Source organism: Polypterus senegalus, chromosome 5 (genome assembly GCF_016835505.1).
Source record: "Polypterus senegalus isolate Bchr_013 chromosome 5, ASM1683550v1, whole genome shotgun sequence".
Classification (NCBI taxonomy): domain Eukaryota; kingdom Metazoa; phylum Chordata; class Cladistia; order Polypteriformes; family Polypteridae; genus Polypterus; species Polypterus senegalus.
The window spans coordinates 30,168,369-30,240,457 of NC_053158.1; the positions used below are offsets into that span (position 1 = coordinate 30,168,369).

The 72,089-nt window shown below is 40.2% G+C and overlaps 1 protein-coding gene across 1 annotated transcript; it reads right to left on the bottom strand.

Annotated features, from left to right (window-relative positions):
• Nucleotides 1-19,801: 19,801 nt before the first annotated feature.
• Nucleotides 19,802-55,066, bottom strand: gdap1 (ganglioside induced differentiation associated protein 1). Its single transcript, XM_039754418.1, has 6 exons — nt 54,635-55,066; nt 40,851-41,043; nt 38,478-38,651; nt 35,481-35,575; nt 33,372-33,486; nt 19,802-21,174 (listed from the first exon to the last, which is right to left on the bottom strand). Exons 1-6 carry the CDS (start codon nt 54,809-54,811, stop codon nt 20,822-20,824), a joined length of 1,107 nt encoding a protein of 368 aa, XP_039610352.1. The 5' UTR covers nt 54,812-55,066; the 3' UTR covers nt 19,802-20,821.
• Between the last annotated feature and the right edge of the window lie 17,023 nt (nt 55,067-72,089).

Consider the following 72,089-nt stretch of genomic DNA (forward strand, 5'->3'; position numbering starts at 1 on the left):
TCCAGTCCAGAGCTAAGTCAGCAGTAACCCATGTCAACCACCTTCAGAAGACAAAGGAAGCAAAGTGCCGTAGTGCTAAATGAAACCAGAGAACACATAATTAAACATATATACGAATTACCAGGAAGATTAACAATGCGCTCTTGTTGTAAAGTTCTCCATGTGCTCTTTTTTGATGCACATAAGCGAGTGGCATGCAGGGAACACTTCTCCAATAAAGTTGTCAAAAATGGCTTGCACAATAGGCAAACTGAAAGTGAGTGTTATATTACTCGTGCTTGCTGACTTCTAATTCCTGTTCAAGCTAAAGCGGCCTCCCCAGAGTACTTTTGTTGCACGTCATTCGAAATTGTTCAAATTTCTCAAGGTGGAAAGAAAATATATATGTTCCCCCAATCAGCAACAAAATCCACCGAGCGAGGTTTCCAGTTAAGCCTAATGACCTGCAAATTCTGTGGAAATTCTGCATTACACACAAGGGCCTTGATACCACCATAACAAGAAGAAAGCAACTGTTCCCTGAAAAGAAATCGATTCTAATGAGTAGGACAGTCAACTGTAATAAACTATTTATTTGGCCCAAATGCAGTACCGCTGAGATTCATATTAATGCCTTCTTTACTGAAAGATGTGGAATTGATATTCACTGATATTTAAATTTTGGAGATTCTCAGCCCAAAGTAGCTTTGTACCAAGTCCATTTGAAAATGATGGTCAAGTATCCTGGTGTCGCCTCCATGGCACAACGTTACCTGCTGCAGCTGTTTCGGTTCAATGTCAGGCCTTTGATAATGGCCACATTGTTGTACAAGCACAAAAAACTTATTATCTTCCTATCATTTGCATTAAACACAAACACACACACTGTCATGTCATGTCATGTCCATCTGCAGCAACTCAGCTCCCAGTGGACCTATTTTGTTGAAGTTTTGTAGCATTTAACTTTGAACGTTGGAGTTTTGTTATCTGTAAATTAGAATTCTTGATTGCAATATAATGCTGTATATCGCTTTCTCGGATTCAACTGTGCAAAGTTTATGAGATGGTCTGTGTAGATTGCCCCAATAGGATGTTTTCTTGTCATATAACCTTCGGTGGGCAGCACGGTGGCGCAGTGGGTAGCGCTGCTGCCTTGCAGTTAGGAGACACAGGTTCGCTTCCCAGGTCCTCCCTGCGTGGAGTTTGCTTGTTCTCCCCAGGTGCCCTGGTTTCCTCCCATAGTCCAAAAACATGCAGGTTAGGTGGATTGGCGATTCTAAATTGTCCCTAGTGTGTACTTGGTGTGTTTGTTTCCTGCCTTGCGCCCTGTGTTGGCTGGGATTGGCTCCAGCAGACCCCCCGTGACCCTGTAGTTAGGATATAGCGGGTTGGATGATTGGATGGATGGATGGATAACCTTCGGTCCCTCTCTGACCATTACAAAGCTCAATATGCAACCAAAAGCCAGTGAAACCCCACAAACGTCGCATTTCCAGAGGAAGCCAAGAATGGCTACATCTCACAGAGAGTCTTCGAAAAAATCTCTAAATTAGAACATCAGAAAAATGTTGATTAGAACAGGCCATTCGCCCAGCAGAGTTCCCTAATCCTAGTCACCTAATTTCTCTAAAATAACACCAGTGGAGTTTCGAAAGTCTCTCAAGTCCTGCTGTCTACCACATTACTTGGTAGCTTATTCTATGTGTCTATGGTTCTCTATGTGAAGCTTTGTGTGAAAGTTACCCTCAACAAGTTTCTAATTGTGTCCCAGTGTTCTTGATGAACTCATTTTAATGTAACAGTCTCAATCCACTGTAGTAATTCCTTTCATAATTTAAAATATTTAAATAATGTAATGTCTCAAACTCCTCCTCCTCCTCAACCTCCATTTTCTTAAAAGGAAAAGTTTCAATTCCTTCAATCTCTTGCATCTCTGAAATGCTCCATTTGCTTTCTAATTAATTCTAATGGGTGTGGCAGAAGTGCTGCATGCCAAAGCTCCGGAGTTGTCCAGGCACCCCCAGTGGTGGCCACGGACCCCCACAGGGTTGAGCTTCTAAGCTCCAGTTCCGTGGCCCCAATGTAAACCAGGGGGGCTGCCCTCTCGTGTCCTGGTACTGGTGGTGATATGCCCATTCCCCTGGTCTTCTCTTCAACAGGACATCCCGTCCGGGCAAGATCCCCGGCCATCCATCACACTGCCCCTCCCTCAGCTGAAGCTCATAGAGTGAAGCGGCCCGTCCCGCGAGAGCTGACTCTCTCCAAGCAGAAGCACCGGTAAACCCCAGTTTACGGTTCCGTCCTGAAAAACATGAGAAAGAAGAGGGCGGGGAGATGCTGTCCCGATGCCATTCTAAGGTGTCCCTCACACTGGTATAAGGACATCTTCGCCACCCATGCCAGAGACTGTAGCATTCAAAACACCGGCGCTCTAGTTGTCTCCGTGCCCGCCAGTGATTGAACGTCCATCCTGAGCCAAAGGAGGACCCAACTGAGTCTGCACAAGTGGCGCAGGGACTCTGTGGCTCGCAGCTGGCATGTAGGGACAAGCAGGGCATGAGTCTACTGCTGGCTGATATAACTGAACTGCTCGTGACTGTACATGATTCAAAACAAGTTAATTAGCAGCAAAAACAGGTCACTAATTAAGAAAAGGGTTAGAATGAAAACCTGCAGCCACTGGGGCCCTCCGGAACCGGAGTTGGGGATAATCTGTCATTCCACCCATCATCTGCAAAATTTTGCCGGCTTGTCGTTTACATTCCTATCCCAAACATTTACAGTATGCATATTAAAAAGAGCAGCAGTGACCCCTGAGGGAGACCAATTTTAACAGCACCTAACTCTAATAAAATGTTCCTCACACCATAACCCTCTACTTCTTGTGTTTATGAACACTGAAAAAAATTCTGTTTTGTTCTTTTGCCTTTTCTGTTCTGTTTCATGTTTAATCATCAGCAGTCCTCGCATTCCATAATCTACGGTGTCTTCAGACAAAGCAAAAGCAGGATTTCAGGTTTTTTTTTTTCCAAATTTATTACAAATAAAGTAACGCGTACCACTGACATTAAGTATTCAAACCCTTTACTTCACTGAAGCACCTTGGCCAGTGACTCCACTCTGGAGTCTTCTTGGCTATGATGCAACACCTGGATTTAGAGATTTTCTGCCATTTTTCTCTGCGGACCCTCTCAAGCTCTGTCAGGCTGGATGGAGATCATCGGGGGTCAGCTGTTTTCAGGTCCTTCTAGAGATGTTTAATTGGGTAAGAGGCTGGACTCTGGCTGGGCCAGTCAAAGACATTTGCAGAGTTGTTCCTAAGCCACTCCTGTGTGGTCTTTGCTTTGATCTTAGAGTCATTGTCCTGTTGGAAGGTGAATCTTCGGCCCAGTCTGAGGCCCACAGCTCTCTGGATTAGGTTTTCATTATGGATATCTCTGTACTTTGCTCCGTTCAGCTTTCACTCCACCCTTTCTAGTCTCCTAGTCCCTGCCCCTAAAAAACAACCCCACAGCATGATGCTGCCACCTCCATGCTTCACAGATGGAATAGTATTGTGCAGATGGTTAACAGTGTCTGGTTACCTTCAGACATATTACTTAGAATTGTGGCTAAACATCAATTTTTGTTTTATCGTTCCAATGGCTTGGGAGTGCTTTAGATGCGTTTTTACAAACTCCAAGTGGACTTTCATGTCTCAGCTGCAGTTTTGCAGAAGTGGTTTTCCTTCTGAAAGCTTCTCCCACCTCTACACATATTATCTGGAGCTCAGCCAGAGTGACCATCAGGTTCTTGGTCAACTCTCTTATCAAGGCCTTCTCCTCTGATTGCTCAGTCTGACTGGGGAGCCCAGCTCTAGGAGGAGTTGTGGTTGTTCCAAACTTATTCTACTTAAGAATTATGGAAGCCACTGCTAGTGCTGGGAAGTATACCGGTTCATAAACTGAAAACCATTTTTTTTTTTGGTATGATATGGATTTTTCTTATACCGCAACACCGGTTTAAATTGCCTAAACAACATTTGGAACGTGGCGCAGCGGAAACTGTTTAAGGGGGATCTTTTTCACTGCTACATCGCCAAACACATACAACGGAGTACATGTGTTAGTGGAGGTGTTGCGCGGGGGCTCTTTTTCACTGCTACACTGCTAAACAGGCATGCAATGGAGTAAATGTGGTAGTGTAGGTATTGTGCGGTGAAAATGGACAGAGAACATTCCGAACCTGAAGCTCTAGCAGACGATAAAGTTGAACATGATGACACAGAAGAACTTTTGCTGGAAAAAGGAGTCACGTCTGTTGTCTGGAGATACTTTGGCTTTAAAAGGTCGGATGTAGACCATTATGTTCAAATCTGTGAATACTGTTTCTATGCTACTGGATAATACTGCAAGCCAAGTTGTACTTGTTTTATTTTTTTCGATACTGTGTAATGTATCTGGGTACTGTGTAATAGTGTGACGACATGTTGACTTTATTCTTGACATTTCCACTTTAATCTCGACGCTTATGACAAGAATAAAGTCGTCATTTGTCATTAAAGTAGAACATCGTAAAATAAACTTCATCTTAAAATGAATATTTAATTTACTAGATTTTCTCAAACCCCATCGTAAGTTATGTAGCACATTAAATGCTTTGTGTTAAGTGTTCCCCGAGCCATGTTAGCTGCTACGTGCTTCTTAAACTGACTTCCTCTTGCACTAAGAGGCGGCGCAGGCAGCACACAGAATACAATAATTTCATGATATTCCTGCTCCCTGAACATTTAGAATGCTAAGATAAATACTTGATATAATTTTCATGATATGCATTAAAGCATGTATTAATCATGTGGGGGCACGACGGTGGTGTGGAGGGTGCACTGCTGCCTCGCAGCAATGGGGTCCCGGTTGTTCCCTGCTTTGAATTTGCATGTTTTTCTGGTGGGCTTACTCGGCGTGCTTCAGTTTCCTTTCAGAGTCAAGTAGGATGGCAGGTTTTGTTATGCTATATTGACCCTGCTAGTGTATGTATTGCTGGTATTCACCCTGTGATGTGCTGGCGCCTCGTTCAGGATTTGCTCCTGCCTCTCACACAGTGCTTGCTGGGATGGGTGCAATCCTGAATGGATGACATAATTAAACATGTATAACGGAGATTTTTTTAAAGTTCTGAACACTCCGTGGTCTAAGTTTATAACTAGTTTTAATTTCACAAACACGTTTATCGTGTGGTGATTGGTTACGTGAAGAAAGAAAAAGGATAGGAACTGGGAGTTTGGTATGTCAGGCAGACAGCATGCATGCAATAAAGAAGAACACCCATTGAATTCTGTGTTCATGTCTCTGACCAGCAGATCACAAACCCAACACTTACACAATATTTAAGTTTAACCTGTGCGATGCCCATTCATACATCCAGTTTTTTGAAGTCTCGTCACACCTGCCATAAAGTTTACCCTGAATGTACACCTGGGGACCCCCTACAGTGAGGAAGCAGCACCACCGCCACACCACCGTGCATGTTTAATACCTGCTTTAACGCATTTCATCATGAAAATGATATCAAGTATTTATCTTAGCATTCAAAATTTTCAGAGAGCAGGAATATCATGAAGTGAATGGATTCTGTGCGGCAATCGCTGCCTGCGCCTCCTCTTAGTGTAGAAGAAGTCAGTTTAAGAAGCGCAGCGATTAACAACTGAGTCGGGAACATTTAACACAAAGCATTTAATGTGCTACATTAACTTATGACGGGGTCTGAGAAAATCTAGTAAATGAAACATTGATTTTAGGGTGAAGTTTAGTTTACGACATTCTACTTTAATGAGAAAATAAACTATGAGAATAAAGTGGAAATGTTGACTTTAATCTCAACATAAACTATGAGAATAAAGTGGAAATGTTGACTTTAATCTCAACATAAACGGTGAGAATAAAGTGGAAATGTTGAGAATAATGTCAACAAGTCGACATTATTCTCGACATAGAGTTTTTTTTTCCTCACTGTGTCCCTAATACAATTCCATAGGACTATACCACAGTTTTATTATTTATGTATATAGCTTAGCTTGAAGCAAGATTCATATTAATGCAATTTGCCTAAATGATGTTTCAGTTGGTTAAGATGTCTCACCAAGTTGCACTTGTTTTATTTTATTTTACTTTTATTTGGTGAATACTGTGTAATGCACCTGGGCTTGAAGTCTTGAAGTAATAGTATTATTACGGGAAGTTGCACTATTATTTATTTTATTGTTATTATTTATTAGTTTAAATATTATGCGATTTAATAATGGGAAAGTTGGAGTTTATGCTCCAGAGGAATGACACACTCGCCCTCAGAAACATGAAGAGGTATAAAGGAGTTTTTTGAGTTGCCCTTCTTTGTTAGCTGAGCGTCTTTGCGTACCCACTGGGGACGGCTCGTGACCTCACAGCAAGTACGAAGATACCTTTATTACATTAGCACAACAGTTTATCCTGGTGAAGCTTTTTTTTATTTAAAATAAATATTTTTTGCACACACATTCAGTTTGCCACCATTACTATAATACAGTGGAACCTCGGGACACGACCGTATTCCGTTCCAAAACTCTGGTTTGGTCGTGACCCGAAGTAATTTCCCTCATAGGATTGTACAATACAATTAATCCGTTCCAGACCGTATGAACTGTATGTAAATATATATTTTTTAAAGATTTTTAAGCACAAAAATAGTTAATTATACCATAGAATGCACAGTGTAATAGTAAACTAAATGTAAAAACATTAAATAACACTGAGAAAACCTTGGACAGAGAAAACTAACATTGCTACAGCCTTACGAACCACTCGCTGTAAATACTTTTTTTAATGAGTTTTAAGCACAGGGAAAAAAATAACATTTGAAAAATCCGTAATTTTTACAAAAACTAACCATAAACGACCAAAAAAAAAACTAACCCTGCATGAGTCGAGTTCTGGCATGAAGGAAGTGAGCAGAAAGCTGGGTGGAGAGGAGATTACAGTTTTGAGGTAAAGTCTCTCTGCACGATGCACGTCTGACCGAGAACAGTGTACTGTACAGGGAGAGACTGAACACGTGCGTAAATCACCGGCGTGTACGAACTGGAAGTGAAACTGACTTGCTCATCACCCGAGTGTGTGGTCGTGAACAGATGCAAAAGTTTGGCGAACGTTTTGGTCGTAACCTGATTTGTACGTGTTCAGAGACATTCGTGACCTGAGGTTCCACTGTAGTACATTTAGCACAAAAGTATGGGGGCGTGGAAAGTGGGTGGAGTCAAAACAGATGATGTCATCTTACGAGCCTTAGAATGTCTTCGGTCGCTGAATCTGTCCGAGGCGTACAACTTTCCTGACTGCAGCCGGACTCTCTTGAAAATGTCTAAAGTGCTGTTTTAACTTTGGCATCCTAGAATATTTAGCATTGCTTGATGAGGTAAAAATGAATTTAAACGATTTTAGCACAAGGCTGTAACATAGCAAAATGTGAAAAAGTGAAAGAGTCTGAATACATCCTGAAGGCACTGATGTTGTTTCACAAAATGTTTTCTTGTGTTACTTACTACCAGTCTGCTGCAGTTACTTTCATTTAAGTCTCACAGCAAACCAGTCTGGTTCTCCATGCAGTAAATGGGGAGGGTTATGTCCAGAAGGGCACTGAGTGTAAAATTTTTACAAATCAATATGCGGACAACAATTCTGGATGATCTGCTGTGGCAACCTCTAACAGGAGCAGCCGAAAGAAGTCACTATCTATATATATAAAATTCTTTTCGCATTTGAAATGGAAATTACGTATGGTCATGTGATATGGAAATTACGTATTATGTAGTGCGCCCCGCGTCGCTCTCTCCCAGCCCTCTGCTCTGGACTCCAGCGCTTAGTGACAGACAAAACTGACACATTGTAACTTTTTTTTAATTCCCTGTACTTGATAGTTGAAGAGATGAAGAAAACGGCTTTGCGTCTTTCCACTTTTTAACTGCGGCGAGCTGTAAACCGCCTTCAGCCACTACGGGTCGTAAGAACAAAGTAGACGCTGGGAGGCGCGGTTTAAATTTGAATCACGTGGGATGTGTTGTTCAGACGGCAATGTGAAATTAACACCTTTGAGCCATCCACCTGTACCATTGTTGTCTCTTATTTCTGGCTCAAATCCACATTCAACTCATTTTCTACAGAACATTACGAAATACAATTTGTGTTTTCAGATGACATCGTTTGGCAGCACAGTCTGGGTTTATGTCGACATTTAAAATACAGAGGCAAATCCCAAAAAAAAAACTTATTGGGGAACGTCAGGAACCGTCAACATCGACAAAAAGAGTCAGGTTACACAGAAAAAGTGAGACAGAAGCAGATCGAGAGAGAAGGCTCGCTGATCAACATATACGACAACCACAATTGAGGGCCTCGCAAACACCCGAACGCAGTCTTCACAGCCTACCACGTCACACAGGCGTCAGTTGCCTGATGCGAGCCACAAATTCCTCCAAATTCTGCATTTTATTTTCTTTACTTCCGCTCAGTGAGTGAAGCCACTGCGTAATCTGCTAGTTAAATATACTAGAAGGCTTTCAAAGTGCCATTAAATTCTAACATGGTAAGGCCAGTAATTAATTGATTAATTAAATAAAACCCTCACTTACGCTACAACTTACTGCTTTCCAAACTGTGATTAACCCACCAAAGGAAAAAAAAAATTGAGTTTAATGGCCGCTTCTGTAAATTATTGGATGTAGTTAACAAAGATGGGAAGTGCCAACAGAATGGTCTCCCAATTACATGAAATTTATTAAGGGATTGTAAAAATAGATTAAAGTTTTCAGACCTGGTATGGAAGGATTTTTTTTTACATGTGCAACGTGTATCTTTAAAAGCGAGGCACTGTTGATTTATTTACTAATCCTAAAGAGTGCCAAGAAAAGTTTGTCTTAACACCCTTCAGGTTGCTTCACACTCAATAAGGCCCACACATCTTTATTCAGAATTAATATCAACAGGCAACTCCTACCATTTCAATGGGTGTATTAAAAATTTTCAAAATACTTCTAACCTCCTTTTTCCGGTGGTAAACCCCTCTGAAAGGCTCGTGGGTGGGCCTCTGAATCAATGAGGCATTGGCATCTACTTTTGTTTAAAAAGAATATAAAAACATGTAAAAAAAAAAAAAAACGTGTGTAATTATGAACAACCAAACCAAACCACTTCTTTACGTGCTGGCCAAATTCTGAATGTGCAACATGAGCAAATGGACACCTGAGGGGAGAATGAAAAGACGTATGGCAGTGCAGTTTAAGGGAGGACAAAGATGGAAATGGAGACAGGAACTATAATGACAAAGAGAAAAGAAACCAAGGGCAACTTGAATTTCACTGCCAATTCTTGTGATTTTATCAAGGGGTTTACAGCAGTCGTCCTCAGCTCCAGTCCTGGAGGGCCCTACCGGCTGCAGGTTTTCATTCTATTTTCTTAATGAGTGACCTGTTTTGGCTTCTAATGAACTTCTTTTGAATTAATTTTACTTGACTTGTTTTTTAACATTTGTTCCTCTGAATTGCTTCATTTCTTTCCTTAGGTGGCACCCAAACAGAAATGAAGCGTGAAGTGAGTGAGTCAACAAGAGACCAACTAAGTCAGGGCCTCAAACTCCAACCAATTTCACTCCAACCAGTTGCTTAAGTAGGTGCTGAGTCTTGTCGTTAATCAAACCCGTTCTTTAATTCCACGGCTTGTTGCTGCTCTCATTGTGCAACAGCAGACATTTCCAAAATTGTCAATTTTCATTTCTTTAAAATATTTGTGGTCCTGAGCAGATCAGCATTCCTGAGACCTTTCTTTATTTTCAGATATTGTATGATGGACACAGTGTGCTGGTCATGTTTTGGTTCATTTTGTATCTCATTATTGTCTGGCTGCTAATTAAGAAAAGGGGTCAGAGTCTTAATAAAAGGAATTCAAAAGAAGTTCATTAGGAGCAAAAACAGGTCACTAATTAAGAAAATGATTAGAATGAAAACCTGCAGCCAGGCCCGTATTTGTGGACTCCTGGTTTAAGGCATAAATTGAATGTTGCTGTTACTACCGCATATCCATTCCAATGGAGCAAAACTGTCATACAGATGGTGAGTATGTAATATTCTAGATCAGGGGTCTCACACTCCGGTCCTGGAGGGCTGCAGTGGCTGCAGGTTTTCATTCTAACCATCTTCTTCATTAGTGACCTGTTTCTGCTGCTGATTAACTTCATTTGCCTTCGTCTTAACTTACTTGACTCGGGCCCCCTTAGTTGTTTCCTTTTCCTTAATTAACAGCCAAACAATAATGAGACCCAAAACGAACCGCCACATGACCAGCTCACCTGTGCCCACCACACAATATCTGAAAATAAAGAAAGGTGGCGGTCTCGGTAAGGTTAATCTCTCAGGTCACCAAAACATTTTGACTATGTTCTTAGAAAAAACAGAAAATCAATAGTTTTGGAAATGTCTGTTGTGGTAGAGTGAGAGCAGCAACAAGCCATGGAATTAAATAATGAGTTTAATTAACAGCTTCTCATTAAGAAATTGGTTGGAGTGAAATTGGTTGGCATTTGAAGCCCCAATTCAGCTGGTCATCTGTTGGCTCATTTCACATCTCATTTCTGTTTGGCTGTCATTTAATGAAGAAAAGAATTAATTCAGAGGGCTGAATCTTTAAAAACAGGGCTATTAAAATGAAGGGAAAAGGAATTAAGTAGCAGTAAAAACTGGTCACTGATTAGGAACAGGGTTAGAATGAAAACCTGCAGCCACTGTGGCCCTCCAGGCTTGGTGTTCGACACCCGTGTTGTAGATAATGGGAGTGTTTGTAATGTAGTGGTCTTTTACCCCAAGGTGCATTGCAATCACAGGGAATACTAACCGTATGTAATAATCCAGTATGGTGTTTTTTGTCACATTTGTGGGCCCTCCATTAAAGTGGCAAATGCTCTCCACTTCCCTCTGGTGGCTCCACCATTGATAGCTTGGTATTCTAGCAACCCTGTGTTCAGACCCCACAGGGACATGCTTGTGTTTGAGGGGCCAGCAATACCTGGACATGCCGACTATAATAGCAGCCCCATGTGAAAGGAGGAGAGTGGGGGTACAGACAAAGCACTTAAAGAGGTCACTTCAACTGTTTGCCCCAGCCCATTGGCCTTGGTACGTGGATGATGATGAGCTTTGGATTATGGGTTCCTTCTGACCCTGGGTGAGTAGAGTGAGGCAGACCTGGGTGGCTTGTATGAGCAAAATAAAGAATAAAGCAACTGGGAACTCATACTTCTGCAAGAACACCTGAATGAAACAGTGGAATTGGCTGCTGAAGAAGCCAGTGGTCCTTTCTGGGGCCAATTAAACAGCACTCTGGGGTGAACTGGCGAATCCATACCTCAGTCTCAATGCTATGACTTCTTTATCCTAGGTTGTAGCAGTGCTACTTGAAAGAGACTACATCTCCCATTGGCCCCGGCAGTATAATGCTATTGGGCAAATTCAGAAGGCGCAGAGGTTACTGGAAAGAAGATTGATCTTTAAAAAGGAGACAAAAAGACGGAGAGGGGATTGCTTTCATCTGTCAGTTTTGTTTTTACTCATCATACACGCTACCACTACCTTGGATTACAGTTTCGTCTGGATGTATGTGCTGTCTTGTGCTTGTTTGTCAGTGTGAATTCATCTTGGTTGGCTTTGTCTTCGGCTGGGAATGCTCCCAATCACCACTAGTCCTCACACTGCAGCGGGAACCTGGCAGGACAAAACTTTACGTTTCTTACAGACAGCTGTTCACAGGGATTTCATTTCACATATTTATCATGTTGGACTCTGTGGTTAGTGTTAATTGTTTATCGTGTTGTGTATAAAAATAATTATCACTGTCGGAGAACTGAGGAGTGTATGTGTATTTTTATAATATGATTTGTTCCATTTCATTGTTTGATTAATATATTCATTATTGTTTATCAGTTCATTGTGCTGCTTATCAGTGTCTCTATGTGCGAGTGTGTGATTGCCGGGTCAAGGCGGTGGGTGTTCCTGGGGTCCCCACAATAAACTAAATAAATCACCGTCTATGGATGGTGTGAATCTTAGCGTCCCCGTGACTGCTTCAAGGTTTTGATATGGAAGTATAGTATGATATGGTGCCCTATGGTAAAATATGGAATGGTGCAGCATTGATATGTACAGTGCAGTACGGTATGGCATGGTATGGTCACTATTTTGGATCTAATCTTTACCTTTCAAGTTTTGTGTTTATAGAACTTATTTTTATATTAGTTGTTGTGATTCGTCCTCAGACTTTCAGGATCATTAAAATACAACAACGTATTTCTTGTATAGCTCAAATCACACAAGGAATGCCTCAATGGGTTTTAACAGGCCCAGTTTTTGACAGCCTGCCAGCCTTGACTCTCTAAAAAAAACAATAAAAAACTCACAAAAAATAAGGTAGAGGAGTTTTTCTCTTATTTTTAGATAGTGGTATTAGTCCTGCTATAGTATAGTAAGCTCTCCATTTCCTGTTTAGATCATGGGTTATCATAGCCTGGCCCCGACACTAAAGATTTAAATGGCACAAAGCATGCCACTGTGAAAGGTGGCCATTTCAACCCCTCAAATAAACTTGTTACAATATAATTCTTGAGCTATTCTGGCTCTGTTTCTGTTGCCCAGCTATTATAATAATGTTTTTGGAATAACACCGGTCATCCTGTATAATGAGGTTTTATTCAAGAATGAAGAGGGAACGTCTGGTTACGTTCTGAACGCGGTTTGGCAGAAAGCGTAGACCTACAGTGCTTTGAGTGCTGAACTTACAAATTCAAAATCTGTTCGGCAGGCGTGGTGTGGTACACTAAAACTGACACAAACATATACTGCATAGTGTGGCTGGGCCCGGCCAGGACGCCCCTTCAGTATATCTTCCAGGGAAGCAAGCATGGGCTACCCAATACTTCCGCGGGACGCTAGATGGCAACCTCCCTGTGTTACAACGGTGCCTCTGACTCCCGCAGGTTTTCATGGAAGTTGGAGTGTGGTGCAGCCCTATTGGGATCCACGTGCTGCCAGGGGGTGCTATAGCAGGAGCTGCTGAGCCCTTATGGGCAGTGTTTTCACCCCACCCGGAAGTGCGGCTGGAAATGGGCAATCAAGCACCTGGAGCACTTCCGGGTGCCTTATAATAGGAACCAAGGCCACCACTCGAAGAGCTAGAGTCAGGAGGAGGGAGACAAAGCTGCCAGGGAGGAGTGGAGGATTTAAAGGAGAAGATGTGTGCTTGTGCTTTTGTGTGTTTGTGGGACTGTGTTGTCCCTGAGGGACTTGGGGAAGACGTGGCCTCCAGGTGAAGAAAAATAAAAAGTGTATTTATTTTACGTGTGCCTCCGGTGTCCGTCTGTGTCGGGTCAGCACTCATATAGTGCCTTATCACAATAGCTACAATGATAAACTGAAGGAAGCTAGAAGAACTTCTCATTTTACCTTCCTTGCATGTTAACTAGCAGCTCTACAATGAGTCAGTATGAGTGTGGGTGTGTGCATTAGTGGGCTTTACACTTGATGCTGCCATGATGGGATACAGGCAATGGTTACTGTCAGAACTGAACACAGTGGAAAGCAACCGCTGATTGGCACATGGTAGAAATGAAGACGATGAAAGGAGAAGACTGTGACACAGCCAAGGGTTAGTGGCAATCAAACAGGCAAGAATTCATACCCAAATAAAGAGAAAATCTTGGCAAAAGAAAATTTATTTCATTAAAAAAAGAAAGAATGAAATCGCAAAAACACCAAAGTGTATGATATGTGAAATATGTAAGGACAAAGCTTTAGAACAGTATTGGGGTTTAATAAAATAATAGTGGCCGAGGTAATAAAATGTGATTCACTAAAACGACTTATCTAAGACTTGTCTTTTTTTGTGTATAGTCACATCGTTTATCCAAAACATACAGAAAATGAAAAGAAAAAAAGGCTATTTGTCAACATTACAATGAAAGTGGCTGAAAAAGAAGCCCTGATGGATTGATAGGGGAGATCCAGCCAATCCAAATCAGATGGAGAGTAAAAACTCTTTGAGTTGAGAGCGGGACCAGGACCCCTTTCCCTCTAGCCTATCAAAAATCAGAGTGCAATGTTGAATGGTGGGCACTCCTCAGAAGGCTGGAGAGAAAGATAACTAATTTGATAATTGCCAGGATCTGAGGACAAATGACAGAAGTTGAAAGAAGCAAGAACAAAGACACGTCTTAAAACAATTATGGCAGTAATTGGATTTAGCAATATCCTGCAAAAGAGAAAGGTGTCAATTCTAAAGTGGCCAGCAGAGTGAACGGAGTAAAAACCAACTCACAATGGAGGTAGTTTAATGGAAGGAGAGCAGATTTACACTAACAATGAACAAATTAAGGACGTGCAGGATTTTGGAACACTGCCAAGATAAAACCTATCCAGCCAACAGAGATAGGAACCATGATAGGAACCATTAGCAGCAAAGGAGTAATCAAGTCAGGATTGAGAGGGATACACAGCTAAACATTAAAAAAGGGAATCGTAACAGTCTTGTCTGCCACCTTTTGAATCTGAAAGGGTTGAAAGACAGTTGACTTGGTGAGAATGACTTCCATAGTGGAGGAGTATAAAATACACTGGTACCGTGAGTGCTGTGCAGAGTGGAGGCAGAACCTCTGTGTTTTTCTCAGTTGATTCTGGGGTTCATCAGGAGTGTGTTGTTTGCTCCTACTCTGTTCAGTGCTTGTATGGATTAGTTGTTGGGCAAGGTCGTGGGGTCCAGCGGCTGTGGGGCATCTGTTGGTGAAGAAAGATTTACAGATCTTGACTTTGCTGACAATGCTGTGATCTTCGCAGAGTCAATGGAGGCTCTGAGAGACTGAGTGAGGAGTCATCTTTGTTCTGTTAACAATGCTTGAGTTTGCTTTGCCCCTTTGGTCTTAATTGTTTGGTCTTGATTGTTTTTCTGGATTTGGCCTTGGCTAGTTCCTGACTATGTGTTTTACAAGTTCACAATAATCCTGGTCATATTTCTCGTGATTGTAATTGATAAAAAATTCTGAATCAGCATAAGCTATTTTAATTCAGGTATTCCTTAGAGATGTCATGATTTACTACATGAAGTAGAAGTACATAATAAACAAGCATAGTTGTGTCATTTGAAATATTAAAGTCTATGCTTTAATGTTAATATCTTAATATCTAAAGTCTAAATTCTCAATTGTAATAGAAATTTGTCGTTTTTCATCCTCTAATAGATGGAGGCTCTGTTTAAATGTTTCAAGAGACTGAGTGAGGAGTCTGAGTGTCTGGGCTTGCGAGTGTCCTGGATAAAAACCAAGATCCAGGACTTTAATGACCTCTTGGGCACGGCCATCAGCAGTGTGTCTGTTTGTGGAGACAGTGTTGACCTTGTCGAGAGGTTTACTTACATTGGCAGTGACATTCATATTTCTGGTGACTCTTCCTATGAAGTCAGTAGACGGATTGGGAGAGCATGGGGGGTCATGAGGTCGTTGGAAAGGGGTGTGTGGCGCTCCTGATTTCTATGCAAAAGGATGAAGGTCCAAGTCTTTAGAGTCCTGGTGCTTCCTGTCTTGCTATATGGTTGCAAGACATGTACGCAATCCAAAGACTGGACTCCTTTGGTACTGTGTCTCTCCAGAAAATCATTGGGTACCGCTGGTTTGACTTTGTGTCAAATGAGCAGTTGCTCATGGAGTTCTGAATGATGCACATTGCCTGCATTGTGAGGGAGCGTCAGTTACGGCAGTAACAGCCATGTGGTGTGTTTCCCCGAGGGTGATCCAGCTCGTAAGATCCTCATTGTTGGGGACCCAAGTGGCTGGACCAGGCCAAGGGGTCACCCACATAACATCTGGCTGCAGCAGATAGAGGGTCATTTAAGGAGGGTGGGACTGGACTGCGCGTCTGCCTGTGGGGTTGCAAACCAGGCTCCCAAGTTGTTTTGTTGTGTAGTGGGTGCGGCAACGTACATGCTCCCCAACTTGACTTGACTTGACTTGACTTGGAGTATAAAATCTTACAGGGAAAATTCCATATCATGTGGTCAATGTCCTTCTCTGTTTCAGGAGACAAAACAGGCTACAGGGCAGGACAAGATCTGGGCTACATCTGTAGTTTGTAGCAGAGAGTGGATGTCAAACCAGTCTGGTTGGGATACACTTAATTTGTGAGTTACCAACTGTAGATGAAATGCAAGAAGATTTCCCATCAAATAAATTCAGTACTATTTAGAGGAGTTTCAGAGTCGCTTTTAAAAAGAGGGAAGGCAAACCCAGATTAAGACTCCCACAGGCCCCTTAACAGAGAGTGGATCATATTTTTTGCATTGCAGTGCACTTGCACACTGTCATTGAATGCATCTTGGCATCACTTCTTGCTTTTGGGGCACTGAGACTCACTCGTTACATTGAGAGGGGAGAGGGTCTCCCTTGGACTTTTCGGCATGTGGACATTGGGTTGCTTTATCAAGGGATTAGTGAAAAGGCCTCTTGCCGTAACCCAGAACACCCCTAAGGGTTACCATGACAGAATTAATTAAAGGGTTCAGTTTTGTGAAGGAGATAGCAGAGTTTAATATCTGCAGTAATATATGTGCCAACTGCTTCCGTAAGACATAAGAAAACTCAGCAAGCAGGCCATTAGGACCCAGCAATTTTCCACTCTTCACCAAATCCAGAGGTTCCATTAGTTAAATAATCCACCACAGTAGCATAAGTTGTAGAGAGCCTGAGTAATAGCTGAAGTTTTTAGAAAACAACTATGAATAAGATTGTTATTAATCATTTGCAAATGAGGTCTATGACTCATCCTTTGACTATAACAATTATTCCCTCAGTTCCCAGTGTTTGTTGAAGCTCTGTTTTTAAAAACATTTCTATTGTTTTGTTATAATGAGCTTTTTTCCTTTATTTTTTTGCCATCCCTATGAAATCTGTGTATACATTTTACAAATATAATGTAAATATAAAGAAATATGACTCTCACATCTTTCTTGCCTGACGCAATATTGAAAAAGTTGAATTTTAATAATGGCTTATTGTGTTGTGATGCCATTTTGTTTATGAGTTGGACATCACCATTTTCTACTTAGTGCTTCGACCATTGCCTGAGCGATCCTTCTGAGCAACAATCGAGAGTACATTACATGTTACATAATCAGGAGTGCCGGCATAAAGATTGACACATTCTATTCGGGAGAATCCAATATTAGGATTCCTGTGTTGGTATGTGTTGTTTTATTTTAATCTCTCTATTCCTAGCTACAAACAAATATGTTTCTGTTTTTCTAGGCTTTGATTTTAGGTTTGCACTTTTAACTTGACATCTCATTACTATCTTTACCAGTAACAACCATCGTCTGTTTTTTCAACCATATCTTATTAACCCCTCAGTAAAGGCTTTCCAAACCCTAATTAATAACAAGTCCACTTAATTATTTTAATTGTATGTGTCGGATTCAAATGCATCACATTTCCAAAGTCTTAATGTCAGTTAAGTTCTAGGCCCAGCTCCACGTACTAGCTCGAAATGCTACTGACTTGTCACATAAAACCCTGCCTCCTCCAGGGATGAGAAGAAAGACTCCAGGTCAAGAAGACTTCTTGTGTATCTACTTGTGGAGTCACAAATTCTGCCTCATAATACATAGCTATGAAGGGGACAATGATCATCGCCTCCACCCTCATTGTTTCTTGGAACTCTGTTTTCAAATTAATTTATTTGGAAATTAAGTGGATGAGCATTTAGGACTGAAGCCAGGAAGCACGTCTTCACTCAAAGAGTTGTGGGACTCTATAACAAACTACTGAGACATGGAGCTGAAGCAGAAACCTTGACAACCTTTAAGAAGAATCCGGATGAGATATTGAGACAGCTTAGCTTTTAGCTAAACAATCAGGATTGATGGACTGAATGGTCTCCCCTTCCTTTTCAAACACACACACACCAATCACAAAGTGGGGCCAATTTAGAATCACTAATGCACCTAACCTGAATGTCTTTAGACTGTGGGAGGAAACTGGAGCACCAGGAGGAAACCCCACGCAGACACGAGAGGACATGCAAACTCAGAATATAAACCCTGGCTACCACGGTGCCACCGCTACCTTAATGTGATTTCAATAGAAATTCAAAATATCCACACATCCACAGGGCGACTCTACAACCACCTAAAGCAGAAGAGGGCATGGCACTACCTAACTGGGCAGCTAATATACAAGCTATAAGGACCTGGAAATTGACACAAATTGATGAACATACACAAGCTTGGTTGCAACAGAAATAAAATCTTGCTGTATTTTTTTAAATACCTTGCTCTGTGCCCCAGTAAACACAAATTATTGTCAATATATTGTCAAACTTCCTGGTCACAACTAATTCTATTATGAGCTTATCCAGTGCCCACTGGAGGTCACAGTTTAATTAGACCAAGACAACCAAATCACCTGTAACAGCAGAGATGAGGCCATCAGCTTCCCAGAACTAAATACTCTCCCAGGCTTGGCTCTTCCTTGATATCCTGTCAATAAAAAATTACAAACAGTAATGGAGATAAAACGTATCCTTGGTGAAATCCAACATCCATTGGTGGCAGCAGTAGCAAACTTTCATGACCGCTTAAATATACATGGAAGAAAATGGCATGGATGGAATTCACCTTGGCCATCTTAGATCTGAAGTTCAACTCAGTGGTGTCAGGAAGAAGGGGCTTCAGAAGCCTAAGCCCCTAATCTTTTCATCCATTTTTTATATAGCTGTATGTACAGTATGTATTCAGCAAACTGGATACTCCCATCTCCCTGAGCTTGTCATGTTATATATGTATATCAAGGAGCCTGAAATCCAGAAAGGGGCCTCAGACCGTGAATATATCAACTCCTAGAAGGGCCTGTAGCTCAGCTATCAAATGGAGTCTCAGTTCCTACACCCAGTATAAACTTTCCCAAGGAGGCTGTGAAGTGTGATCCTTTAATAACTGGAATATACATTTTTTTTCCCTCTTTTAAAAAATGGGGGATACCAATCAAATCTGCTAATATCATAGTACTGTGTCCATCTTCCGGGCAACATAAAAGATGCTTGTTAGCTAAAACACCCACAATACCCAGTGCCTTCACCAATTACAGTCATTAGACAGCTTTTAAACTACTGTAGTAGCCATGCCACAGAGCAATGGACCCACGGATTTTATGGTTTCCTCTCACTCTAAAAAGACGTGCATGTTAGGTGAAGTGACAACACTAAATTGGCTTGAGTGTGTGTTTGGGCTCACTTTGCCCTAATGACTGTCAGCTTGTGGAACACTTGAGTCACACTTGGGGACCACACTCTGAGTATCGCCACTCTAGATGACATCACTGAGATCACTGAGGTGCACAAGTCCCACCATCACACCAACATCACAAACCTAGGAGAAGGTCCATATAACCTATATGAGAAACAGAACATTTTAATTGGTAGGAGTCATTTAAAGCAAAATGAAGGCAGTGAATATATTATCGCTCCTTAACTAGTAAAGGGAGTTTATCAGTGGCTGAAATACTGTATAACCAAATATCATCCAAGGCAGAGACAGAGACAGCCCTAATATAAGAAAGCTGATAATTTCTCAATATATTATATATTATATATAAAATATATAATTTATAACACAGTAAATTGAAGACTTGTACTTGTGCACACACACCTTCATGTATTGTTTCTGCCTTAACTGCAATAGATTTTAGAACATTAACCAGAGCTAAGCTGTTTATGTTGGTGGCAACTAAATTTATTGTGGTTTTTCTTTTCTCTTTTTTTTAATCTTCTTCAAATACATTTTATTCGTTGTCCCTGTAAAAAGTGCTTTCTAAATAAACACAGTTCATCACAACTCGCTGTGCAGCTAATTAGGAGACAGGAGCGAGACAATGGCGTAATGTTTTTATTCTTTGGAATAACTTTTAGTGACACAGCTACATGCTGACATCTAGTGGTGCATTCAGATAACTGCTGAGGCAAAAGATAAATGCAACACAGAATTCATAGACGATGAGACTAATTCAGCAGCAGTACTGATATTTTAATACATCAGCAATGTTGATTCAGCTTTATTTAAAATCACTTATTAATAAGACACAGTGCAGAGAATGTTTGTTCACTTTTTCAGCTGGTCAGCTTTAAGACTTAATGTTTTGTGTTTTTCCCAAGTCATAATGCATTTACAGAGGCACCATTATTTTTTAAGACTTAAAATGTTGTTAAGAAGATGTAAATGGCAATGATCTGAACAATATTGCTTAACATAGACTGTTAAATATCCTGCTGGAAAATAAAAACCAGCTGAAAAAAGCCAGTGCAATGTGATGCAAAGTGAACAGTATGACCAAAATTTAAACTCCAGCATATAAAGTGCATGGTAACAACCAGGTACATAAGAACAGGCTATCAGCACACCCTGATGAAACATATAATGTAGGCATTGTCATGTATCTTACATTTTTCTAAAGTTCCTAATTCTACCATAAGTTTCAATGTTTTGGCTTTGTTTCCATGTGTTTTTTGATTATTCTTCCATTTTGAAAAACCTTGTAATCCAATTTTGGGTCAAGGTAAGCCTCAACCCATCCCATTTACAATATTGCTCTTGATTGCTTTATGACAGCCTTTCAATGAAAGATGCTATACTGTATACCATGAGCATTGATGGAGGATTAAATAAAGCATTTTGATATGCAGACCCTTCTCACTAACAAAGAATGCGAGACATTACACATACACAATTAATAGGAGACAAGCACTTGATTTTTTTTTGCCTCACCTAATGCTTGCAAATCTTTTCTTCAGATACAAAAAGGCAAAGTAACTGATCCCACCTACAATTGCCACCAAGAGTGTGCTTCCCAAAAACGAGGGTGCCCTCTTCTTTGCTACACGGAAAGCTGTTGGTAACACTGCAGATATAAGTATGTTGTTCACACTCCCCAAAACCTGCCTGAAGGTCTTTCTGTTTAAGACCCGCTCGTAGTATCTTTCAAGGTTCTGGCGGTTTCCATTGCCCCAGTATCTTCTGGAGAGGCCTAAGAACTTCAGACGATGTAACGTCACAGCCAGAGAAACATCAGCAACACTGAAGAACTGCCCACAAAGCCATGGCTGCTCTCCCTCTTCTTTAAAAAAAAAAAAGGACATTAAAAAATATATTAGAATCAAAAAAACATGGATGATATGTTACAGTTACAGTTACAGAACTGGAATACAACAACCAGTAAGAGAAATCTGTCAAAGTCTGATTTCATTCCAAACTGTTTCAAGGCCAAATGTACTTGAATTAAATTAAATTTAATTAGACAGACAGATATAGATAGATAGATAGATAGATAGATAGATAGATAGATAGATAGATAGATAGATAGATAGATAGATAGATAGATAGATAGATACAGTGGGTACGGAAATTATTCAGACCCCCTTCAATTTTTTCACTCTTTGTTATATTGCAGCCATTTGCTAAAATCATTTAAATTAATTTTTTCCCTCATTAATGTACACACAGCACCCCATATTGACAGACAAAAAAAAAACGAATTTTTGAAATTGTTGCAGATTTATTAATTATATTTTGGTCTTGGTCTCATCAGACCAGAGAATCTTATTTCTCACCATCTCAGAGTCCTTCAGGTGTCTTTTAGCAAACTCCAAGATAGAACATTTTGGCCTTAATTCTAAGTGGTACGTGTGGAGACAACCAGGCACTGCTCATCACTTGTCCAATACAGTCCCCACAGTGAAGCATGGCGGTGGCAGCGTCATGCTGTGGGGGTGTTTTTCAGCTGCAGGGACAGGACGACTGGTTGCAATCAAGGGAAAGATGAATGCAGCCAAGTACAGGGATATCCTGGACAAAAACCTTCTCCAGAGTGCTAAGGACCTCAGACTGGGCCGAAGGTTTACCTTCCAACAAGACAATGACCCTAAGCACACAGCTAAAATAATGAAGGAGTGGCTTCACAACAACTCTGTGACTCTTCTTGAATGGCCCAGCCAGAGCCCTGACTTAAACCCAATTGAGCATCTCTGGAGAGACCTCAAAATGGCTGTCCACCAACGTTTACCATCCAACCTGACAGAACTGGAGAGGATCTGCAAGGAGGAATGGTAGAGGATCCCCAAATCCAGGTGAGAAAAATTTGTTGCATCTTTCCCAAGAAGACTCATGGCTGTATTAGCTCAAAAGGGTGCTTCTACTAAATACTGAGCAAAGGGTCTGAATACTTAGGACCATGTGATATTTCAGTTTTTCTTTTTAATAAATCTGCAACAATTTCAAAAATTCTTTTTTTGTCTGTCAATATGGGGTGCTGTGTGTACATTAATGAGGGAAAAAATTAATTTATATGATTTTAGCAAATGGCTGCAATATAACAAAGAGTGAAAAATTGAAGGGGGTCTGAATACTTTCCGTACCCACTGTAGATAGATAGATAGATAGATAGATAGATAGATAGATAGATAGATAGATAGATAGATAGATAGATAGATAGATAGATAGATAGATCAGCATTTTGAAAGCTGTAGGCCAGGGGTGTCCAAGTTCTGTCCTGGTAATCTGCAGTAGCTGCAGGTTTTCATTCTAACCCTTTTTTTAATCAGTGTCCAGTTTTAATGCTAATTAACTCCTTTTCCCTTCATTTTAACAGCCCTGTTTTTAAGGATTCAGCCCTCTGAATTGATTTGTTTCTTCATTAAATGGCAGCCAACAGATGACCAGCTAAACTGGAACGTCAAACTCAAACCAATTTCACTCCAACCAGTTTCTTAATGAGAAGACAATTCTTGCTGTTAATTAAAGCCGTTTATTGAATATCATGACTTGTTGCTGCTCTCATTCTGCCACAGCAGACTGTTGATTTTGTGTTTTTTCTAAGACCGCCATTGAGATGATTTGGTGACCTGAGCAGACCAACATGACTGAGACCTTCACCTTTCTTTATTTTCAGGTTAGCTGGTCATGTAACGGCTTGTTTTGTGTGTCATTATTGTTTGTCTGCTCATTAAGGACAAAGAAACAACTAAGGGGCCTGAGTCACTTCAATTAATACTAAAGCAAAACAAGTTAATCAGCAGCAAAAACAGCTCACTAATTAAGAAGATGGTTAGAATGAAAACCTGCAGCCACTGCAGCCCACGAGGAATGGACTGTGCCAGTATTACAGGTGGGCTACGGCTGACCCCAGCCAAAAGCCCCAGTCCTTAACCCCCAAATCTGACGATTATGCTCCATTCACAGTAGCAGAATCACAGGTGGACTGAAGCAAATCCTCGACAACCTACTCAACCCCCGCTGTAACGATCGTGTTGATTCACCAATGATTACATTTGATTCATCTAATGCCCTGTTAGAAGATCACACTCAATTCAACTAAGGCAGGGGTCCCCAGCCTGGGGGTGCAACAAAAAGGAAGGCTGTGTTCTGATTCGCCAAAACTGAGTGAGAAGCATTGTCCTAATTTATCGTGGTGCAGTTGGCATCTTGCAGTTTGCTGTCATTTGTAGGTCATTTCTTAGATCTATGATATGAAAAGGATCAAGCATTGCATGTGCAATTGTCACCTTTGAATGAGCTGCAGAAATGCACATTCTCACGGGTTCCTTACTGTGGGCGGAGCATTCATAAAGGCGAATAACATTTTTTTAAGAGAATGGAATTTGGACCTTCCAATGATCCATAGAGAATGGTGAGATCTACTATTGATTTCTGTGCAAACTCTGATGGAGAAGAGTCACAGATTTCATCATGGTTTGACATTTTTGCTTGGGGGGGACAAGATGGACTGAATTGGATGCACAGCTGCTGCTGCTTACACTCAGCCCTGTCTTCCTGTTGGTGGTCTTGGCAGAAGCGGCACAATTTTTAACTGCACATCATATCTGTTTTTGAACTGCAGCGAAGGTGTTATAGGGGGACAAAGCTCATAGACTGTGTTTCATTGACTAACAGCGTATCAGTATCTATTGCTTCATGGGAGTCTCCAATCCCCCAAACAACTCAATACTTGATTGTGTGTCATTTCGTTGCAGTGCTGATGCTTTGCAGGATACCCCAACCCCTGGATCGTCAATCAAGTGTCTAAGCTTCATGGGGGACACATTTACAAGATTACTTAGATTTATAAAGGTAAATTGGTCAATTTATATTTAAATTCTATGCAGTTAAATGCCTTTTTGTAATTCAATTTGGTCACCTACCATACTATATGTGATTCAATTTGTGCGCTCAAAAATTAGAAATTGACTTCTTCTTCAAATGTGATATTACTTTTGTAGGTGGTACAAACATAAAGCAAACATTTTCTAGGGGTGTGGAACATAGAAAAGGTTAGGGACCACTCCGCTACCCCCGTTCAGACTTCACAATGGATTGCAAATACGGTGGCATGTGAAAAACTGGGTGATGACACCGCAAAGGTTAGGAAAACACTGAGACATATAGCTAGAAAGAGTGCCTGTAAAAAGGAGTCGTATATTCTACAAACCGGATTCCAAAAAAGTTGGGACACTAAACAAATTGTGAATAAAAACTGAATGCAATGATGTGGAGATGGCAAATGTCAATATTTTATTTGTAATAGAATGTAGATGACAGATCAAACGTTTAATCCGAGTAAATGTATCATTTTAAAGGAAAAATATGTTGATTCAAAATTTCACGGTGTCAACAAATCCCAAAAAAGTTGGGACAAGTAGCAATAAGAGGCTGGAAAAAGTAAATTTGAGCATAACGAAGAGCTGGATGACCAATAAACACTAATTAGGTCAATTGGCAACATGATTGGGTATAAAAAGAGCTTCTCAGAGTTGCAGTGTCTCTCAGAAGCCAAGATGGGTAGAGGATCACCAATTCCCACAATGTTGCGCAGAAAGATAGTGGAGCAATATCAGAAAGGTGTTACCCAGCGAAAAATTGCAAAGACTTTGCATCTATCATCATCAACTGTGCATAACATCATCCGAAGATTCAGAGAATCTGGAACAATCTCTGTGCGTAAGGGTCAAGGCCGTAAAACCATACTGGATGCCCGTGATCTCCGGCCCTTAAATGACACTGCACCACAAACAGGAATGCTACTGTAAAGGAAATCACAGAATGGGCTCAAGGATACTTCCAGAAACCATTGTCAGTGAACACAATCCACCGTGCCATCTGCCGTTGCCAGCTGAAACTTTACAGTGCAAAGAAGAAGCCATTTCTAAGCAAGATCCACAAGCTCAGGCATTGTCACTGGGCCAGGGATCATTTAAAATGGAGTGTGGCAAAATGGAAGACTGTTCTGTGGTCAGACGAGTCACAATTCAAAGTTCTTTTTGGAAATATGGGACGCCACATCATCCGGACCAAAGAGGACAAGGACAACCCAAGTTGTTATCAACGCTCAGTTCAGAAGCCTGCATCTCTGATGGTATGGGGTTGCATGAGTGCGTGTGGCATGGGTAGCTTGCATGTCTGGAAAGGCACCATCAATGCAGAAAAATATATTCAGGCTCTAGAACAACATATGCTCCCATCCAGACGTCATCTCTTTCAGGGAAGACCCTGCATTTTTCAACAAGATAATGCCAGACCACATTCTGCATCAATCACAACATCATGGCTGCGGAGGAGAAGGATCCGGGTACTGAAATGGCCAGTCTGCAGTCCAGATCTTTCACCTATAGAGAACATTTGGCACATCATAAAGAGGAAGGTGCGACAAAGAAGGCCCAAGACGATTGAACAGTTAGAGGCCTGTATTAGACAAGAATGGGAGAGCATTCCTATTTCTAAACTTGAGAAACTGGTCTCCTCGGTCCCCAGACGTCTGTTGAGTGTTGTAAGAAGAAGGGGAGATGCCACACAGTGGTGAAAATGGCCTTGTCCCAACTTTTTTGGGATTTGGGAAATTCTGAATCAACATATTTTTCCCTTAAAATGATACATTTTCTCAGTTTAAACTTTTGTTCCGTGATTTATGTTCTATTCTGAATAAAATATTAGAAGTTGGCACCTCCACATCATTGCATTCAGTTTTTATTCACGATTTGTATAGTGTCCCAACTTTTTTGGAATCCGGTTTGTAAATGGCCTTCTTCTGGTGGGGTGTCATGCTGGTTTTTCTTGATAGGTTTGAGAAACATTGTGATGGGAAGTTGCTGTTGTTGTTTCTTCATGGTTGCAAGGAGAGTTTTATATGTCTGAATGGCAGCATCGATGCCATTATTAACTTTGAGAGCCTGAGCCATATAGGGATCCCATGCTTAGGTGCATTACCAGAAGTCTCAGAAGGTGCAGGGCATTTGGGCAGCATCTTAGGGCTTTAAGAAGAACAAAACAAAAAACACGAGAACACTCAGCGAAACACTCGAGATAGCTACACGCGGTAAACTGCTATGATGCGGGAATGCTGGGCTGCATCTCTCGAAGATGCGTCACAGGGCAGCAGCCAATCAGCAGCAAGAAGAAATGAACAACATTCTCGGATTGGCTATTTTCAAACCTCCCGCCTCTGATTACAGGGGTACAGTATTTCACCATCCCAAGCCGCCTTTTCCTCTACAGTTGCTTGTGTTCTCTCTACAGTACTAAAAAATGTATACAGTATTATATTTTATATGGAAATTTAGCTGAATTTCCGTTAATATTTATTTTGCAAAATTAGTAAATAATATTGCTAATAATTTAGCGTTAAAACGCATGAAAAATTATATATTGCCACGAAATATGCCATAAAAAAATTGCGGAGGATATTTGCGGTTTCCGCAAACAATTATTAGTTAGGTTCTAAGGAAAAATCATCGAACAACTGAGGCCGTGAACTCTGAATCGCAACTTGACGGGGATCGACTGTAATCACATACATACAAGTGTTCACCTCCTTTAATAAGACACAGCTGAATCCTCACAGGGGCAGCCCATTAGATTTAGAGATCACAGAATTAGTTCAATGGAGACCACCTGCCTGGCTAGGAGGTTCACCCTGTGATAAGTGAACAAGGTGGCTGTAGCTGCTGGTGAGTTAAGCAGGATAAAGCATGAGCCAAATGTGTACCAAAAGAAATCTCTCAGTACAAAAAAGGTTTAGTGAAATTTCAAAGCAGACATTCCAACCAAGAATAGAGAAAGGTTGTTTCACTCATAAAATAAAAGGCAAAAAAAAGAAAAAGGTTTCTTCGTGTTACACTTCAATTGTTTCTACAATTAAGGTTGAGTTATTTCTCTGTGCTTTATTTCACATTCTGTACATCCTCAATGTATGACTCTGCACATACCACTCAGCACGTTAAGGCACGGTTTGAAACTGTGAGCCCTCCATACCTTACAAACAACAAGGCAGGCCACTAACTGAAACTAATCTGTAGTCAGAGGGACAAGAAATAGTTAGAATATTCCAATTCAATTCAGCTTGTGGAGGTTATAAGAACCTCCCATATGCTAGGCATTGATTTATAGGCAAAACATTTAACATAACAAAGAAAATACTTCTATCAACCTAACATGACCTAAATCACTGGCAAATGGCTCTTACAGTGTCTTAGTCTTTATATTACATTAATTTATTTGGCTGATGCCCTTAATCTAAGGTGACTTCTAACATCTGAGATACAATGTTTTAATTTTTTTTTGTTTGTTGTTCCAATTAGGCAGGTGAAGTGACTTGCTCACGTTCACACAGTGTCAGTAGCGAGATTTGGACCCATAAATTCTAAAGTCTTAACCATGACATCACACTGTCTAACCTACACAACAAAGTGAAAATAACACTCCAAGCAACCCTGGGAGAAGGTGACTGAAAAGTCTGGGGATGGAGATAAGACAACATCCGAGTCATGGTATGTCCAGTTAAATGAATCATTAAAAAATGGAAAAAGTACGGCACATCCATAAATCTACTAGAGCATGCTGTCAACATAAAACTAAGTAACCATGCCAGAAGAAAACAAAAGGCCACAAAGAGCCCTCTGAGAACTTTGACAGTGAGAGACAAGATACAGCTGATGACACTGAAGAGACTGTGCTGACAACAAGGGTCACAGCTTTATAAGATAGAGGTAATGAGAAAGTCACTATTCAAGAAATGCAGATGACATCTCAGCTGGAGTTAGACTGGGAAAGCTTTATGGTCTCATTAGACTGAAACTGAGCTCTTTTGAATCATCAGACTAAACACCATGACATTGCAAATTATGAAAAACACACCATCTCCACCTGTGAAGCATGCTGGGGAAATCCTTGAGGAAGGCCCGATACAGTCTGCAAGAAGCCTGCTCCTTGGGAGATTTGGTTTCCAGCAAGACAGCGTCCACACACATAAAGCCAAAGCTTACAAAGGAATGGCTTAAAAACAAGAATGTTCAAGTCCTGGAGTGGACGAGTCAGAGTCCAGATCTCAATCCAGTTGAGACAAAGGCTGCTCACTGATGATCTCCATGCAGCCCAACAGAGTCTGAGCAGTTTGGCAAAGAAGAATGGAAAGACATGTCAGTGTCCTGATGAGCAGCGCTGACAGACAGGGAGACCTGTATACGCAGACTCGAGGCTGTCATGGCTGCCATCTACTACATACTAACTAACTATGTTATTAATTATTTTGTGTTTTACAGTATATTTGTAATTGATTTAGGCCACTTTGTTTTCCCTTAAACATTATACAGTCTTTTTCTGTGGATCAGTGTGTTCAATGGAGACCACCTGCCTGGCTGGAAGGTCCACCTTCTGATTAGTGAAGATGCCAAATTCAATCCACTGTGTGAAAACGTCTACAGGGTGAATACTTTAACAGGCACTGTAGACAGACAGTTTTTAGCACTGCTGCCTGAAACACTCAGAGTTCTGGGTTCACAGGTTCTTCTTGTGTGTCTTTAGGTTTCCATCCACATCCCAAAGATGCTAAATTCAAAAGTGTGATCCCATGTGAAGGGGCTTCCTGTCTGTGAACTGTTTTAATTTTCCAGAGGAGTTTATTCACTAATATTTCAGCAAAAAATGCTTGTATTTTCCACATTATGAGCATCCAGCTGGATGACTTGGCTTGTGGATTATGCAACATGAGTAACAGATTTTTTTTTTTCATGAGCATTTTTGATAGTGTTTGTAAAGTGGTGGTCACCATTGACTCCCGCATTGTTATCTTCATTCTTCACTAAAACATGAGATGAAATTTTTTCCATCACTACAAACTTACATAGAGTAAGTAAAATATTAAAATATATCATTTTTGTCTGGAGCATTCCTTTAAAGCTGCACGGGCGAGAGCCTTACTTGCTAAAGGGGAAGGAGACACTGCACTTATAGGGACAGCACAAAGGGTTCAAGCACAGTCCTCTGTCCTGCGATTATACTGACGAGCAACACACATTTGTCAGGCCAGTGGTCCTGGCTATCCACAAATCATAAAGGCTTCATTTCCTAGGACCTGGGTCAGAGAATAGCTGCTACTGATTATTAAATAGTATGCCGGCTGTCGGCAGCACAGTCTTCCAGAAGAGATGAGCAAGGCGGCCTCTGCTGAGCCCCTCCGTATGTTCTTTGAAATGTGGCTGGGTAATCTGTGGAAATGGCCAGTACAGGGTAAATTCTGCTGCTGTATAACAGACAAGACAGTGGAATATAACACACACGCAATGGTAATAATGGAGGACCGCATTCAACATTATGAGGAAAATCAGCTATCAAAGCAGTTACTTTTGAAAATATTGCAGATTAGAGAAATCCTATAGAGACCAAAGTGCACCTTTTAAGGCAGATCTATTTATTAATATATTTCCTCACTATTAACCATAAATACTAAATATGGCAAAGGTTTAATGGTCAGCAAGATGCACATAAAAAGCCTTTTGAATTGCACAATCAGTCTTTATTAACTCCTCTAATTTTATCCATTCCCTATGTTTATGTGGGTTAAGGAAGTGATGCTCTCCACTGTGTACTTGTATTTATTTTGTTACAGTCTGTCAGCTTTGGTTATTTCCATGGACCTCTCTGAAAATAGGACTGTAGCAAAGTAATCTACCTCACCACATTTGGAAGTGACCATAATGTTCATCAGCAGGTGAAAATATTGCTTATGTCTTCACTTTTCACACAAGGGGAGGTTTTGATTTATAAACATAAATGTTAATCTTGAAAGACCTACACATTCTGCACTGTACCCTATTCAGTCTGAAACGATGATTAGTGGTTACAGAGCCAGGCTTCAAAACAGAAAAAATGTTTCATTTGGCCCTCAATCGATGTGCGCAACGAAAATTTAAATCTGTTATTAGCCTACAACTATATTTTATCTAAACACATTTTGATCAGGAACAAATACAATGTTCTGCCACAATGCAACAACTAGGGGTTTGTGTAGAATGGAGAAAGGCTGGTGCCATTCTACGTCATACCATCAATGTTCAAAAGAACCATGAAACAAAGATGAGCTTTTATTTCAAACAAGACCATCCTTCACAATCTGTAATTATGGGAATACAGAAATGGACTAAAGAGTTTTGTACTTCATACTCGGGTGCTTATAAATACATAAAATATGGGCAGTGCTAAACAGAATATTCTAGATATACTGGGGAAAAAATCAATAGGTTACGCCCTGTATTACAGATAGACAGACAGACAGACAGATTCTTCTGTAACCCTAATGTTAAAAAAAGTCTGGCCTTGATGCTGATAATCTTAACAACTTTCTGCCTATTTCCCGCTTACCTTTTCTGTCAAAAATTCTTGAGTGTGTTGTAGCTTCCCAACTCACCAACTACTTAACTTCTAATAATTTGATGGGACCCTTTCACTCTGGTTTCAGAGCACAGCACAGCTATGAAACTGCTCTGCTACGGGTAACCAATGATTTGCTTATGGCAGCAGACTCTGGACAAACCAGCATATTAATTCTATTAGACCCCAGTGCAGTATTTGACACTCAGGTCGGACATGACATTCTACTGTCCAGAATGGAGAACATGTTGGGTATTTCTGGCACTGCCCTCCAGTGGTTCAAGTCCTATCTGACTGATAGGCAAGAGTTTGTTAGTCTTGGCCACAGAAGATCCAGCTCGGCGCCAGTCACACAAGGAGTTCCACAGGGCTCTGTACTCGGCCCTCTTCTCTTCTGTATTTATATGCTTCCCCTTGGCCATATCATTCGTAGCTATGGACTGGGTTATCATTTTTATGCAGATGATACTCAACTCTATTTCAATGTCAAAAGTGGAACTTCATCAGAGCTTTCTCAACTCACAACCTGCCTCAGTGAAATTAATACCTGGATGGAGCAGAACTCTTTAAAATTAAACTGCAACAAAACTGAACTCCTGCAAATTGAAGTGCAACTTAATAAAATGAGCTCCTTCCCAGTCAATCTTGGCAGTGATCTCATCAGACCTGCCTCTACTGCAAAGAATCTTGGTGTCATTTTTGATTCCTCCCTCTCTTATTCCGCCCACATAAATCACATTAAAAAACTTTCTTACTTTCACCTCCATAACATATCCCGTGTTCGCTCCTTCCTCTCCTTTTCTAACGCTGAGAAACGTGTCCACTCTTTTATCACATCCCACATCGATTATTGTAACTCGCTGCTGGCAGGTGCCCCTTCTAATCTTATATCACAGCTCCAGCTTATTCAAAACTCGGCCACAAGAGTCCTTACTCGAACCAGCAGCAGCGAGCACATCACACCCATCCTGCTTCGCCTTCACTGGCTCCCCGTGTCTTACAGAATCAAATATAAAATCCAGAGGTTAAATAACCTCACGCCAAACTACATCAGTAACCTTCTCCATCACTATGTGCCTGCCCGCCCACTAAGGTCCTCTGATTCTGACAATCTTGTTGTGCCCCACACTAATCTACACTCCATGGGTGACAGGGCCTTCAGCTGTATAGCGCCCAGACTCTGGAATGACCTACTGAAATTAATCAGGTCAGCTGACTCCATGAATTCTTTTAAAAAACAACTTAAAACTCATCTGTTCAGGAAGGCTTTTAGCTCTACTTGACTTTATTACCCTTCTCTCAGTTTACCTCTCTGTCCAGATCCTCATGTAACCTGTATGTGTGTGTGCTAGACCATCAATTCTGTTGTCTGTTCTGCTTTTTATTTCTCTGAATTCACTGTCGTAATCTTCTTTATTTATTTATTTGATTTGTACAATGCTATATACTGTATACCCTGCCGTTCTTTCTTATATTCTGTGCCTTGAGCATGGGAAAGGCGCTATATAAATAAAGTGTATTATTATTATAATAGATAGATAGAGAGATAGATACATAGATAATAATTCTTTACACAGAGCTTTCCTTATTATTCGGAGCACAATAGATAGATAGATAGATAGATAGATAGATAGATAGATAGATAGATAGATAGATAGATAGATAGATAGATAGATAGATCTTTAAGCTTATACAGCACTTTCCTCAATGTTCAAAGCACTTTACATAGATAATAATAATAATAATAATAATAATAATAATAATAATAATAATAATAATAATTACAATAATTATAATAATAATGATTCTTTACATTTACTCAAAGCACTTTACATAGATAGATAGATAGATAGATAGATAGATAGATAGATAGATAGATAGATAGATAGATAGATAGATAGATTGCAAGGGGGAAAAACACAGTTTTATTGAAGCCTACACGCTCCTCATGTGGGGGTTTCTTGTTAGTTGACCTCCTGTAGGATCTTATGTCCCTCCAGAGGTTTATTTTCTCCAGCAATGTTATTAACTGGTGACTTTATTTTCCACCTTGATTAACTTTCTATTAGTCAGAAACTCTGATAACACAATATTATTTTCAGACACAGTTTAGCCAAAGTCTATGGACCTCTCAATTACTGTTCATTTAAACTAATTTGTACTTATAAATGTAGATACTCCATGGTTAGGTACTCTTCATTTATTGTTTTGCTTCTATTATTTTGTGTACGATCTTTATGCTTGTTTTAAGTGAAGAGTGTTATATTGAGAATAAAGTAAATGGTTGCTCAAGTCCTTCAGGAAGTTATTAAGTACATGCTGCAGCTCATTGCTAATAAAGATTCAACAGGACACATTGTTGTGTCTCTAACTCTTTTGACAATTATTGATTTTTTTCTTTTTACCATCCATTCATCTATTGATTATCTAACCTTCTTACCCAATTAGAATAACAGGGTCGTCTTTGTCTATCCCCACATCACTGTGCACAAAGTTGGAAGCATTCTTTATCACAAAGACTTCCTTTAACTCATTACTATAACATTTTATTTCATGGTTCACTAAAGCTCACTTAAATTACATTATTTAAATGTCCACAAAGACATCATTTTAAATCATTACCTGGTGTTTCCTCATTTCGTCTTTGAAGCTCGGTCTCCACTTGGTCCATAACATTTTGAAGTTCATCAAGTATTTTCTTTAAGAATTTAATATTATCATGATCAAGCAGTTTTGACTGAAAAAAAATCAGATAAGGTCAGATCATTATGGAAGCAATTTCCACCACTTAATTTTTTTCGATTCGATTCGATTCAATTCGATTAGATTAGGTAGAATGTATTAATCCCAAAAGGAAATTCAGATGCATCCAACAGCAGAAATGTAAAAAACAAATAGCCAGACTCACAGGACAAATAATGTAGTCAATCAATCAATCAATAAATGTAAATTGTGCAGAAATTTAAAATGAACTTAAAGGTACGTCAGGAGGAAACACTGAATTGCCTCATAGCAGTGGGCGGAAAAGACCCCCAGATGCACTTCTTATCACACCAAAGTGGAATGATCCTGTCACTCCAAGAGAGCTCCTCTGGGTGGGGATGCAGGAGATCTCTCATGATTTTTCTTTTTTTTTCATGATATTGCATTATTTTGCAAAAGTATTGTGTTATTTTGCAATAACTATTACAATACTTTACAAAAATATTGTGCTATTTTGCAAAATTACTGTGCTATTTCCCAAAGATATTGTCTTGTGTGGTCAGTACAGTCGTGCACACTCGTGCTCCGGACACTCTGTGACAGTAAATGAGGGAGAGGTTAAGAGTGTGCAAAGTGTGCAATCAAGTGACAAGAATGGAACAAAAGTTACAGGCAGACATTCAGTTTTAATCAGATTAACGTTTAGTAAATTTAGCACAGATATGTTAACATAGGCAGAGTGACAGCAAAGAGCTAGCATTCCTGACGCACGATGCCAGGGACTACATGGGGATTGCATGTTCTCCCTGTGCATGTCACCTGATTGCCTGCTATGTGTGAGCTTCATCCCACCCTGTTCGATGTTACCGGCAGCAGCAGGCAAGACCTTTGAATGCTGGAAATGTGTCAGGAATACTTCTCAAGTAACAAAAAACGTCTAGTCCTTTATATGCTATGAAGTAAACATCTCTCCCCTCTTCCATCCCCATCTTGAGACCCTGAACATTCGAGGTATGAACACCAACCACAGCGGCACCAGATCATACCTTTTCAAATTGTCTATATTAAATAACTAGATTAAAACTAAACCTACATTTTATTTATTGGTTTCTGGTAGTGGATCGCATGCAGCAAACTCTTTTCTGATTGGCTGTGTGACTGTGCCCTGCAAAGGACCCGCGTATCATCCACCATGTTTGCATCTTGTCATATACCCAGGGCTGCAAGATAATCATTGGCTCCCTGTAATCTTACACTGGGTCGTTTAAATATACCCCTCGGCACGTGGAGGATTAAATGTACAGCTGACTTTTGCTCAGGTCCTGTCACTTGACTGCACACTACCCATGCCCTTACATTATCCCTCACATGCACACACATAACAATACTGACCACATCAGGCAATATCTTTTGTGAAATAATGCAATCATTATTGAAAAAATGATGATGTGAAAAAAAAAAAAAACTTTGAGTGGCAGAATTAAGCTTCTGTTATTAATTTAGCAATAGATTAAATTTGATTGATCCCAATGGGAAATTTAGATGCACATAGCAGCAGAAACATAAAAACCAAAGATCCATAGGACCAATAATACAATCAATTAATTAATAAGTAAATAAATAAATAAAGTATATTGTGCAGAAATTGCAAAACTTAAAATTGCATTCAGTTTGGGGCATCGGGAGGGAGACAGCACTGAACTGCATCATAGCCGCAGGCAGATTAGACCCCCAGAGGCGCTTCTAAGCACACCGTGGCAGAATGAGCCTGTGATTAAAAGTGCACCTACAGAGCACCTCATGGAGGGGATTTTTCATGATCAAATCCAATTTTGCCACTATCATCTTCTCCGCAACAGCTTTCAGTGTGTCCAGGGTTTGCCCCATAATGGAGTAGGCACTCCTGATATGTCTGTTCAGATATTTTGCATCTTTTCAGCTCAAGTTGCTTCCCCAGGAGACCACAACGTAGATCACTGACTGACCAATGTATGCCCAATAGAAAGCTGTAAAATAGTGTATTCTTACTTTGAGACGTTTCTGTTTTGCAACATAGGCCTCCTCAAGTTCAGGGTGCTGTAGGGCAAGCTTCTTCAGCTCGGACTCTGTATTTCCAATCTGACCTACAAAAATGATACAGAGATTGAATCTTGTTAATTAATATTAACCATTCAGAAAGGCCATTTATTCTATAGCTTGTTCTCTCTAAGTACTGTAAGTGAAATACAGGTAGATTTATACCGGCTGTCCAACTCTGTTTGCTTGAAGCCTAAAAATACGGATGTGAGCGTCAGTAGGCTTTGTATCCTAGAAACCAAGTCACCTGAAGTATTTTATAACATTTCAGTAATTATTTACCGCTCTGATGCTGACTTTTCTGATCATAAAATAGGTCATTACAGTAGCAATGGACAAGAAGAATTCATAAGTCATTGCAGACTGAATTTGTAGTTTCCTCTAGAGTGCCTCTTTCTCTTGCACAATTTGGCTAAAAAATTAATCAGTATATTGTCATCTCATAACAGGCTTAAGTTTCGACTTTGCTATATTTCAGCCCAGCTTTATTATCTCTAGACCATCCTCAATAAACTGCGACACAGACACACACAGACACACATCCATCATCGAGATATCAATGTTTTTGGTTTCAGGGGACCCTAAAAAGTCATGATCCATCAAAAACCAAAGATCAAAATTTTTGACAAATCTAAAGCTTTAACCCATAGACGATAGGTTATAGTGGGGGACGGCACAAAGCAAATCACCTGACTAGACTGTGGATTGTTAGTCACATGTAATGCAGATTATTGTCATTTTTGAATACTCACATGTTACCATATAGATCACCAATCCTGCTCTCCACAACAACTAGATATCATAGCGACCATTGTTAATTTGCTACACTACAATACATATACAAAATATGGGGACAGAGCCATGGGCAAAAGTCAGTGCATGCAACCATGATCAGTAAATAACCGTTCTTGCAGAATACTTCTGGCAAAGAAAAAGAAATAATAAAACTAGAAAATACATATCAGATTTGTTAACTTAAAGACATGTTTCCTAACTGTGACATATTGATAATTTTTAAATATCCAGGGTGCTGAAAATAAGTAGCTCTGCACACAGTAAGGTGGCCCTCCCTGGCTTTAGTGGCAGATAGCGCCTTTAGGTGATGTCTCATTTTGTTAGTTCTGTTACAATTTCTTTGTGTTTGTTGGAGAGAAGACATGCTGTATTTATTGAAATGGTGCATTTGGCTCATTATGTTACTATGAAAATCAATTTAGTGATATTGAAATAATTTGTACATTCTTTTTCAATATGACCCACTGCCTCTAATCTTCTAGAACAGCGCATCACAACAATATAGAATTACTTTATTACTCTTACATTTAGGAGAATACTTGGCCATGGTACCCATGCAGGTTTATTTTCTCCAGCTTCTCAGGACCTTTTTCTCTCCTCCCCAGCCATCCGACCAGAGCATTGGACTTACCATTATAATCATCATAGACATAAGATCTGAGTTTTGCAATTCAATCCATACTTAATGAATCTATCATTTATATTGCTCACTTATTTCCCTGTAGTGCTATCCAACTAAGACAGGTTGAAATTGAAGTCATCAATGTAGGCCTCAGCTTTAGCGTCTGTAATGAAGTGTGGCCCTCTAGCTGCTGTGTCTCTGTTACATACCATTTGGGGCAGGATTCATAAAAGCAGCGCTAATATTTGTGATGTGCCATCTGTTGGATAGCAGAGACAGCAACTGGATGAACGGACCCACAGACACTTCTCCTTTTATTTTATTAATTATTATTTAATTAATTTATTTCTTTATTTTTTGTAATTCTATTTTTTATTTCATATAATGCACTCGTGAACTACATGCTTTGGATGAAAATGTGCTTATGAAGTAAATGTTGTCATTCATGTTGGTATATGTCTTGTGCATTTAACTACCATTTACATCATATTTACGTTTATGATCTGTCCATCCTGTGGAAGAAATTCAGTTTTGGAAGAAAGCCATTTGTCCTCAACTAGGACTTCTTTGAGTCAGGAACCTGCCAGGAGGAAACTTGTTCATTATATCTTTATTAATCTCTTCATGAAGAGGGAGCACCCCGTCACAACTGTCTGCCGAGGGATGGCTTCCCGAGCAGAGGCTGCCACAGAATGGTCACACAACAGAGATAGAAAGTCATTCTTATATCTAATTGAATTAATGATTACTCTGATTGGTTCACTAGTTTGCATTCACTCTGATTGCTCAAGAGACATGGGATGTTTACAGCAAAGAGCATAACCAGCTTACATACCCCAAAATAAAAGTCTTACTTTACTACATTCAATACTTTTCTTGAGTTCCTGTGTATGTGGCATCTGTCAGGTCTTACTGGGTACATGATAGTCAGCCAACATCTTGAGCCATTACCCAGAAACTTCTTGTTCTTTGCTGTTCACTTGACCTTTATCTGGTTTCCTGCTATGCTTAGACTATATTTATTAACCCTTTATACTACTTGCTATATATTTTTAATGTTGAAAGCATACCAAAACACTTTATGCTCAATAACTACTGTATATTACCCCTAAATGACTACGTGACACCTAAGTTTAATTTTTCTTCCACAATTGTAAAACCCAATCATGCACATATTGAGCCAATTTACATTTTTTGTTGAACTGGAGAAACTGGGGAGCTTGGAGGAAACCCATGCAAATACAACGACGCCATATAAAACAAGTTATCGTGCTAGGATTTAGTCACTGGTTTCCGGAATTTTGATACAGCGGCTTGAACGACTGTGCCACTCTGTATTACGTCTGATTTCATCAAGTGTATATTAAAACAGAAAAAGGCTCAAAACTATCCTGTACAGGATCATTGCATTTCACACCTTATGGGCTTCTTTAACACAAGTGCAACCTTTTCTGGAAATGTTCTGGAAGCTTTTTCATTAACATGCCTAATACGAAAAAAGAAAACAGACAATTTTATCATTTGATACTTACTACGAATCCTTGTACTCGCATACGCTGGAATCTGAGAGTCAACTGTTATTTCTGGGTGCAAAATACAACCATGTGTGTAAGCATCCATTGGAAGAGAGTCCAGAAGCTCTCGGTAATGCTGCACTCTGGGGTAGTACATGCTGTCATCTTTGGGCAACAGCCTGGGGGTGTTTTCTGCAGAGTAAAGTAGAACAGAAGTAATCAGCAGTACTAACATGACTGTACAATCACAACAATTTGGCATTCCATCGGTCAAAGTTTATTTCCAATAAACATAAAGAAAACACCTCTGACATTTGCTGTTCTCTGGTAAAAATGTTGCTTTGTATTTTTATTTTAATATTTTTTATTTGGAAAAGCAGTACCCAGAAGTAATAATAAAGTTCTCACATTATGAAAATAGCTCTTTTCTTCCTTCTCCATTCCAGCAAAAAATACAGAACCATTAGTTCACTGGTCGTAAGGTTATTCAACAGTAGTGCTGATCAGTGAAACTTGCCAAAACATCACAGAGCTGCAGCAGCCAGGCATGGAACTTTAAAGCATGCCTACTTAATGGTTGTTGCACAAATTACTTCATGCATGTGTGACGTTGCTGTGTGATCAGTGCTACAACAAGATTTGCACCCAAAATGCATTAAATAGATTAAAGGAAACTTACATTATTTTCATTTCAGGGGTACATTAATTGAGAATATAATGAGAATACTATAAAAACATTTTGTTGTTGTGCAGGTTAGATGATGTGGAGATAGAAAATCAGGAAGTGCAACAGATTAGCAAGGAGGAAGTAAGGAAAGCTATGAAGAGGATGAAGTTGGTCCAGATGACATACCAGTGGGAGCATGGAGGTGTTTAGGAGAGATGGCAGTGGAGTTTTTAACCAGATTGTTTAATACAATCTTAGAACGTGAGAGGATGCCCGAGAGGTGGAGAAGAAGTGTACTGGTACAGATTTTTAAGAGTAAGGGGGATGTGCAGAACTGTAGTAACTACAAGGGGGATAAATTGGTGAGCCACATGAAGTTATGGGAAATAGTAATGGAAGCTTGGATAAGAAGGGAAGTGATGATTAGTGAGGAGCACTATGGTTTCATGCCAAGAAAGAGCAACACAGATGCAATGTTTGCTCTGAGGGTGTTAGAGAATGCCAGAAGGAGTTGGATTGTGTCTTTGTGGACTTAGAGAAAGCAAATGACAAGGTGCCTCAAGAGGAGCTGTGGTATTGTATGAGGAAGTTGGGAGTGGCAGAGAAGTACATAAGAGTGGTGAGGTCTGCGGTAAAAGTGACAAATGAATTTATGGCAGAGGTTGGATTACATCAAGTATCAGCTCTGAGCCCTTTCTTATTTGCAATGGTGATGGACAGGTTGACAGACGAGATTAGACAGAAGTCCCCATGGACTATGATGTTTGCTGATGACATTGTGATCTGTAGCAAGAATAGGGAGCAGGTTGAGGAGATACTGGCGAGGTGGAGATATGCTCTGGAGAGGAGAGGAATGAAGGCCAGTAGGAACAAGACAGAATACATGTATGTGAATGAGAGGGAGGTCATATAAATAATATACAGTATGTACATTTATATATACCTGTATATATATATATATATATACACACAGTATATTTCATTTATTGATTATTTATTGTCATTTGTTGTATTTTATTAATGGTTATCGTTCCATCTGCAAACTTTGTTGTTTGAGTCACAGTGTCACAGTAGTTAGGAATCCTGCCTCAACGATCAAGTCACATTTTTGGCAACAATAGTTGGTACAGAAAAATTGGCAGCTAATTCCCTAGCCCTCAGGGTCACTTAAAAGACAACTGCACCATTATAATATACTCAAAACTAGTTCAGTTCTTTCTCCTTGATTTCAACAAGTATGCTAAATTTTCCGAACATTTCCATGATTTCACCAAACTCACAGTAAAACTCCTCAGGATTTGCTTATCACTACTCAACACCCGCTCGCACTGAATTTTTGCTTCATTGAGGACAAAGATTTTTAATCCCTGGGGTATTGGTCATATATAAAAAACAAATGACAGCTGATGAATTTTATGTTTTATGCTTGATAATACACTAAGTCCACTTTTAAAATATTCTAAGATTGGCTTAGAAGTCTACATCTCAACAAAGGTTAAACTTTGTTTTAGTATTTTTAATTGTTGGTTATTACTTATTCCTGTTTACCAATAATAGATTTAAACTGATGTGTGTGAGCGCAAATTAACAGCTCAAACCAGCTTGGTCAAGAAATCAACATATGCTGTACTCCTGTGCAAAAAAAATACAAGTTACCAAAATCCTCCTGTAAACAATTGAGAAGAAAATGACATATAAAAAATAATAATGAAATGAACATTTACCATCCACGAAGGTCTGTTCCAAATAATCAATAATCTGGGAGGCATCACAGATAATATTATCCCCATGTAAGAGGACAGGCACTTCTCCAGCCGGGTTCAGCCTCATGAACCAGGGCTCATTGTGCTCACTCAGGGGCAAACTCACATCGTACTCCGAGCATTTCAGTCCTTTTTCTGCTATGGCAAGGCGAACCTATGAAACAAAAAAAAACTGACATTCAGGAGAAGGAGAGGGTTACCATTTAGGAGAATGTGTGCCACATCATTCACATTCACTACAGCAGCTCTGTGGGATATTGCATATAATTCAGTACATTTTCATTTTGTAAGGAATATGTAAATGGACAGGGCAGCCTGGTAGTAGAGTGGAAAACCAAAAACCTCTATAGTGAAAGAGAAGGAGGAGGTTGGGAGCATGCACTCACCACACGATGAGCTACCTGGATTGGGTCCCAAGGGGGTTCAGGAAGTAATAAAATATATGCATTAGTAATTCTAGACTTTTGGAGGCTCTAAGTAGTTTATCTGTTTTGTGGCTATAAGCAATATACTTGTTTTAGTATCACTGGTCATGCTATCCATTGCTGTCATTTATCCCATTTATGGTAGTAAATAACGTATGAATATCTGTTTGACATTATTTTCTAAGAGTAACACTTTTCATTCTTAATGTATGAGTTTAAATTCTGGACAGAATTATTTCTGTCAAACTGCTGAAAGCCGGCTGAGTCAAGCCTAAAAACCCTGTGAAGTTCATGGAGAGGACTTTTTTTCACTTCGATTTGAACTCTCCCAATATGATTACCTGACAGACTTAATCCCCTACTGCATATGCTCTCAAAAATACATGCAGTGTCATCCATAGTGTTTGGGACAAAGATGCACTTTTCTTGATTTACCCCTCTGCTTCGCAGTTTAAAGTTACAAATCAAACAATCCAGATGTGATCAAAGTGCACATTGCAAACATTCTTTTAAGCTTTTTTGTAAACATTTTGGTCTCACCATGTAGAATTGACAACACTTTTTCTACACGGTCCACCCATTTCAGGGCACCATAATGTTTGGGACAATTGGCATCACAGGTGTTTGTCATTACTCAGGTGGGTTTCATTGCTTTATAAGATACCTGGGCTGACTTCTATACATTGAAGTCTTTAGTTGCCATTGTTCAACATGAGGTCAAGAGCTATGCCAATGAAAGTCAAAGAAGCAATTACGAGGCTGAAAAATAAGAATAAAACCCAATGGCGATTTATATAAAATAATTATTTTACAAACTCTATTTAAATTTATTAGGTAATTCTAAATAGTCATGAAATAAATTTGTTTATTTGCACAACATGTCTGGTGTCAAAGCATGTCAACATCAATTAAAAATTGGTTCCGACTTGTATTTGTTTAATTTCAGTGTGAATACCTGTATTTCCTGATTGAAGGACGTTGGTCAATTGAGAGTTGTGACAGATAGGGGGCGCTATCGCTCCCTTGAACCCCTGTCCACAACTCAAGACACCAGGTAAAAGTCCAAATGATGACTTTATTAAATTGCCACAGTGCACAAAGCACCCTCTCCTCCACTATACTCATAAATCAATAATAATACAATCAATAAACAATCCTCCAACTCCCAGACGCGTTGCCACCCTTCCATCCAGCTCAGCTCGCCGTCTGGGAGCTCTCACAATCCTTTTATATTCCCTGACCCGGAAGTGTTCCCAATCCCAAGTCCATGTGATCTTGTATCACTTCCGGGTCAGGTAAAAAGTCCTCTTCTTCACCCCGGAAGCACGTCATTCCCCTTGTCCATGTGACTTGGACGTACTTCCGGGGCGTAGGGTAAATACCCGTTGTTCCCCCCTGCAGCGTCTCCTAGTGGCCCCCACGGCATCCAGCAGGGCTGCGTATAAAAACTACAATGTCCTTGATGCCATGCTGGTCTTCGGGGAACCTCCAAACCTGAGGGAGGGCTCCACCTTGTGGCTTGGGGGTATTGGCCGGGATAAACGGCGGGCCATACACCACAGAGTGTATGTAAGTCCTTGATCGTTTGCGAAACAGGCAACCAGAGACTGCCATTCAAAATGTATGCTCAAGAGAAAAACAGAAGATCATGTCAAGAATGTGAGTATTTATTGGATTCCAACCATGGTAGAAATATTGTGGTGCTTTGATATCTGTTATTTACAACTGTTTGATAGTGGACATTAAAAAGTCAACATCTGGGACCCGAAATCTTTATCATCTGTTTATTTATCCACAATTCAGATAAAACAGCAGAGATAAGTGAGATGTTGAGAAAGTGTAAAGAATGGCACAACTGGCATCTCCTACACTCCTGAACATCCTTTAATACTGATAGGGACACAGAAAAAGAAAGTTATGAGTCGAACAAGCATTTATTTCCATAACAGCACATATTATTGGTGGAGGGCAATTCACCAAATTAGAAATCAGAATCTTAAATCTGGCTGGTGTTGATCAATCAGACAAATTAGCAAAAAAAAATGTAACATTTATATTAAGAAATAATACGAAAATGCCCAAAACATACCTGAATGATCATAAACAACAGAACATCTTGACAGTAAACTGGTTAAGAATAAAGCCACAGCATGGATGTACTTACTTTCACTTACTTACTTACTTACTTACAATTTTAACACAGTGTGGCAGATAGCTGGTGCCCTTGCCCAGCGAGAATGCCTTTAGACTGAAAGGACCTGGGGAGAGAATATGCACATGGCATTATTACTCCTGAAGTGCAGGATGGTAGCCCCCTGGGTTGCAAAAGTGCCTTGTATTGCCACAGGGCTCCAGGGGAGTTGGAGTTTGGCACAGCCCTGTTGGGTTCTGTGGGTGCTACTAGGGTGTGCTGCAGGCGCCGCACAGCCCTACTACTTTGGGCTTCCGCCTCTCCCAGAAGTGCTTCCAGATCACACTAATGGGCAACCGAAAGTACTCTTGCGTGCAGGATAAAAGAAGTCCGCTGCCTCTGCTCCAGTAGCCAGGGTTGCGAGGAAGAGGACTAAACTTGTCAGGAAGAGTTTAGGAAGAAAACTGAGAGAAAACAACAAAGAGAAAGTGCTGTAATATTGTGTTTTATTGTGCATTGGTGTGTTGCTGTACTGTGCTGAGCAGGTGGGAAACAAGTGAAAGCGTTTCCCACAAAAATATAAAAAACGTGTGTTGAGCTTGTGTCCTGTGTCTGTCTGTGTCAGGTTTGGGGAGCTGAGCAACCCCCGCAGGACACAACAGCTACAATGTGTTTTAGTAAAGTTAGTGAAATCTCAAAAATTCATGACACAATATACAAAAAATCTTACAAGACTATATAAGATAGATCCCATTAATTAAACCCAAGGTGACAAATGGGCTAAATCCCAGTAAAATACCACACAAGAAGCAAGTGTGAGATAAACAGCCTTGAGAAGTAAACCAAAATGAGTCAACAGATTAGAAAACTGAAAATCAAAACTTGCCTGCTACAAAACCAAAAATAAGCCAAGAATCAATAAGAGAATTCACCGTTCTAAAGATTCTAACCATCATTAAAATTCCTTACCCTATGGAGCATTCTAGGAAAATAGACATATTAACCAATAATTCTAACCTCCCTGAACTGTAGCACTCATAAACGAACAACATGGCATTGTTACATGAGGAACCTTTCCATGGAAATAAAAGACGGAAATTAACCCCAAAATAGACGCATACTTTGTTCTATTTGTGTGATGTATTGTTGTGGTCCTTATAGATTTTTTTCAGAACATTTTTATATACTGTGGCGGATGGTTGAGGCCCTTGCCCCGTTGGGACACCTCTGTAATGGAAGGACTGGTAGAGAGGGCAACCCCCAGAACATGAAAGTGCAACCCCCCTGGCTCACAGCGGGGCCTCAGGTTTGGAGCTTAGAAGCTCAACACTGCTGGGGCCTGTGGCCAACATCCGGGGTGCAGAGACAGTTTCTGAGACCAGGGTTGCAGCACTTTGCTGCCAGAAGAAGATCTGGGAGCAATTCCAGGTGCCCTATAAAAGGGGCCGCCTCACTTCATTCGAAGAGCCAGTCAGAAGGAGGAAGACAGAGCTTGCTGGGAGGGGTGTAGTGGCGGCAGACTTAGAGAAAGAAGAAAGGACTGTGATTGTGCTTGTGTACTGTGCTGTGTATTGGGAAGCGAACGGAAAGCGCTGCCCCACTTAAAAGTAAAACGTGTGTGCTGGACAATATTTGTCTCTGCCTGTCTGTGTCTTAGGTTAAGGGGGCTGTACACGCCCTGGGTTCCATAGTACATAATTATTTACTTCTGCATTAATAAGCTCCTCTGATAAATGCACACTGTCTACAGAGAAGTGAATGCAGCATGCCTCGATTTTAATGGAAAGCCACGAAGTACAGTACACCTCTTCCTTTCTTTTCCCAGTGCGGTACATGCTGGTACATCAAGGCTGGCTGCGCTCACATCTGCACAGAAGCAAATGCCATGAGGACTTTGCCCTTTTTCTTTGGATCAGAAACACTTGAAAAATTACTTGAAAGTCTTGTGTGTGTGACAGAAATTAAAATATCGCCTTCAGTAAGAACTTGTGATAAAAATTTAAGGTTAGATATTATTTTTATTTTTAAATTTGAAAGAAAACTGAGAGCTGACCATTTACATTATAACAGAGAACCCCTCAAGTTTAACAAATGAGCCTTTCGGGGCACCTCATACACCCCATTTTGCACTTTGACCTTAAATACCAGAAACCTATGGAGGTGTTTTGACAAATTTACAAGTGCGTGCATACGTGAGCAGAATGGTCATATTTCTCAAAATCTGTTGGACATTTTTTTATAATTTGTTGCTTTTTTTCGTGTATTTAAAAAACTATACTTAAGAAGAATGTGTTTGTCATCCGCAATTTGATCGGTTATGATGTCAACATGAAAGGTTCTCTCAGTTTTATAATGACATGAAGCTCATTTTCCTGACCTGGATTGGGTTTACTCATCACCTCAGAAGACAACATCAATGCTTATCACTACTTAATGACCCTCGAGGGATCACATTTGTCCAATTTTGAAGCAATTATGACCTGCCGAGAAGTATATTCAAGGATATGACTACTGACCCTATTCACTGAGTACATAGGTCAACCAATAATTTAATGAGAATGGCAGGAAAGATATCTAAAGGCAATGACTCTCACAGTCAGCAGCTATTATTAACCCAATCAAGAGTCTTGAAAAATGTATGAGACAGCGTTTTCCTCCTCAATCACCAAAAAAGGAGTTTATTGACTTCTTGTAAAAAATGGAGAGCAATTTCTCCTACTGAATAAGTAATGTCAATACCGCTGAATTTGGTTCAAACTCATTTAAGACCTCTTTACAGAAGATGGCATTCAATAAGTGAGAAATCAGATTTAGTGGGCAATTACTTTTACTTTATTCAGAACTGAAACAAGCACTTGCCAGGAGTCAGTCTGGTACAGTGAACAGTTTAAAAATGTGAGATATTTCTATAAAAAGGGACGAACTGAGGCAGAAGTGCAGTGATAGGACAGGCAAGGAGCACAATTACCCGGGGTGTGGAACTGGGACGGGACTCCCAAGGGTGTAAATTTACATTGCAACAACCAATCTGCAGGAACCCCATCTTGAATTGAAGCACAGCATTGGCACACCACAACTGTCAGAAGAAGTCAGAAAACTTCTAAGCGGGGGCCACAATCTCCATTTTGATGCAAATTACTTTTTGAGTAAAGTTAAATATAATCTGCACTGTTTTCAGAGATTATGATGAGGATTTACATGTCTGGAAGGTAAAAGCAATAAAAAAACAAACAGGAACTAAAAAAAGAAGCAAGACTGTGGTAAGTAGTAGAGAATCTGTAATGTCGATTCAATTTATACTTAGGGGGTTGGAACTGAATGGTGGAACTTCAACTGAACTGGCAACACAGGAGGTCTCACATACTCTAAACAAACAGGCAGGGGGGAACAGCTGATAATTCATCAGGAATGAAAAACTAATTGAATCTGTCAGGGAAACACAAAAGTTACACCTGAAATAAAAATCGGAGAAGTAGCCAATTGCTTGAAATCAATCGTCCAGCCAGCAGTGAAAGCTTAACAGCAATTGTCTTACACTGAAACATCCAAACCCTGAAGGCATAGAAACAAATAAAAACATCTAGACAATGAAGAACTCTGCGCTAAATATAAGTTCGATTCATTCTCTGCCTGTCAAAGGCATGCTTATAAGTTGTGTGTCTTGCAGCATTTCCCCTTGGGATTAATAAAGTATCTATCTATCTATCTATCTATCTATCTATCTATCTATCATATAGTGCCTTTCATATCTATCTATCTATCTATCTATCTATCTATCTATCAATCAATCAATCAATCATGTACAGCTTAGTTTTTCCACCTGGCAGTAGCGATGGCTTCATCTACCAAAAGTGTATATTCAACCTTGAATTGGGCAGGAGAATACACGCTTTGGAGGACTGCATTAGGAACCTGATAACTGTTAGGCAAACTGAAAATTGGACTGACTGAGTTGGTTCAGATGATTCAGCCATTTCTGATTTGGCTTCATTCTCACCAGACTACACAATAGTCAGTGAGTGACCAAAACCAGCAGCACCAGTTCAGATAAGCAGAATATGTGAAAAAATGGTTATGATCTCTGCCAATAATTGTTTAACTTTTATGATCTCCAATTTGTAATGAATTAACAGTCAGTTTTATTTTCTTACATATTCAACAATATACCTGGACCAGAAGCGGATTAAGAGATAAGCACAATGTCCCACAGGGAGTTGTGGATGACATCTGAGCAAGTGATATGGTGCTACACTCCATCATCTTATAAGACATTCTTCAAATATTATAAGCAGTAGAGCTTTGAAATTTGCCTTTGCTAGCCACATTACCTTAGGTCACTCAAAAATGCATATCTATGATCAAATGAAACGTTATAAACACCATCCTTAAAAAAGGTCTAAGACTAAAAAACAAAAGGCATGGCATGGCATGACATGATTAAAGGCTTTGTAATGAAACAGTGAAATAAAGAATTTGGATAATGAAGAGGAACACACAGAAGGGCACAAAACAATATTGAACTACAATTTGTAGACGTTTACATTTGGGAACATTTTATTTTGGAATGTGAGGGATTCAGGAGTATCTTAAAAACATTGGGGGCTGTAACAGGGTGTAGCATTACTGCCTCACAGACCCAGCATCCTGAGTTTTTATTAATATGGAGTCTGCATATTACTCAAGTGGGCCGTGTGATAGACTGTCCTGTCCTGGGCTGGGCTGTTTCCTGCCTTATTGCTGCCAAGATAAGCTCTGATAAACCTGAACTGAATTAATTATATTGCACTGACCAGAAAGCAGGAGACAGAGCTGGAGGTAGCAGAGTTAAAGAAGTTAAGATTTGCATTGGGTGTGATGAGGATGGATAGGATTAGAAATGAGGACATTAGAGGGTCAGCTCAAGTTGGACGGTTGGGAGACAAAGTCAGAGAGGCGAGATTGTGTTGGTTTGGTCATGTGTAGAAGTAGAGAAGCTGAGTATATTGGGAGAAGGATGCTAAGGATAGAGCTGTCAGACAAGAGGAAAACAGGAAGGCCTAAGAGAAGGTTTATGGATGTGGTGAGAGAGGACATGCAGGTTATGGGTGTAACAGAACAAGAAACAGAGGACAGAAAGATATGGAAGAAGATGATGCGGTGTAGTGACCCCTAACAGAAGAAGAAAAGAAGAAGAATGTCATTCAAAACATATTAGTAGAGATAACTATTTCATAAAGGTACTGACTCGAGAAAGGCACTTAGCTTTGCGAAATATGACTAGTAAATACGCCTAGTCAGAGAACAAGCAAAGGTCATACCCGAGAGCCAACACACTAGCCAAAAATCAAAGTCAAGAGTAGGGGCAAAAAGTTTCATTAACCAGGGATTCAAACTAAAAAAAAAAAATCTTCTGGAAATCACAAGCTTCACTGGGTCACATGTTTTGGGCCTGCACCAAATTAACATCATTTTGGACCAGAATTTGTAAGTGCCTTTCAGACAGCCTTGGTGTCACAATCCCTCCTAACCCATTAACAGCTGTGTTTGGGGTTCTTCCAGATGGGTTTAAAGTGGAGAAGGACAAACAAACTGTGATTGCATTCACTACACTTTTGGCACGCAGACTTATTTTGCTAAACTGGAAGAATCCTAACTCTCCTCTTTTACGTCAGTGGGAAACCGATGTTTAATTCTATTTGAAAATGGAAAAAATCAAATTCTCAGTCAGAGGATCGGTACAGAATTTTTTCAAAACCTGGCAGGATCTAATCAGTAATATTTTAGAATAAGCTCTTAAAGCACCGAGAAAGCAATTTTTTCCGCATTGCCCTTTTAAACTAATCAACTTAGGTATGTTTACAAGCTTTAAGTTTTACTCCGTTGGCCATGCTCTCTTTCTTAGGGTGGGGTTAAGTTGTTTTCATCCTATTTTTTTTTTTTGTAAAAATTGATCTATTTGTATGGAATGATTAAAATAAAATGAATAAAAGAAAAAAAAGAAAAAGAAAACAAAGAAATCACAAGAAGTGTGTTTTTATCCGCAAATGTGGGTACTCCAGAAACGATGATCCCTCTAATTTTTTTGTAACACACGAGCTGTTACTTACCCTTAGTCACCTTTGCAGGGCAAGCGACACAAAGAAACACTACATGAGATGCTGTTGGTGGACTCCCCGTGAAGTATCAGGGTCTGTGAAGCACCAACATACAACATACAAATGCTGAGTGGGTGGTTCATTAGAGTTTTGGCCCTGTGAAATACTGAGCGCCGCCAACACCAACACAAAATTGAGGTGCTTTTGGTTTCAGAGCAGCAGGCTGCCCATGGAAAAGGCATCTGAGATACTGGGAGCCTTGGAATCAACTGATGGAGAGAATCTATTGTTAGATTATCAGAATTATCAAATTAGATGGCCCAGTGCAGACTCTAGTATAGAAAGCCCAGCAGGGGGTGAGCGTCACGATGGCCGAGGTCACCAGGAATACGACTTTGCCTGACTTTGTCTGTTAAACCTGACAGCAGACCCACCAGAGGTTTATTTTCTCCAGGGATGCTGCTGACTGGTAGTTTTTGTTTTCCTCTCCTCCAATGTCCACTGGCCATAGTTCGACAATTAATCAATGAACTCAGATTGCTGTTTTCCATGTATGTTAATCAGAAATTAATTTGTTTTCTGTATGTTTTAACAAATCTGTCTTTAAGTCTGCTATTTAGGTGTTTAGTGTTTTGTAAAATATATACTTGGTCTACATTCATTCACGGGCAACTTTACTAGATACACCTGTTCAACTGATTGTTAATGCAAATATCTAATCAGCCAATCATATGGCATCAACTGAGTGCATTTAGGAAAGTAGACATTGTCAAGACGACATGCTGAAGATCAAACTCAGCAACAGAATGGGGAAGAAAGGTGAGTTAAGAGACTTTGAACGTGGCATGGTTGTTGGTACCACATGGGCTGGTCTTAATATTTCAGAAACTGCTGATCTACTGGGATGTTCACATACAACCGTCTCTAGAGTTTACAGAGAATGGTCTAAAAAGTGGGAAATATCCAGTGAGCAGCAGTTCACAGGGCGAAAATGCCTTGTTGATGCCAGGGGTCAGAGGAGAACAGCCAGAATGGTTCAAGTAGATAGAAAGTATAAACAGTAACTCAAATAACTACGTGTTACAACCGAGGTATGCAGAAGAGCATATCTGACAACGTCAAACCGTAAAGCAGATGGACAACAGCAGCAGGAGACCTCATCAGGTGCTACTTCTGTCAGCTAACAACAGTAAACTGAAGCTACAATTCGCACAAGTTCACCAAAAGAAGATTGAAAAAATATTGCCTGATCTGATGAGTCTCAAATTCTGCTATGCTATTCTGATGGTAGGGCCAGAATTTGGCATCAACAACATGAAAGCATGGATCCATCCTGCCTTGTATCAACTGGTGTGGGGGGTATTTTATTGGCATACTTTGTGCCCCTTAGTACCAACTGAGCATTGTTTAAATGCCACAGCTCACTACCTTGCTATTGTTACTGACCATGTCCATCCCTTTATGACCGTAGTGTACCCAGCTTCTGATAGCTATTTCCAGCAGGATAACACGTCATGTCACAAAGTTTAGATTATCTCAAACTGGTTTCTTGACCTTGACAATGAGTTCACTGTCCTCAAATGACCTCCACAGTCACCAGGTCTCAGTCCAACAGAACACCTTTGGGATGTGGTGGAACGGGAGATTCACATCATGGATATGTAGCCAACAAATCTGCAGAAACTTCGTGATGCGATCATGAACGTGGAGATAGCGAGTGACATCATCCATTCCGCAGTTGCTAAGTTACAAACGCAGCACCCTGAGGCTCTTGTGCTAATCGCTGGAGACTTTAACCATGTAACGCTGGACAAAACATTACCTGCCTTCTCCCAGTATATGGATTGTAACACCCGGGGAAATAGGACTATTGACCTACTGTATGCAAACGTTAAAGACACATACAGCGCCACCCCGCTGCCTGCGCTTGGGAAAGCAGATCATAACCTGGTTCTGCTTCAGCCTCAATACAAACCAAGAGTGAGGGAGCTACCTACAACTACACACTCATTCAGGAAGAGTTCCCCTGAGGCAGAGCAGGCTCTGAGAGACAGCTTTGGAACTACAGACTGGGATATATTGCAGGGGTCACATAGTGAGAACATTGAAGAGGCTGTTGACTGCACAACTGATTACATCAACTTCTGTATGGACATTGTAGTTCCAGTAAGAACAGTATGCTGCTATGCTAACAACAAGCCATGGATTACAAGTGACATCAAGGGCCTTTTGAACCAGAAGAAAAGGGCTTTTAAAGGCAGTGATCAGCATGAGCTCAAGTGCGTGCAGAAGGAACTCCAAGTCCAGCTCAGGGCGGTGAAGGAGCTGTACAGGAGAAAGCTGGAGCAGACGTTGCAGAATAACAGCATGAAGGAAGTGTGGGATGGGATGAAGATTATCACTGGCTGCAGCTCAAAGCGGGGTGCCACCATCGAGACAGACGTGGAGAAAGCAAACCAAATGAACAACTTCTTTAACAGGTTTGACCACCCTAACCCACTCTCACCTTGGAGTACTGCATCCTCCAACCATCCTTCTGCTGATACCAGCATAGGTGAGACATCCCCACCCACAATTACAGCAGCCCAGGTGAGCAGAGAGCTGAGGAGACTTCGTGCCAGCAAAGCAGAGGTCCAGATGGAGTATCGCCACGACTGCTGAAGGCCTGTGCGTTGGAACTGGGGAGTCCTCTACAGCGCATCTTCAACCTGAGCCTGGAACAGGGAGAGTCCCAAGGCTTTGGAAAACATCTTGTATCACCCCAGTCCCAAAGGTATCACGTCCTAGTGAGCTGAATGACTTCCGGCCTGTTGCTCTGACGTCACATGTGATGAAGACCATGGAGCAGCTGCTGCTTCACCACCTGAGGCCACAGGTCTGTCACGCCCTCGACCCTCTGCAGTTCGCATACCAGGAGAAGGTGGGAGCGGAGGATGCCATCATCTATATGCTACACCGATCCCTCTCCCACCTGGACAGAGGCAGTGGTGCTGTAAGAATTATGTTTCTGGACTTCTCTAGTGCCTTCAACGCCATCCAACCTCTGCTCCTTAGGGACAAGCTGACTGAGATGGGAGTAGACTCACACCTGGTGGCATGGATGTGGACTATCTTACAGACAGACCTCAGTATGTGCGTCTTGGGAACTGCAGGTCTGACATGGTGTCAGCAACACAGGAGCGCCGCAGGGGACTGTACTTTCTCCGGTCCTGTTCAGCCAACATACATCAGACTTCCAATATGACTCTGAGTCCTGCCATATGCAAAAGTTCGCTGATGACACTGCTATTGTGGGCTGCATCAGGAGTGGGCAGGAGGAGGAGTACAGGAACCTAATCAAAGTCTTTGTTAAATGGTGCGACTCAAACCACTTACACCTGAACACCAGCAAGACCAAGGAACTGGTGGTGGATTTTAGGAGGCCCAGGCCCCTCATGGACCCTGTGATCATCAGAGGTGACTGTGTGCAGAGGGTGCAGACCTATAAATACCTGGGAGTGCAGCTGGATGACAAATTGGACTGGACTGCCAATACTGATGCTCTGTGTAAGAAAGGTCAGAGCCGACTATACTTCCTTAGAAGGTTGGCATCCTTCAACATCTGCAATAAGATGCTGCAGATGTTCTACCAGACGGTTGTGGTGAGTGCCCTCTTCTACGCGGTGGTGTGCTGGGGTGGCAGCATAAAGATGAAGGACGGCTCACGCCTGGACAAACTTGTTAGGAAGGCAGGCTCTATTGTAGGAATAAAGCTGGGCAGTTTATCATCTGTAGCAGAGCGATGGGCACTAAGCAAACTCCTGTCGATCATGAAGAATCCACTGCATCCACTGAACAGTGTCATTTCCAGGCAGAGGAGTAGCTACAGTGACAGACTTTTGTCACTGTCCTGTTCCACCGACAGACTGAGGAGATCGTTCCTCCCAAACACTATGCAACTCTTCAGTTCCACCCGGGGGAGTAAATGTTAACATTACTCAGTTATTGTCTGCTTTTACATGCATTTTTATTACTCTTTAGTTTAATATTGTTTTTGTATCAGTGTACTGCTGCTGGATTTTGTGAATTTCCCCTTGGGATTAATAAAGTAAGTAAGTATCTATCTATCTATCAGCACCTTGTTGAATGTATGCAAGAATTCTGGCAATTTTGAAGGTAAAATGGGGTCCAACCCAGTACTAGCAATGTGTACCTAATAAAGTGGCCGGTGAGTGTATATAGCTTTTTATCTGAGAACTTGTCTTGGTGCTCTGTGCCTGCACCCAGTGAAGAGGACTATAAAAAAAATAAAATAAATTGAATTGAATTGAATAGTGTATATATATATATATATATATATATATATATATATATATATATATATATATATATATATATGTGCTATTTATATATTTATTCCTTTTTAAAATGTATACTTGCCCTATATAGCATTTTAACTGAGAACATGTCACAGAGCTGTGTCCGGGCACTCAATGCAGAGCGCTATACAAAAATGAAATGAATTATTGAACAGTATTTGTATTGCATGGCGCACAAAAACTAAACTATAAACATGTGCTAAGGCATCGCCTCATTTTCATGGACTAGAAACAGGTTAAGATGCTTTTCTTTAACTTGAAGAACTGAAAGACATGCACTACATATGACACTATGAATAAATAAATACAATGTAAATGGATTTCTGAAGACATGGAGAATGTAGATGTGATGCATCTTCTGCAGAGATTTGTGAATTTGAAGGTTTGTTCAGATAAAAGTTTCAATATTTTATTATAGTAATAGCAAAAATGGAGAATGCAAGTGTTTACAATTTCACCGCTGCTTTGCAGCCTCTCGGCAGGATGATGTCGTCTCCAAATTTTCACGATGTAGCGCTCAGTAAAACCCATTCCAAAGCATTCAAATTCTTCCATATCTGCGTATCTATTTAATAATAAACGTTTCCACGTTTGAAGCCATTTTGTGAATTGCTTGTGATTATATCTAATGTAGGAAATAATAACTCGTGCACGAATTAAAAATTCAAAAGGACTCTCGGGCGGAGGTCAAGACTCGGCTTGAGTGAACTGTCCACCGCTCGGGTACTGAAAAGCGCGTAGCCCGACTTGGCCTTACCTTCTGGGAGCTGAACGACTGGGTCCAGTGGTAAAGGACCAACTGCGCATCCTTCGTAGGCTCGCTCGCAATCAACTCCCGCTCCTCGTCCTCCGCCTCCGCCTCCTCCTCCGGCTTGGCCGTCGTTGTCCTCCCCGCTTCTTCGTTGTTCAGCGCGGCGCCGCTCGTTTCAGCCATTTTGATGAACAGAATTGCGCATGGGATATGCGAAGGTCGCTCCTTGCCGATCTCCGGCGCCCCGGGTTTCTACGGAAACGCTACCTTACTGTTTTCCGCAAGACTGCAGTATGGCTTCGGTCCTGTGCGTCACATTAAATGCCCGCGAGCTGCAGAGTACTCGCCTTTGACCTACTTTTACACAGAGGTCTTTTTGGGTACATTTTGTAGCGTTGATGTACTAATTACCATTACGCGAATATTAATAAGCATTCGCTATCCCTGGAGCGCACTTCTTTATTTTACCATTTCAAAGCGCCCCATGCATTTTTCTTACCTTCCAGTAGATGTCACTCTCACACCTTACATGGTTGTCAGCCTCCAATATGCTGTAGGTACAGAATTTTTAATGTGTGCTAATTTTATATGAATTTATGCTAATTGTAAAAGTTGATTACATTTTGTTTATACAAAAAATGTATAGCTAATTGAATCTTCTGGCTATATGAAATGTGGGTATGTCGATATTTGTTATTAAACGAACATAAATTTCTTTGATGTCCTGTGGTGCGTTTAAAGACTTGACGTTCCTGTTAGCCACGGAGAAATAAATAAATACATTTATAACAATTTCATAATTAAAAAATGTGTTTTTATCAAATCAAACTAGAAAATTACAAAAATGTATTTGTAAACTAATGTAAAATATATCAGTTGTTTTTATTTGCCATTAGCGACAGATACAGTATATCATTTTTAAAAGCATGCATTACTCTGCTCCTAGTTTATTAAAAGTTTAGCCCTGAGCTTAAATTACAATCCTTGAAAAAGTAAATTTGATTGGGGAGTGCAGCTTTTCAAAATTGTTTGACGCTATTATAGGCAGCATGGTGGCACAGTGCTTGACAAAAACAGCCTGACAGCTCAAGTTCAGGGGTCGGCAACCTTGGCATGCGGAACGATTTTCAATGGCACAGATTCAATTGAAATATAGTTAAAAATATTTTTTAATTACAGCACACGCATTCGCACCCTCACATTCGTTTTGTGTATGCGACTCACATGTAAATGAAAATCACGTGTTCAGTGCAGGCTGTGGTACGTTAAAACCCATAGACATAGAATTACTAGACGCTGCATGACCAGCAGCATCGTACGTCAACGTCGCCGCCATATTGCGAGTGGCACTGCAGTGGAGTGAAGTAATAAAGATGCCTCACGCATGTGCTGCTTGGGATTGTACAAACCACTGTACGCTCCAAACCAGATCCCGGGGGATTACATTTCATAGGTAAGGCTGAACAATTGTTTTGGTTATATTTGGCCATTAGAAAATCCCGTTTTATAATCATAACTTTAGCTACGCCATGCTAAGATTTCTATGCATTTATGTGCTCAAGTTAGCGTCCAAACAACGTTTTTGGTAAACGTATTTAGTTATTTATTATCAACTATGTAGATTGTTGTTAGCTGTGAACATTTCTCAAACTTTGAAGGTTTCCCAAAGAAATCCACCTCAGGAAGCAGTAGGAGGTAGCCCTTAGACGGGATTTTGAGAAAGCTGTCCTGTGATGTGTGCTGTGCTAGTTTGGTAACAGATGCTGTTCCGGCATCATATGATCAAAGCTGCCACTTGCTCACATTAAAAAACAAAGGAGGTTTGATGATTCTTTCTGAGGGTACAGTCAACGTGCTCAAAATGGCTGAGCGTGTTATCTGACAGTCGACATTAGGGCAAGCTCTCAGTGTATCTTTGATCAATCAGTTTGTTCGGGCTGAGATTGGTTCAGATGATGTGTTTTTTTCTCAAGGGAACATTGAGGAAGCACAGTTTGAAATTGACAGCCATCATTTTATGCTCATGTCTTTAGTTGTGTCTGTCTTCCACGAATTAAGGCTGCAATATTGCCAGACAGAATACTCTTAAATTACAGGATCTGAGTGAGCGAGAGGCGTGTAAATCTGGAGGAGATCAGTGAGGTAGGGGTGAGCAAGACTATGGAGAGCTTTAAATGTTCAGAGCAGTATTTTGTATTGTATTCAGTAGTAAACAGGGAGCCAGTGAAGTTGAGAGAGAATATATGTAGTATGTTCAGTGGATTTAGAACAGCAGGTTATTATTCTGGCAGCAGAATTTTCAAGAAGTTGTAAGCGATGGATATGTTTTTGTGGGATGCCAGAGCATTAACAGAAACTTCAGTACTGTGTTGCGTAAGAACAGGACGAAGTCTAGAAATGTTTCGGAGATTGAAGAAGGCAGTCCGAGAAATGTTACTTATATGGGAAGATTTTTTTTAGTAATAATAATTATTATTTTTATTATTTAATAATTGCCATTATTAGTGTATAAATGGATATAAATAATTGCATTTAAGCGATTCTCCAAAATATGTTGTATGTAAATGATACTGTTTTAAACGTTGTCGTTTTTTCATCAGAAAACCTGGTTTCCATGTGTCCTTGTATTAGTTTAAATGGCACTTTTGCCACTTGCAATATGGCGGATGCGCTGACGTATCGTGTCGACTGGGCAACACAGTGAATGCGGCGTCTATCTAGAAATGTCTATGTTAAAACCAACCTCGTTATTATATTTTGATTACAGTGCATGCGTTCGCACACCGTGTCCCCCACCTACGTTTTGCGCATGCGACTCACCTGTAACGGGAAAGCATGTGTTCAGTACAGGCCATGGTAGGTTAAAACAAACCTCGTTATTATTAAGTAATATACTTCCCATAAATGACTCATAAAAGACAAAAACTCGATATTCGCTCTCTTCAAGAGATTCTTGGGCAAATGAAGATGGATCTGTACAACAAAAGGATCGTATTGTGTGCGCGTTATGCTGTGAAAGTGTCGTGTGTCGTACATCAAATGTACAAAGACATTATCAAATTAAACATTAGTCCACAAAAAACTCTGATGAGAAAAGTGAAGCTATAAAAAGGGCTGTTTCTGGCTTTAAGAAACAAACTACTTATTTTAGTCAAATAATTTGAACCAAAAATAAAGCCACCGAATGTAGTTATAAAAAAAAATTTACAAAACATTCTTTTCACATATGATCCTATGTATTTTAAAATATTGAATGAGCAATAATATAAGAACAGTTATAATGGGCTTCAAAAGTATAGCCATCATAACTGGACCAATTTTTATACTATATATAATAAAATTGGTAGAATTATGCTGGCATGCAGAATAACATTGTGACATAAGTTTGGCACGACACCGCTGAAAGGTTGCCGACCCCTGCTCTAAATTACAGTTTCATATACAGTACTATACAAAAGTCTGAGGCACTTCTCAATATGTTTGTCTTCAATGGTTATTTTATGCCTTCTGGATTAGTGTGTCAATATAGAAGAGCGTATTTTAGAGTTCTAAGAATTTCCTCTGCTAAAAGGGAAGCAGTAAGATATGTGAATGCCCTTAAAATAGAAACCCCACTAGTAATAAAGCACTTTACAGTTAAAACGTGAGACCTTTCTACTCATATAGTCCAGTGCTTAATTAAGCAAAAATCACAAAGAGGTGATTAATGACATCACGTGCAGGTTGAAGTAAAGTGATTAACTGAAAAAGGAACAACTGGATAAAGGACAACCCGACTAAAAGAACAATGTAGTGGTAGATGTGGTGGTTTAACCTGTAACTCTTACACCATGGCAAAAGTTTGCATAAGGACAAAACACAAGGCGGTCGTCCAGCACCATCAAGGTCTCTCCCAAGCAGACAGGAGTTTCCAAATGTGCTGTTCTGCAAAAGCCCAAGCAAATGGGCAAAGTTGAGGATTGGAGACGCAGTGTTCAGCCATAGAAAATGATAAATTCAGTATATCTTGTTAAAATCAGAAGATGACTAGCACCACCATCAGTTCAGAACTAACAGAGACCACTGGAACCCTGGTATAACCATCTACAGTCTGGAGAGTGTTTTCAAAAATGGTGTTCATGGAAGAGTTGAACCCAAAAAGCTATTATTACTCTGATGTGGAAATAAAGGCAAACGACTCAATTACTCATGAAGACACATAAGACTGGGGTGCAGAAAAATGGCATCAACTGATCTGTTCCTCAAAATGTAACAATTTTGGCTCTAACAGATGGCAGTTTGTTTGCAGAAGGTCAGTAGAACACTACATGGACTAATGTCTGCATGCAACAGTGAAGCACGGTGGAGGTTCCCTGCAGGTTAGAACTTTAGAACAGTTGTGATGAGAAAAGGCCATTCGGTCCAACAAACACATCCATCACATTCACCTAAACTGTCTGGCAACCATTAGCAATTTTGCATCCACCTACACACTATGCCTTAAATTCCTACTTCTTTAGTTTGACTCCTAACTTCTCATGCAGTCAAGATAAATAATATCATATGCACCCTTCTCATTTTAACATTTTATTGCTGCCATATGGAATTCCAGCATATCAGTAAACCACGACCAGGGCCAGATTTTCCTATAGGCTAACTAGGCTTCAGCCTAGGGCCTCAAGATCAAGAGGGACCTACATTCAAATTGTTAGCAATTTGAACAAACTTAAAAATGGGAGGTGAAAGGGCCTCATAAGTGGAATAGCCTAGGGCCTCTTTTCATCTAAATCCGGCCCTGACCACAACCTTCTTCATCTGAACCCATGTTGACTATTTCCGTATACTTCTGTTCTAAACATCTGCTGCTTGATCTTTTTCTTAATAATTGCTTCCACTCATTTGCATGTGATGCATACTGGCCTATATTTACTTGGATCATCCCAGTCACACTTTTCGTATAACAGTATAATATTTTCTAATTTCCAGTCCTTGGGAATTTCTCCAGTGTGCAGCGACTGTATATAAATATGTGTCAAGGGTTTATATATGTGCTCTCTAATCTCCTTAAGCACTCGAGGATAAATGTTATCTCGTTTGGGTGATTTGTTAGATTCCAGCCTATTTAATCTAAGCATCCCTTCACTCTCTACAATCTCCAAGTCTAAGTACTTCCTTAGGAGTTCCTCTTGCTTTTGGAAGGCTATTGACTTCTTCAAATATATACCTTTTGTCACACACATGTGAGTAGGAGGCAGCCTAAGGGCCTGAGTAATTGTAATACCACATCAGACCAGGTGGTGACAGGGTGCGCTGACTGTCTTTCTCAGTTCCTTGCAGACCATTCCCAGGAAATTCCACCAGGTTCTGAAGACATCACTTATGTTTCCGGTATCTTTGATGACGTTATTTCCGGTCTCGATGATATCACTTTTCTGGTCAGACCCCAATGAAGACGTCACTTCCAGTCCCGATGACATCACTTCTGGTTCCCGCCACAAAAGATGACGTCACTCCCTTTAAGAGCCTTTAAAGCCGCCATTTTGCTTTCCTATGATCAATTCTGTTTTGGACTCCATCTAGTGAACAACTCTGCTAAAATTTCAACCTTCTGCAGCCAGGGTATATTATATGTCCCAAACCTTTATGATGTCTCTGCCTCATCTTTATCACACTTTCAAAAAATGAAAGTTCAAAGAATTCTCAATTTCAGTATCTTTACCATTCCTAATACTGTTTATTTCCTCCATTCCTTACTACTAAAATATCTAAAGAATCTCTTTGGGTCATCTTTCACCCTTTCTGCAATACTTCTTCCAAATGCCTTTACGCCTTCCTAATATCCTTAATAACCAATGCTCTCAGGCTGTCATGTGTCCTACAGTTAGTGCTGGAATATCAGAGTGTCATAGACTATATTTCATTAAACACAGTTAAGTTTTGTTAAAAACTGATTGTCCTTTCACTGCTGAGGGGTACTGGTAAATTCTTATGTATGTAGTACCTTCAGGGAGGCGTGTGATTGGTTCCAACTTCATTCAAAAGCATGACAATAATCCCTAACACACAAAATTATAGGGATAGGAAAAGGTATGGCCCATGGAGAGCCCTGATCTCAACATCATCGAGCCAAGCTAGAATTATTTGCCGAAACAGAAGCAAGTAAGGCAGTGTGACTCACATGCATATGGGAGCCAGTCGATAAGCTTGACTAAATGTGTTGTTACGCCGGACCGAGGGTTGGCAGTGCACACTAACACCTTTCCTCTCTCCTCTACAGATCCTCCAAAGGAATATCTGCCTGATCCCACTTCCAGCTCCTCCTCCAGTTCCACTTCTGACATCACTTCCGGTTACTCCACAGACGTCCCGTCCAATCCCATCACTGACCTGACTCTGAAGACACGCCTCTTCCTGCCTCCTCACTGTAAAACAGCCACTCCTCTGTTTCACCCTCAGTTACACTTTGGGACTCAGTTGCGAGAGATTACTCGTTCAGTACTAGTCTTTAATTTTCGAGCTCTACTTTTCTAGTGTGCGGAGTGGATCTCCAAACCTTTATTTTGTCCATGTTTTCTGTCTTCTTACAGCAAAGTCTTCAGTGCAACTGAGGCAAGTTCTCCAAGAGGCTTGGAACAAAACAAGAGCCTCAAGAAACTGCATGAAAGTAGACTTAAGAGAACTGCTGTTGTTTTTAAAGGAATTGTGGTCACACCAAATATTGATTTCATTGACTGTTTTCTGTTTCCTGTACTTTTCCAGGAAGTTTGTTGATTAATAAAAACTGTTTGTAGCATTAGTTTTTAAAACATTGCCACTTTACAACATTTTCTTGCACATACCTAAGAATTTTGCACAGTATTATTTTTTTAAATCATTCTAGCAGAAATACACTGGGCTGCTAGGATACATTTGAAAATCTAATGACGTTGACTTGGCCAAAGTTGATTTAAGTTTGGATGGGTGGTTGACTGGATAGATATTTCTGTTAGCCAAATTTATATCATCAGACACGATTATTTGAATGGATCATCTTTTAGTAAAGAAGAACATCGTAAAAGTTTGTCTGTTATGATTCACCTTCTCAGCTGTCTTCACATACTGTATGCCATTTTGCTCAAATTTTTACCTGTGCTGTCTGCAGTCTTTCAAAAACTAGATGCACAAGTGGGTGGCACAGTGGTAGCACTGCTGCCTCACAGTTAGGAGACGCGGGTTCGCTTCCCGGATCCTCCCTGCATGGAGTTTGCATGTTCTCCCCACGTGGGTTTCCTCTGGGTACTCCGGTTTCCTCCCACAGTCCAAAGACATGCAGGTTAGGTGCAGTGGCGATCCTAAATTGTCCCTGGTGTGTGCTTGGTGTGTGTGTGCCCTGTGGTGGGCTGGCGCCCTGCCCAGGGTTTGTTTCCTGCCTTGCGCCCTGTGTTGGCAGGGATTGGCTCCAGCAGACCCCCGTGACCCTGTAGTTAGGATATAGCAGGTTGGATGATGGATGGAGGTGCACAAGTTTAAGCTGGCATCTTTAGTAGTTTCTGAGCTGTGGTAGTCACCGTTTACTATCCGTTCTAGGAAATTGTTTAAGTGTTAGAAAGTCATATGCCTGACTTATTGGTAAACTTCACTGCTTCAGGTCAGTCTACTAAAACAAAAAAATTTAATTCATTTAATAAAAAGAAAAAATATTACACAGTCATTTCAAGTAAACAAAATTGTTCTCATTATATTTATTGTAGCGAGGGTGATGGCAAATTTATAAACTGAGATATGGTGTCCCGCAAGGTACAGTACTGGGACCTTTACTCTTTACGCTTTACATGCTTCCGCTGGAATCTTTAGAAAACTTAACGTTAATTTTCACTCGTACGCAGATGACACCCGGTTACACCTTTCTTTTAGACCAAATGACATTTCTCCAATGTTGTCCAATGTCGTTGATGTGTTTGTGAATGAATGATTGAATATCTTTATTGTCATTACACAAGTACAATGAAATTGGAAGCCATCATATCAGTGCAAAACAGCATAAAATTATAAAACTACAAAAACATGAAAATCAAGATTTATAAAAGGGATTGCAGAAGTGGAAAAGCAAAACAAACAACATCCTACACAACAAGACATTTTTCACATTCTGCTAGTATTCATTGCCTGATTTGTTCCCAAAGGTTTCAGAGTATGAGCATCATTCATTTAGTGCAGTGACAGCCTTTGGGTAAAAAATATTTTTTAAAATATTTGTCCATGTTTATTTTGTCTTGAAGTGTCTGCCCAAGAGCAACAGTTCAAACAGAGAGTGACCGCGGTGGGATGGATCTTTAAATATGTTACGGGGCCATTTTTAGGCAACAGGAACTGTAAAGATCTTCCAAGGATGAGAGAGGACAACTGATGATCCTCTAGGCAGTGGTAACAACCCTCTGAAGCGTCTTTCTCAATGATACTGGGCTGCTGGCAAACCACACAAGATGCAATAAGTCAATATGGAGCAACAGAAGAAGGACACTTGCAGTTTTTGGATGAAATGGCTTTTCCTAGGGATCCTCATGAAGTAAAGTCTCTGATGTTCCTTCTTTACCAGCTCTGTGGTGTTAGTGCTTCATTTTAGGTCCTCTTCTTAGTGCCAACACAGAAACCAGAAGTTTGAGACCCTCTCCACACAATCCCTGCCAATGTAAAGCATCTGAATATTTGTTTTCTTACTCCTAAAGCTGATGATCCGCTCCTTTTTTTGGTAGTGTTGAGAACCAGACTTCTGTCTCTGTACCACCCAGACAGCTGTTCCACTTCGTTCCGACAAGCAGACTCATCCCCCCGAGACATGAGCTCCTCCAGGGTGGTTTAATCCACAAATTTGATGATGATGTTGCTGGAGTGTGTGGGGTGCGGTCATGGGTATAGGGGGTGAAGAGAAGGAGGCTCAGCACACAGCCCTGTGGAGAACCAGTGCTGAGGCTGAGGTCTGAGGAGATGTGGGGTCCACTCTTACCCTCAGAGTGGAAGTCCATAATAATCAGTTTGGTCACCAGTCTATGACGCAGGATGGTATTAAATGCAGAGCTAAAGTCTACAAAAAGTAGCCTAGCATAACTCCCCTGCTGCTCTACATTGGTTTGGACAGCATGGAGAGTTGTGGTTATGGCATCCTCTGTAGACCCGTTTACCCTGTAAGCATACTCATGTGTGTCTTAACATGGGTGGAAGGCTTGAAATGATGTGAGTTTGGACCAGTTTCTCAAAGCACTTCATGATCACAAAAGCAAGTGCCACTGGCCAGTGTTAATTATTGGAAGGAAAGATGCTGATCGCAACAGTATTTTCTTCATTATTTAACCATTAGATTTACCACAATCTAGGCATTATCATTTACCTGTACACTAGCATGTCATTTAAAACACGCATAACAAAACTATCCAAAACATGCTTTTTCATTATAAAAATGTTGGGAAATTAAGACATTTTGTAAATATGAAGGATACTGAAATAATGAATCTATTTTCTAGTAGTAGTAGGCTAATTCACTGTCTGTTAAAATTGTTCTTTATACAGCTTTCAGTTAATTCAAAATGCTGCTGCAAGAATTATTACAAAATAAGAAGATATGAACACATAACTCCAGTTCTCAAGTCCTTACACTGGCTCCCAGGTAGGTTTAGGGCAGATTTAAAAATCCTCCTTTTAACATATAAAGTCTTAAATGGTCTGCTTACTTCTCTGAACTTATCATTAGTTACAAACCAGAGCGTAAATTAAGGTCTGAACATGCCGGTCTGCTTAAGATTCCAAAGATTAACAAAATAACAGTGGAAGGTTGAGCTTTTAGTTACAGGGTCCCGAAGCTATGGAATGGTCTGTCTGCTACTATAAGAGGTGCCCCTTCAGTCTCAGCTTTTAAAACCCAGCTGAAGACTCTTTGCTTCAGTTTAGCAAACCTTGACTAGAGCTGCTGATTAGCTGTGCATACTGCCTCTCTGTTGTTAGTCATTAGTACTAAAACATAAGTATATATTTGTAATTTGTTACTAATGCTTGCCTATTCTGTTTCTCTTCTCGGTACTCACATGTGGCACTTGGTGCCACTGCTCTACTGCCAAGTTTCTTACCTGCCTATGGAAAAGTCATCTCTGATAAAGGAGTACTGGAGTCATTGGGTAGAAGGGTACTTTCATTAGATTGGCCAGCACGTAGCTGTGAATTACCAGTGGGGGAGACAGCTTGTTGTCCAAGGTCTCCAGGACTCTGAACAGATTTATATTCTCATATGTGATAGTTCTGTATTAAGTGAGTGTTATAATCTATTTTTGCATTTTGCTTTGTAGTATGTACTTATTACTATTGTTCTGTTGTATTGTATTCCTAAGGTGGCTATGATAGATTGGCCATCTAGCTGTGTGAACAGAATTACTTGTGTTCTGTTTTGTGCATTGTATTTATGCCATTTTCTGACACCCAATGCACACCCAACCTACCTGGAAGAGGGTCTCTCTCTCTGAATATTTTTCCCTAAAAGGATATTTTTTGGGAGTTTTTTCTTGTTCTCTTAGGGAGTCAAGGCTGAGGGGCTGTAAAAAAGGCACTGGTTAAAACCCATTACATCATTCCTTGTGTGATTTTGGATTATACAAGAAATAAATTGTTGTTGTTGCTATGACATATCACAATGAAGAGCTCGCCAGTGGCAAATCAGGACTGGTTTGTTGAACCCAGATCTTAGACTTCTGAGATTAGTGATTGTTGTGCCCTCCATGTGGGGTACCAAACCATCACAGTAAAGTGGACTCATCTGCACGACCTTGAGTGCTGCTAACTGTAAAATCCTTGAGTGAGTAAAGTTACTCAGATACCCTGAAACAGACAGTTACACGTGGACACTGTTTTAAGTTAGAGCTCACGTGCAAATATATGCTATGTTGCACAGTTAATCAAAATCTTTGGAAATTAGTTGGATTTGTGTATTTCTTTACCATAACTACAGATCCTTGATTGTAGAGTCCTCAGACATTTCAGTGTTCTCGTTTAGACTCCAATTTGTTTCTACTGCTCTTTTCAGGTTACTCTAAAAATGCTATGGTGTGTGTGTGTGTGTGATCAGGCTCTCTGATAGAATGGCATCCAGTCTACAATGGGACTCCATCTTCCACGTATTGCTGCCGCCATAGTGAAAAGACAGAATACATTGAATAGATTGTTTTTAGTAATTTTAACAAAAGAACCTTTAGAAGCCGTGAAACATCTTTAAAGGTTAAGTCTACCAAGCCTATTGAATTAACAGTACATGCAGTAACAGTAGGATGCACCAAAGTCCTTTCATTTAGTATATTGAGCAAATAAAGTGCCCAAGTTCAAAAGACTGCTGAGTGCCATTGAAGTCAGAGCTAAATACACAAGAAAGAATCAGCAAGCTTAGACGATTAATTACAGAACTGACAGTTTTTCAGGAATGCATTTCTGAACCATTTGATTTGCTTTGTATATTATGGGTCCTCTTTGGAAGAGTGAATATATTGTCGTGATTTTTCTATTTATAATTTTTTGCTTTCACCTCTTTTTTCCAGTAGAACTAAAATGACACCTACAAAGCAAAAAAGTTATTATAATTTGTCTTTTCTTTTTTGGTTACTGAGTGATCTTAATATATACAGTATAACATATGCAAAATTATTTTACACTGTTCTTGAGGCTTCTAGATCATGCTGTAATAATTCCTTGTAGAAAGCCTAATACACAAAACATAATAATAAAAAAAAACACCAGCAGCCATACCACCAGCACTTCAGAACTGGTTATCCACATGAAGCTAAGCACATTTGGACTTGGTCATTACTTAGATGAGAGACCATCTAGGAAAAGCATTGATTGCTGCTTGAAGAGGTGTTGGTGAGGCAGGGGGCATTTAACTTGTGGTCTGAGTGTGGATCCCAATACCCCAGTGCAGTGACCAGTACATTGTGCTGTAAAATATGGTGCTGTCCTTCAGGTGAGCTTTAAAAGCAAAGTCCTGACTCTCTGTAGTCCCTGGACATCCTTCGTAAAGAGTATGGTATAACCAGATGTCCTGACTAAACTGCACATCATGGCCTAGTCAATCTAGCCCCCTAATCATTCCCTGTCTCTTATGGTCTAACTATCTGCCTCACCCCTTCACCACCTAACAGCTAATGTGTGGTGAGCATATTGGCACATAAACCACTACCGTTGCATCATCAAGGTGGATGTTGCACATTGGTGCTGGTTGAAGTGGTTATTCTCTGTCTATGTTAAGTGCCTTGAGTAAGTTAGAAAAGCACAATAGAAATGTTTTATTAACTATGTATTATTATTATATGGTACCAGATGATCAGTTCTAGTGGCATCTTGAATATATGACACACAATAGACACTACAGTACATGGAGGAAAACAAAATCTTTGGCTTGACATGCTGTGATGTGTTTTTATGGTCCATTAAAATAGATGGGAATTATTTAATTTTCTCATTCGTCTTTTTAAGATGTGTTATATTAGGAAAATAAAGTATATACAGTTGTGCTTGAAAGTTTGTGAACCCTTTAGAATTTTCTATATTTCTGCATAAATATGACCTAAAACATCATCAGATTTTCACTCAAGTCCTAAAAGTAGATAAAGAGAAACCAGTTAAGCAAATGAGACAAAAATATTATACTTGGTCATTTATTTATTGAGGAAAATGATCGAATATTACATATTTGTGAGTGACAAAAGTATGTGAACCTCTAGGATTAGCAGTTAGTTTGAAGGTGAAATTCAAGTCAGGTGTTTTCAATCAATGGGATGACAATCAGGTGTGAGTGGGCACCCTGTGTTATTTAAAGAACAGGGATCTATCAAAGTCTGCTCTTCACAACACATGTTTGTGGAAGTGTATCATGGCACGAACAAAGGAGATTTCTGAGGACCTCAGAAAAAGAGTTGTTGATGCTCATTAGGCTGGAAAAGGTTACAAAACCATCTCTAAAGAGTTTGGCCTCCACCAATCCACAGTCAAACAGATTGTGTATAAATGGAGAAATTCAAGACCATTGTTACCCTCCCCAGGAGTGATCGACCAACAAAGATCACTCCAAGAGCAAGGCGTGTAATAGTCGGCGATGTCACAAAGGACCCCAGGGTAACTTCTAAGCAACTGAAGGCCTCTCTCACATTGGCTAATGTTCATGTTCCTGAGTCCACCATCAGGAGAACACTGAACAACAATGGTCTGCATGGCAGGGTTTCAAGGAGAAAGCCACTGTTCTCCAAAAAAAACCATTGCTGCTCGTCTGCAGTTTGTTAAAGACCACGTGGGCAAACCAGAAGGCTACTGGAAGAATGCTTTGTGGACGGATGAGACCAAAATAGAACTTTTTGGTTTAAATGAAAAGCGTTATGTTTGGAGAAAGGAAAACACTGCATTCCAGCATAAGAACCTTATCCCATCTGTGAAACATAGTGGTGGTAGTATCATGGTTTGGGCCTGTTTTGCTGCATCTGGGCCAGGACGGCTTGCCTTCATTGATGGAACAAACAATTCTGAATTATATCAGAGAATTCTAAAGGAAGATGTCAGGACATCTGTCCATGAACTGAATCTCAAGAAAAGGTAGTCATGCAGCAAGACAACGACCCTAAGCACACAAGTTGTTTTACCAAAGAATGGTTTAAAGACGAATAAAGTTCATGTTTTGGAATGACCAAGTCAAAGTCCTGACCTTAATCCAATCGAAATGTTGTGGAAGGACCTGAAGCGAGCTGTTCATGTGAGGAAACCCACCAACATCCCAGAGTTGAGGCTGTTCTGTACGGAGGAATGGGCTAAAATTCCTCCAAGTCGGTGTGCAAGAATGATCAAAAGTTACCGGAAACGTTTAGTTGCAGTTATTGCACACCAGATACTGAAAGCAAAGGTTCACATACTTTTGCCACTCACAAATATGTAATATTCGATCATTTTCCTTAATAAATAAATGACCCAGTATAATATTTTTGTCTCATTTGTTTAACAGGTTTTCTTTATCTACTTTTAGGACTCGAGTGAAAATCTGATGATGTTTTAGGTCATATTTATACAGAAATATAGAAAATTCTAAAGGGTTCACAAACTTTCAAGCACAACTGTATATTGCTGTATCTTTCTGATATAGTAGGGTGATCTGATTTATCTGATATAATCGCAATTGAACGCAAACATTTTAGTCAAGTTTGTGGATATTATAATACCTCTAAAGTTACACATGAATGTCTAGTGAAATTAAAAACACAGAAATAAAAATTGGCATTAATTTATGTCCAGGAATAAAATGTAATGATAACACTTTAGTTTAGGTACTGCAAAAATATATCTATTACTCATTTACTCTTATGTAAAAAGACCTGAACAAAAGCATTTTTTTGGTGTTAATGACACAACACATCAGTAAAATGGCTATTGATATGCTGGTAAGATTAATTATGAATATGAAGATGTCACACACATGCGCATGGGAGGCATCTGAAGGGCTCACAAAGGGATAATTCCATGCCAGACCAAGGGGTGGCAGAGTGCACTGATCCTTCCTCTTTTTCATCAGTAGACCAACCACAGGAAATTTTGCTTGGACTCGAGGAGGTCATTTCTGGTTCCTGCCCCAATGACATCATTTCCCCTGCCCGCCATGTTTGCCTGTCTTGTTCTACTGTTGAGACCTGTTGTTCATTGAACCAAACTTTCATCTTTGGCAACGTATTTCAAGTATACGGGTGGATGCCCCCAAACCTTTTCCTGTGTTTGTCAAATCCTTTCACAAAGGATTCATTGGCCATATATTAAAGTATGCAATATCAAGACAAACATGTCTCACTTAAGACACATTCTGACTATTCCAAAATGAAGTTAATTTAGTAGGCCACATTGCACAGATGAATAATCATTTTACTGATGCGTTGTGTCATTAAAACCAAAAGAAGCCCTTGTTACAGTTTTGGTACACAGGGTAGAATGAGTAATTGATGCATTTTTGAAGTACCATATATACTCACGTTTAAGTTCTCCCACAGATAAGTCGGGGCTTGATTTTACCGTATAATTTCTGGTATTTTATAATATTGGTCATATAAGTCGAATGCAGAACACTCACATTATTGGTCCAAGAGATTATGATATGCTAACGCCCACCTGAGAGAGTAAACACGGAGCACACTGCCTTTTTTTTCTATGTGTTGTGCCTACGTGACCACACAGTAATACCCGAACTATTCCGAAGAGACGTTTGCACTGTTTTCTGTTTTTGTATCTCACACCCTCATACACCTTTATCGTAAGAGCATCCCTTATCTATGATAGAGCATTTGATCAGAAGAAAATATGAAGCTGGTTTTAAATTAAAAGTCGTTGAAGTGACAAAAGAAATTGGTAACTGCGCTGCTACAACAAACTTCGATGTGTCTGAGAAACTGATGTGAGATTGGAGGAGGCAAGAAGATGTAAAAAAAAAATTAAGTGTTGAATTTTTTGAACGGCCGTATACGTCAAGGTCTGATTTTATGGTTGATTTTTTGGGTTTCAAGACTGACTTATACGCGAGTATATACGATACCTAAACTAATGTGTTTCCAATGTAACAAAACCGGTCCTTTGAAATGCCCCCTTTTCCCTTTTGAGCCACTGCCCACCAAATTTCCTGATAAAGTCTTTGGCCTCAAGCATCTTTTAGGGTGAGACACATTTTTTTCATGTCATCTAATGTCTCCCTCTTGGCCTAATCACCTCGGCACCATCATTTTAGTCCACCTCCTCATCCAATCATCACCTGCCTTTCGCTCCACATGCCCAAATCACCTTAGTCTGTTCCTGCGCAGCACAACATCTACTATATGACTGCCACACCAAGTCTTTCTCCTAAATAATCATTCATCAGCAAATGGCACCTGAGTGGCCCAATAACACATTTTGTTTTTTTTACTTATGTGACTTATACAATGGAAGAAGGTATTCAACACAAACTGGCATTGCGTGGAAAAGTAATTGCCCTTCCTTACGCTTCATAACTGCTTGCACCTTGTTTAGCTTCAAGGACTGTAACCAATCTCTTCGTTTAAATTCAATATCATTCTTTTATACCTATGCATAGGAATTTAGTTTGCTTTTTCTTGCAAGAACTGCTTTAATTTAGAAACAGCAGCAGTTTTCAAGCATGAACTGGTCCTGCATTTACAGCAATACTGGGTTTACATCTGGACATTCACCAGTTATGTCTATAACATTAATTTTGTATTTTAAACTAAATTGATATGAACCTGGTTTTGTAGTTTGGACTATTATCTTGCTGCATGATTTAATTTCATTTCTGCTTTAGTTCATGGATGGATGATATGATACAAATTTTCTTGATACACAGCAGAATTCATGGTTTCTTCAATTATGGCAAATTATTCCAGGCCTGAGCAGCAAAACATTCCCATACCATCACACTGCCACCCTGTTTTTAACTTCTGGTATGATGTTTTACTGTGGAATGCTTTACCATGGACACAAAGGGAGTCATGTTGCCCAGAAAGTTAAACTTTTGTCTCGTATCTCCATAGAACATTCTCCTGGAAGACTTGGAGGTCATCCACATGTTTTTTGGTACATGACAGGTGAGTATTTATGCTTTTTTGTTTAGCAATGGCTTCTGTCTTGCTATTCCCAATAGAATTCCATTTTCTTTCAATCACTTTTTTGGAGTCATGAACACTTTGTTGAGGTAAGAAAAGCTGAGGTAGGAGAAGTCCGCAGCTTTGTTGGTGTCTTTTAGAATGCTTTGTGATTTTACACTGTCCATTTTTGTAAGATCAACCACCCCAAGGAAAATGCACTACTATTCCAAGAACTTTCAATTTGGACATTAAGCCACTAATTTTGGTTTGGTGGAGTCACAGGGTCTTAGAAATGGCCTTATACCCTCCTGAGACTGATTGATGTCCATACATTTTTTGATCACTTCAAGAATTTGTTTTGCTGTTGGCATTATGAGCTTGCTGAAATTTTGTGTTGGCAACTCAAATCTGATAGAGGGGTCAAAATAAGTGGGACTTATATTGAGTAGGGCTGCCTGTAATCAAGCCTCAGTTTATTCAATAATTTTACTTAAATTATCCTTTTGACTCTGTCGATTTAGCTAGGAGGCAATTACTTTTCCACAATGTTCCATCTATCTATAAGGTTAGGAAAATGTGTTCTTTTTCTTATACTGTACTAGGAGATTCACCCCCTGCTCGCTTTGCTCACAAACCCACCTGGCCTACGCTACATGCCAGCCACTTCACGTCTCTGCTGCTCGTGTTGTGAAGAGAGGGACTGAACGCACCCCATGGAGACGCGGTCACTCCTCTGAAACCCCCTCTCAAACGGTGATACAATGGGAAACAAATATAGTTTTTTTGTTTACTTCCTCTTTGCTCGATCAGCTGCTGGCTTGCTGCTGCTGCTGTGCTACATGATCTGCATCTCACATGGCACTTCAAACATTTAA

What these genes read in the sequence shown, in the direction of transcription:
- gdap1 (XM_039754418.1), bottom strand. Translation starts at nt 54,811, where the DNA reads ATGGCTGAAACGAGCGGCGCCGCGCTGAACAACGAAGAAGCGGGGAGG. An exon ending in AGTCGTTCAGCTCCCAGAAG is followed by an intron (nt 41,044 to 54,634) that starts GTAAGGCCAAGT and finishes TTTGTTTCATAG; the next exon opens with GTTCGCCTTGCCATAGCAGA. An exon ending in TGCGAGTACAAGGATTCGTA is followed by an intron (nt 35,576 to 38,477) that starts GTAAGTATCAAA and finishes TCATTTTTGTAG; the next exon opens with GTCAGATTGGAAATACAGAG.